At 36.0% G+C, this 72,089-nt stretch overlaps 5 protein-coding genes and 1 pseudogene across 5 annotated transcripts in view; 1 reads left to right on the forward strand and 5 right to left on the reverse strand.

Moving 5' to 3' along the window:
- LOC110799475 (branched-chain-amino-acid aminotransferase 2, chloroplastic) overlaps positions 1–3,687 on the reverse strand; it is a 15,227-nt gene extending 11,540 nt beyond the window's left edge. Inside the window, exons 1-3 of the mRNA XM_022004743.2 lie at positions 3,539–3,687; positions 3,254–3,440; positions 1–3 (exon numbers count right to left, since the gene is read on the reverse strand). The exon at positions 1–3 is cut by the window's left edge and continues 174 nt beyond it. Of these exons, the coding sequence (XP_021860435.1) occupies positions 1–3; positions 3,254–3,440; positions 3,539–3,576 (228 nt within the window). The 5' untranslated portion in view covers positions 3,577–3,687. The remainder of the gene's footprint in view (positions 4–3,253; positions 3,441–3,538) is intronic.
- A 7,037-nt stretch (positions 3,688–10,724) lies between these two features.
- LOC110799472 (acid phosphatase 1) lies at positions 10,725–14,755 on the reverse strand. Its single transcript, XM_022004741.2, has 3 exons — positions 14,269–14,755; positions 11,127–11,336; positions 10,725–11,021 (listed from the first exon to the last, which is right to left on the reverse strand). Exons 1-3 carry the CDS (start codon positions 14,664–14,666, stop codon positions 10,844–10,846), a joined length of 786 nt encoding a protein of 261 aa, XP_021860433.1. The 5' UTR covers positions 14,667–14,755; the 3' UTR covers positions 10,725–10,843.
- Positions 14,756–39,359: 24,604 nt separating this feature from the next.
- Positions 39,360–41,068, reverse strand: LOC110799480 (acid phosphatase 1). The gene is made up of 3 exons (XM_022004747.2): positions 40,458–41,068; positions 39,775–39,978; positions 39,360–39,630 (listed from the first exon to the last, which is right to left on the reverse strand). The coding sequence occupies exons 1-3, from the start codon at positions 40,832–40,834 to the stop codon at positions 39,453–39,455; spliced, it is 759 nt and encodes a 252-aa protein (XP_021860439.2). The 5' UTR covers positions 40,835–41,068; the 3' UTR covers positions 39,360–39,452.
- Positions 41,069–46,206: 5,138 nt separating this feature from the next.
- LOC110799478 (wall-associated receptor kinase-like 1) lies at positions 46,207–49,254 on the reverse strand (annotated as a pseudogene).
- Positions 49,255–62,939: 13,685 nt separating this feature from the next.
- Positions 62,940–66,657, reverse strand: LOC110799471 (uncharacterized). Its single transcript, XM_022004740.2, has 2 exons — positions 65,856–66,657; positions 62,940–63,990 (listed from the first exon to the last, which is right to left on the reverse strand). Exons 1-2 carry the CDS (start codon positions 66,470–66,472, stop codon positions 63,309–63,311), a joined length of 1,299 nt encoding a protein of 432 aa, XP_021860432.1. The 5' UTR covers positions 66,473–66,657; the 3' UTR covers positions 62,940–63,308.
- Positions 66,658–70,340: 3,683 nt separating this feature from the next.
- LOC130467492 (uncharacterized) overlaps positions 70,341–72,089 on the forward strand; it is a 3,152-nt gene continuing 1,403 nt past the window's right edge. Inside the window, exons 1-2 of the mRNA XM_056836008.1 lie at positions 70,341–70,390; positions 70,500–70,643. Of these exons, the coding sequence (XP_056691986.1) occupies positions 70,341–70,390; positions 70,500–70,643 (194 nt within the window). The remainder of the gene's footprint in view (positions 70,391–70,499; positions 70,644–72,089) is intronic.

A 72,089-nucleotide genomic window follows, 5' to 3' on the forward strand; every position in this document is an offset into this window, starting at 1 on the left:
ACCCTTCCAGATAAAACAAAGCTTCAACACAAATTAAACCATGTATACTACCTATGTCTCAACATAATTTAACTAAATTTATATTTTTTCACCAGTGGCGGAATCAAAAAATTTACTTTGGGGGGCCAACTGAGCAAGATGGGTGGATTATTCTTGAGTAGACATGAACGTAGAACAAACAGTTTACTCTACCACCCCTTTTAATTTATAGTCATCTTTATTGTTTACAAAGTGACTACAATAAATTAAACACCAACTTTTTCTTAGATATAGTAACCATTTTATGAATCAAATTAATCATATGTTTTTAAAAGAGAATCTTAACTTAAAATCACATTATTCAATCACAATATGTACTAACTGATATGTTTAATTGTAATTTGCACATTTTTAGGATCCATTTAGGATCCTTTTTTGAACATATTAGCGTAGTTTAGTTTCATATAGTTGTAATTAGAGCTATTTCTACTCTATTACCTTTCTTTGCTTGTTTTCTAGGGAAAAATCATCTCTCCATATTTTCAGACCAAGCTAAAGCGACACAGAGTTTGGATGTCCCGCTAATCCAAAAGAGAGATTGATCACACCTATGAGGTTCGAGTTCAAGCTTCAAGACATCCTCGTCATCCAATCTCATCACTACCATTGAAGGCTCTCACAAAGGAAGAGAAATAGGGAGGAAAGCTTTCACCAAGTCGAGTCTTTGAGCTTAAAGGAGCACGATATTTATACAAAGAAAGAAGTGATGAAGAGAAGTAAGGAAGTTAGGGGCATGGTCCTTGCACGGATGATGCTACCCTTATATCGCACCGGGAAGAAAGATCTCCATGGGAAGCAGCTATGCACGGACTGTGCACGATTCGAATTTGGTCTTGCAAATCTGATGCACGACCCTTGCACAAGTCGTGCACATTTGGCACGGGTCGTGCATCACCTGCTACCCAGATTCAGCTCGAGGTCGTGCAGAGCTGATGATTCCCGTATAGAGTATGACGGTAACCCTACTTTTGGGGCACATGTTTCCCTTAGTATAAATAGAAGGTTACCCTAAAGTCCACAAATGTGGAGTGTGTCTTAGGGTTTATTTTAAGTCATTTTTCTTTCTCTCTTAGTGACACGCTCATACCACCTTAATTTCTTTCTAGATTACTCTTAATTAGCTTAATTTGTCTTTTAATTTATGCACATTTGGGAGCAAGATCTCCCCTTTCAATTCAAGTAATTTCTTTGTAGCTTTTATGCATTTGCTTTAGTTTAATTTCTGAGGCTTTTAGTTCATGATTTGTGGATGAGCTTCTTTACCCAATTAGGTATGTTCTTGGTTTTCATCCACAAGTTTATCTTTTAGGTTGAGTTTATTTACCCGATATAAAAAGTCATATTTTCATGTATGGTTTTCTTAGATCTTCTTGGTTTAAGTTCCACTATGTGTGAGTAGTTTACTTAGGCCTAGGGGTTGGGTGACCCCTAGTAGAATTATGGCATGAAACTTCCTTCTCTCTACTTTTGTATGTAACTTTGGTGTTGTTGGGCTCTGCTAGTTGTTGGATTTTTCCTTGCTTGAGATGGGTGTATGAGCATGTAGATGGATTTAGGTTGGTCTTGCTTGTTTGTTGTATTGTTCCAAACCCTTGGGAAAAGTTGTGATTCATGTGTTATAGTTGTTCTCCTAGATAGGCATTGAACACGGAGTCGTTGACATAGGAAACGCTCTCTTTGACACGGGAAAGCGCTCATTCATCGTGTTGCCCCTAGGAGCTTGATTATAGTGGGTGTTGAGCCTCATTTCTATTTACCTAGTTGTCACTGTGACAATCGGGAACCTAGGTAGAAATTGAAAACACCACGCTAAATTCTTGAACCACACTGTGACCATCGGGGGTGTGAAAGGTTTGTAGTAGTACATGTACAATGCTCCCTAGGCTATAATTTGTAATTCGCCAATTATTCATGGTTGAGCAGAGTAGAGAGACCTTGACTTGCCATAGCTGTAATAGGTGGAATCCTTCTTCTCTAGTCATTTCCCTTTATATTGATTATCTCGTTTGTGCAATTAGTGACAAGTTGTGCATACAACCCAACCATTGATTGTTGAGTAAGAGTAAAGTGTGCTAGTAGCTACATGTTCCTCGCTAGTATAAAAAACGCTCGATCCTCGAGAGTTCGACTCTTACTTACCTCTATTATACTTTGTGTAGTGTCATGAGATTGAGTCAAGTGGACTAAATATTACCAATACTTGTGTGTGCTCTAGCTGGCATCTAGCGACATGCTTGGAGTGCATCATTAACGACACCAATTTGATTATTTTTTCACAATTATTCTAATAAACACGTCAAAATAAATTAGAATTAAGTTGTTAACTTTAAAAAAAAAAATGGTGCACAATAAATTTAGCTTGGACCAGCTCCATTTAAGAACCAGTGAGACCATATATGTGATGTTTCTCTCAGAAATAATTATGCAGTTTACCGTGCACAATATTTTAAAAAACTTAAGTAATGTTCCTTTTATTTTTCTCTCGAGTTTTCATCGGTACTATATAAACCAATAATGTGAATACTTTAACTTTTACAAGGAGAGAAATAAATGAAATTGGATATTATAAAAAATAATTGTATAATCGTAAAATAGTCTATGAACGGTGCTAGATTTAACCTTAAGTTTGTACATGTCAAAAGTTTGTATCTCCTTGCAAACCAACTGAGCTACACCTGAGTATCATTCTTTAGATGCACAACGATGTTTTAACTGGAACCAGGGGGCATGATTCCCCACCAGCCCCCCATGATTTTCCCCCTGCTTTTCAGTTTTCACTCACTTTTTCTTTCTTTATCAATTTTTTTATACACCCACCTTTTACACACTCTTTTTCTTACTTTAACATATTTCATAACATTTACCTACTTTTTCACACATTTTCACTCATTTTTCTTAATATTTTGTATATAGTACATGCAGTGGCGGAGCCAGGAATTTCAGGTTGGGGGGCGAGAAATTTATGTCAGCTAAAAAAAAGCCAAGAAAAAAACAATGTACATAATTTGTCATTATAGGGATTTGATCTTGGATTATTCGTGTAAAACATTGAACACTCCACTATTGGGACAAGACAAGTTTGACAATATATAGACATTTAATATTATATATATCAATATTTTTTTTCTCTGGGGCTCTCCACTACTAAGTACATGTCAAGATCATTATGAAACGGGAGTATTACAATCTCAATCTTAACAACTTAATAAAGTACCTGGCCATAGTTCAAAACACCAGCAGCAGGGCTCAACTCAACATTTCCATATGGAATTAGTTGGCCATCTATAAACTCCTCATCTTTGGAACATTTCATCATGTACATGTAATCCGTGGGCGTTACACCGTATCCTATATTGTCCCAGTCGAGGTCTGTGTAGCCATTTTCAACACTATTGGTGTGGCTATCGATTAATCGCCCAATCAACAAATATCAGTGTTACTATCTCCGTTTGTATGTATTAATTATAAAGAAATAGACAGAAAAATAATGATATATTACCTGATGCCCGAAGAAATTGAAGATAATATTTGCGCCATGAACGAAGCAAAAACTTTAAGATGCGTTAAGAAAGAAGGTTAATTTAAGAAATTTGAAGAGAAGTGTGATTCTAGAGTGGTGCATATGTTCCGTATATATAACTCCCCTGTTTTTATTGACAATTTATGTAACTTATTTTTTAGGCAGGAATATTAAGAGCTAGTAGTGTACCTCGCTGGTCACCAGCGACAAACTGACCCCATATCCACCCTAAAAAATATAATTCCCCCGTTTCGCAAATATCGCACCATGTTGACTTTTACACTATTCACGTTGTGCCTTTGACTATCTTTTGTAAAATATACGTAATAAGTATGTAATCATATAGAATCTTATTAGATTCATATCGATATATATTTTCTAAATATCAATTTTTTATAATTTTTACTTATACATAATTCAAGAGATAATGAGTCAAAGTTATGTGTTGGGAAGCGTGAAGTCAACATGGTGCAATATTTCCGGAACGGAGGAAGTATATATATATATATATATATATATATATATATATATATATATATATATATATATATATATATATATATATATATATATATATATATATATATTGAATGATGGCGCACCCTTAAATAAATGTGTACAAGTATTGCTAACTTGTTATATACTGTCAACGGTAATATAAGTATTGTCATTGTTGTATATATACTGTCATTGTTGTATTGAAATACTTTCACAATCACCCAAAAAAAAGGAAATTATGTATACAAGTATTATGAAATAGAAAAAGTAAATGGACCATTTAAATGAATGGATAAAAGTGTTGCATATTAAATAAATGGGTAAAAGTATATATGCAAGTGTTATATAAGATTATCATCATTTGCATAAATACTGTCATTGTTGTATTAAAATACTGTTATTGTTGTATCAATTACTGTCATATTGCCGATACTTAGTCATTTATTTGACTTTTCAACTCATGAAGCGAAAATACAATTTTGCCCTTGGTATGAAGTCAGTTTGTCGCTCGTGACCAGCGATGTAGCCTGCCTCGGAATATTAATGGAAGGGAAATCCGTTTTTATATCTATGGGTGAGTGTTCCCTCACACTTTCTCCTCACACACATTGTCCATATAAAGTGAGAATACGATGGATGCACCTTAAAGGCTTAAATATACCATCTTGATAGATTAGGACATGAGTAGCTCTCATTAATCTTACCTCTAAATAATACTCTCCGTCCTTATTTGTCTGCCTCATAGGCAAAACGTGTTTTTATTAAGGTTTGGTCAAAATTTTGCAATAACATGGGGATCGCATTATCTTTTAAACTTTTATGAGTTTAGGTAAGAGAAGTAAATGGTTGGAGGGTCTGATACTATATAAGGAAATAGGATAATTTTTAAAGGAGCGACAAAAATAGTTTTGGACAAATAAATAGAGACATATGAAGTACTCTATATGACTAAATTGTGCCTTAGTTAATAATGTAACCATAACTAATAAACCATACTTCCTGCGCTTTTTTACTTGCACCATTTATGTAGGGCAAAGAAAAATTATAAACAACCAATTGCTTGTTGGTTTAGTGGTGATTGGAGCTAAATTTGGTAGGGATAACCCGTGTTCGATCCCTCGCAACAACAATTGGGAGGGGACTGGAACCTAACCACCAACAACTCGCCCCGAATCCGGATTAACCCTAAGGGTGAACAGGGAGCTAACAACAAAAAAAATAAAAAATAAAAAAATATTATAAACATCAAAATTGCCCATATGCTATAACAAAAAATGAGAGAGAGAAAGTTAGGTAATAATGATAAATGTGAAATGTAACTAAGGTTAAAATGGGTATTAATGTGCGAAAATATTTCATAAGGAAATGGTGCAACTATGCGTTCTATTCACGATTTCACTTATTTTTCTGATTTTATCTTATCTGAATTTATTTAAACTTTATCTAAACTTATTACAACTTATTTAGTTATAAATTCTACTGGCCGACCCGTATTTTCCTGAACTTATCAACATTTAACTTAACTTAGTTTTCTTAAATTAAGTGAAAATACACTACAAGAAATTGTACTATTAACGACAAGAAATCCCGTCGCGAAAGGCCAATAATTGTTGATTAACGACGGGATTTCCTGTCGTGAACCCGTCATAAAAGGGGACCGTTGTTAATAGAAATCCCATCGTAAATCCGTCGTAAACCCGTCGTAAAAGACATTTGCGACGGTTATTCCCGTCATTGTTTGGTTGTTATCCCCGTCGCAAAAGGCTTTTGCGACGGGATTTTTGACCCGTCGTAATTAGGTTGTCGTTAAAGATACAAATTCTTGTAGTGATAAGATCAACATAATAGAGTGTAATATGCAACTTCCATAAAGGAAAATTATGCAAGTAAAAAATCGGAGAAAGTATAATAAAATCTTTATCACATGGTTATTAGAGGAGTAATAACAATATATATTGGAGTGAGGTGGGTCACATGGTTTCAATTACTATGGATATGCGTACACTCCAATGTAACCATTATTCCCTCGTGCATAATGCTCCCACTAAAGCTTCTTACTTTGATCAATTTGTGATCTAATCAATTAAATGAGGCAGGACTAGCTTTGTGTAGTAAACTTTAAACTTTAAACTTTAAACTTTAAACTTTAAACTTTAAAACTTAAACTCTACAAAAACCTCAATCGTAGAAGACTCTTTAATTTTTATTAACACAATCTTATAAAGAGAGAAAAATTAAGAGCTAACTCTAAATAAATAAGATGTATTAGAGTAAGATTAGCGGTAGTCTGAACAATAGTCTTATTGAGTATTAACTTAAGACCTCCTATTTAAGTGGAAGAGTATGACAAAAATCTGAGCAGTACATTCAATCTCAATTATTATTATTTATTCTTTTTTATTTTATTATTTTCATAAGTTTGAGGAGTCTTGAATGAGTACGAGGGGTGAAGTGGAAAAATTAAGTAAGTCTGAAAGGGTGTTAAAAAAATCTGATTAATTAAAAATTAATAAAAGTTAATAAAAAAATGACGTGGAAGTCTATTGAGGATAACGCAGTTATCCTATATGATAGAATATCGAATATAGTAGAGTTATATTATAACTAGGCTATATGATATAAGATAGAAAACTATATGAATTAGGAAACCTATGAAGAGTAGGAGATCTAGTTTGTATTATAAATAGAGGCGTATGCCCACGTATAACACAACACAATATTATATTTTCCCCTCCGTATTATATTTTATCAATAATATATTTTAGAGAGTTGAGATCTTGGGATTATATACAAAAGTTTTTCCCCTGCCGATGGGTTGGAAAATTAGACCCACCAGCGAGATTTATAAGTCTTTATTCAAAAGTAAAATTCTTTTTTTGTTTTTTAATTACTTCCGATGTGCAACATATATTAGTGAGATTATTACTCGTTTTGATGGTCGTGGCCATAGTGGCTTGCTCCATTGTTTGTTATGTTCGTCCAAATAAGGCTAACAATTTGGCTAGTGGATGATTTGGATATTAGTAAAGTTTTTTTCTTTCATGATGGAGTACTATTAAAAGTCCGCGAAAGTTGTCTTGATTTATCGGTTCTCCATGTGTCGTAAGTGATGGACGGTTCTCCATATGTCGTAAGATGTGGATGGTTCTCCATGTGTCGTAAGATATGGACGGTTCTCCTTCTGCCGTGAGGGAGGTTTTTCATATTGAATTTTTTTTTCCTTGTACGAAACGACAGTAATGACAGGACTCCTTGACACGACAAGACAGGCATATGACATTTTTTCTCTTGTACGAAACGACCGGACTCTTTGAAACAAAAGTAACGACAAGACTCCTTGACACGACATGACATGCATATGACATTTTTTTCCTTGTACGAAACAACATGACTCCTTGAAACGACAGTAACGATCGGGCTCCTTGACACGACAGGACAAGCATATGGCATATTTTTTTTATTTCTCCAATCGCAACGTTCGTGAAACTGCCGTTCCGATTGCGATTGGAGAAATTAAAAAAATATAATACTATATTCGATATTCTATCCTCCTATATGATAGAATATCGAATATAGTAGAGTTATGTTATAACTAGGCTATATGATATAAGATAGAAGTCTATATGAATTAAGAAACCTATGAAGAGTAGGAGATCTAGTTTGTATTATAAATAGAGGCGTATGCCCACGTATAACACAACACAATATTATATTTTTCCCATCAATAATATATTTTATCAAAGTCTTAGCTTATACTAGCGCTAATCTTGCTCTTATCTTTGTTTCATAAAGATCTTTACGGTTAATATTTGCACAAATATTAAGACAAAATTAGAAAAATTGGTTGAATAAAATAAAATATGGATCAAGAGAAATGTAGAAAAAGATGGGTGAGTGTAAGAAAAAAGAAGAATAAAGTAAGAAAAGTGAGTGGGAAATTGCAAATATTGTGGGGTAAAAAGGGTAAGGTAGTAAATTTTCATACCCCAAAATGTAAAAAAAGTAACCTGTAAAACGGAAAGTGTAAATATCATTTTGAAACGGAGGTAGTACATAGTAGCTCTTAGCTCTCTCTTATGTAGAGGTTTATTATGACATCTTCTAAATAAGAGGTAGCTCCTAGAAAATAAGAGGGCAGGGGGGTGAGGTGGAATATTGTAAGGTATTATGCTTGCTTTTTGATATTTCGTATTCAAAAGAAAATAAAAAATATGAAAAAGCTACATAAGAGGTAGTGTATAAGAGTTGGTATATTTCTTGTGTTTTTTGGTAACTAACTCTTATTAAGAGTGATGATGAGGTGGATGAGGAGAGAGACTAAGGGTGCGTTATATTCAACTGATTTTACTTATTTTTCCTGAACTTATCTGAATATATCAAAAGTTATTTTAGTTATAAATTGTATTTGGTCAACCCTTATTTTTCCTGAACTTATCTTATCAAAATTTATTTTAATTATAAATTGTACTTGGTCAACCCTTATTTTTCATGAACTTATCTTATTTGAACATATCTGAAGTTCAGCTTAAGCCTTTTTCTGAAATGAGTGAAAATAAGGTGAACATAATAGAGCCTTGAGGGGGGAAATAAACCCATATTCTTTATAATAACCCGTACCCATTCTATATTCCGTTAGTCAATTCTCGCACTTTATTCTCTTTTATAAATGGTCTTGACCTATACGTGAAGACTGGGGGTTTGTCTATGATAGGTCTTAGTGTTGTGATTAGGTAAATTAAATTCTTAATGAATGATTAATATAGATGAGTTTACTAATTATACATAGAGGAATTGAAGGAAGAAAAGAAATGAAGCACTTTGCTTCTTTTGTGATGTGCGCACGCACAGATTTCACAAGAGCTCCTGGAAGGTTTCTACCTATTTTGTGTGTCCCCACAAAAAATGGCGTGTGCACCCCATAACAAGGTTGTGTGCGCGCAGAGAATGAGTCGTGCGCGCGAACAACAGAACGGGATCTTCTCTCACCTTTTGTTTGGGCTACGTGGCATTTTCTACTCTATTGATTTAATTTCTTCTTTGTACTATATATATATATCAACTTAAACTTATTTCTGATTGTGTGATGAGTTTTGTTGTGAGAGAAACGCAAAAACACAAGACAGTTAGAGAGAGAAAGTAGATCTAAACTCATTCTCACACAATTTCTACTTGTAATACCTGCTTATAGTTTGAAGTGATTAATACAAGCATTAATCACCCTCCCCAAAAGTGGATATAGCTCATTTATGAGTGAACCACTATAAATTTGGTGTTCTTTATTTTGGTATTTATTGTTCTTTATTTATTGTCAACAAGAAAGCCACAAATCAAAATTATTCGATCTTTATTGAATTAATACGGTATTAATTCATAACACTCAGACTTGAATCTCCCATCTTCATTTGTAATTTTTGTTGCTCTTGTAGCTCATTCTTACCACAAAAAGAAACTTTTTTCCTTTTAATTTTATCCTCTCCAAACTTTTTTTTAAAATACCAATTACGTAAACGTAACTACGAATATTAGGTTGATAAAATAAAACACACAGTGCACGTCAATTTTCTGTACACAAATTTTCACGATTATAATTAAAAAGTTGATAACAATGAGACAATTATAACAAAACCTCACATGATTATATTTTTTTTCTTAAGTGCAAATTACAATAGACAATCAAAGTATATTATATAAATAGAGTAATCAAATTGTATCATTTACAAAAGAAAGGAGAAAGTAGAATATATATTGACTTAGAAATAGTATAATAATTGCAACCAAAATAAATATTTCCGAGATTCGCCATTGAAGCGAGCAATATGATCGAAGAGATTGTTGGAAATAAGAATGCAAATTATATAAGAAACGTTGAAAATAATACTACTGCATTCTCATTCATTTGAAATAGCTGCAACATGGCCTATTAAATAGGCTACAAGAGTAACTGATAGCAAAAACTACCTAGCTAGTTACGTGTAGACGTGTAGTTGTGGGTTATAATGCCCCACTAACTTAGGCCACTACTATAACAAATAAATACCATGATTAAGCTAACTTTGACAGACTTAACAAGTAACCTTATTATCCTAAAATTAAGGAAAATTAAGGAAGCTAGTTAACTACTAATTATTTGAAGCAATAACGTCAACAGAGATAACACTTGATTGTACAAGAGAACTCTCGAGGGTAATCTGGAAGTTCCTTCTTATCCTTGATTAAATCAATTAAAAATACAAGCTTTGACAAAATAAGAATAAAATTAGTAAATATTAAACAAATTTGAAAGGAGAGTAGAAGACTAGTTATTTTTAATAATGTTTATGCAATACGTTTTATTGACCATATGCGCAAACAAGCTAAAGCTTATGTCAATAAAGCTTATGGCAAGGATGGGGAGAGCAATGGTTGATGAAGAAGCTTTAGAGACGAGAAGGCAAGGATGGGTATGGATGACGGAAGGTCGTCTTATTTTGACCTGATTTCCTTGATACAAGAACTTCACTCATATCACCCGGCTGCTTGCTGATAGTATTAACTTTTTTTTTTTTTTTTTTTTTTTTTTGAGTGAGATAGTATTAACATTTTTAAGACACCCTCGTGATAGAGATTCATTATACTGACTGGTTGTAGAAAAATCGATTTTCAATATTTTTAATTAATTGCCAAATGGTTCTTCATTGAGAATTAGAAATGGACAAACTTTAATTTCTGTAACAAGATAGTTCAAATAATTCATTTTTCTGATGATAAATACAGGATGCAGCAATATGGAGATGCAATAATACAGTATCAAGCAATATAATACATTGGATTAGGGAGCTTAAAAGATCTCTGTGCAATTGCATACCCCAGCAGGTCACTCCATTGATCTCCCGAGTTGCCACGAATCCTGTAACCCTCATCTACCAACTCCTTTCTCTTCTCCGACTTGTACTCAACAGCCAATTTGCTTTTATCAGAAGGTCCCCTATTATTTCATTACATACACCAAACCGAGAAATTATAATGGACCAAATTAGGGATACAAGATAATCAGAACCTACAAGTATTGTTATTAAAATGTAAAACATACCTTAAGATCAATCTTTCCCAGTTATTGTAGCCTGCTAGCCGTAGATTTGCCTCAGTAGCATTTCTAAAGGGCTCACTCCTGCCAGTCAGGATAAATATTGTGAACCCGAGCCGCTGGAGCTCTTGGTACAAGCTCAAACTTGCTGACAAAGGAGGTGATTTCCCAAGCAGCATATACTCATCAAAAGACTCTTCATTAAAGATCTCTGATCTAAGCACCAGAAATGTAAGCATAGACTTAGGCCAAGGCAAGGGAGCAAGAATAGAAAGAATTAAGTATCGAACAGCTAGAGCTGGCAAATTTGATCATCTAAGTTATTGTCACCTTATGCATATATTCACACCATTCCTATATACTGATATGAGTATATAATGAGGAACAGTGGGACCGTTGATAATCAGAACAAAACATCAGTTCTTAATCATCAGCAACATCAATAAATAAAATAACTATCCAGAAGAAATTCCTGTCTCCCAAGGGAATCTACTCCATCAACACCACTGCCAATAACATTTGGATATGAAAATCAGAATTAATGTGTTTCTTCAAAGAGCAACAGAAAACAACACTGATTGAATTGTCCAAACCAGTAGCATACTAGCATGAAAATTTGATAATAAGATCAGAATCAATGTGATAACAAGATCAGCAATGACAAGGACAAGCAAGAAACAAATTGGTTATAACCTGCAGCAGAATAGCTAGTTTGCAGCAGAAACAAGCGTAATTCTGTTTACCGAGACTTTTTTGTGCTTAAATGAATTTTGGTAAGTAAATATCCTGTGCCATTGAACAATAATAGGACCATAAGTTGTTGAGATACAGAGGAATGTGTTCCCAATACGAAACAGAGGGAAAGAATTTTAGCATTCCTCAGGAACCCAAAAATGGCAAAAGAAAACAGATGGAGTAGGAATGTAGGATGCACAACTGACATCAGATAGCAGCAAACAGAAGTGAGAATTCTAGTTTCCCTAAACACATATTTCAGGGGAGATCAGTGGTGTGGAAAACAGGAAGCAAGAATGATGCTTTGCAAACGAAACCAGAAGTTAGAGTTTTATTTTCCCAACAATTTAGAGCAGAAGAACATAAATCTTTACCAAACGAAAGAGAAGCATTACTCCTCTGCAAGCCTTAGTTTTTAGTCAATAACATGTCTGCCTTAAATAAAAATATATCCACGTGCCGTGCCGTTGCTGATGTACCCATAGAGGGAAATTATCTTATCATTATTGCACAGTTCATTTTACGCCAATTAAGAGACAGAAATATCGTTCACTACATAGCTAAATAACAGTCAGAAAAATTGATGGCTTTACAAGCTCTATAGAGTAAATGGGTTGCTAAAATTGTGTATAATCACCTTTCTAAATGCAATTTTTTTTATTGTTTGCAAAGTTCTGCATAACCTCACCAAAACATCACGATACAGCAATCTTCCACAATTATCAACAGGGGAAACTAGAAATACTAATCATAATCGGCTCTAAATCAAACAAGCTCATATAAGTTTTATAAAATAAAAATGACACAACCTTGCATTACAATATCACCCCATTTGAAATTTTGAATATAGGAGTACAGGAAAGCCTTAACTTTATAATCTATCCACATGAAGTTTTCACTTAACCACCAAGAATCAACATAAACAAATTAACGAACGCATGGATCACTTGACCATTATATGTTGGAACAAAGAGGAATTAATTTCTGGGAATCAGTGATTTGACAAGAACAGGAAACAAGCATCACACTTCGCAAACGAAACCAGAAGTCATAGTTTCAGTTTCCAATGCTTGAAAAGAAAAAATTGCGACTTCACTTCTCAGAAGAGAAGCAAATTATGAAACCACTATATGCACGCTTCAATTCCTAGCCAATTAAATGTGTCCGATAAAGAAACACACATCCACTGCCATTGTTAATGAGTCTAATGACTAATGATAGATATCATTTACACTGCTAGCACAGGCTTCATTTTACTCTTTGCTCTTTAAGAGAGAAAATTATTAAAACATTAATCACCAACAGCAATAGGGTATATTACAACTCTACAAGCCAATCCATCAAAAAACATTGCATAAGCGATAGCTTTTCGAACTCTTTAGCGTTAATGAAAATCTGAAATGGTGTATAACCATTTTCAAAATCAAAATGTAGCTTGTTCATCATTTTCAATCCTAAATCAGCCTCACCAAAATGTCACACATCACTAACACAGCAGTCTTCCATACTTATCAACAGGGAAAACTATAAATTTTTTTCATTGTTCACTCTAGTTGAAACGAAACAAGCTCATACAGATCCTATAACTGAAAACTGACACAACCTTGCATAACATATCACAACATTTCAACATTAGACAGCCTCAATTTTTAACTAATAATCGATCCTCATAAAGAAACCACTTAACAACCTGCAGCATAAATAAATTTAATTCCAAGTCTAACCTTCCTTGCAACTAAAGGATCAACACAAACAAGTTCAGAACATTCACATGGGTCACATGACTATCAATATTTAACCTTCCTTTTAAGGTACGCATTAGCAAAACAAATAAAAAAAAATAAAAGAAAGAAGGCAAGAATACATTGATCATAACATTATAACAATAAAGAACTTCCGACCATGACCTCCTCGAAAAATGGATCAGCCACCAAATCAAACATCTGATCACGAACTTTTAATAGAACACAAGGAACTTCCCAAGTTCCATTTCCAGCATTTGGTTCTACAGAATCAGCTTAATTTAGTCCAGTCTATTAGGTAACTTAGTCCAGTCTAATCTATTAGGTAACTTCACCAAACTAAAGATCAACATTGATCCAAAAGTTGCATCCAATTTTCCATACGCAGGTAAAAACTAAATCCAATTGGGCTATAATCAAACATCAAATTTTGTACTCCATATTAAAAACATCAATTATCTCAAAATACTCAACAAGTCAGCAACCATATCTATAATGAATCACATAAAAAACTCTTGACAAAATATTTCTTAGATATCTTCCTTAAATTCTTTATGATAAATAAACATCAATAATCATCAAATCATTATATGCCAATCTCCAATTATTTAAAAACTAAGATCTTTAAAACCCAAAACAATGATAAATTTATTCAATGAAGAAAAACTCACCCATATCCATGAGTTTCATAGTAAGGTATATTGAAGAGAAGAGTTTCATCAACATCGAAAACCCAAGCGTCTTTTCCGTCGCCGGAAACATTGACGGATTTCGCGAATTCCAACTCGTCTTCAGCGACGATTTTGGAGTCTAATAAGTAGTGATCTCCAGTAATGTAGTTTTTCACGAAGTCAAAGCAGCGAGAAGGGATGGTAGACCATATCCCGGCGTCGTTAGTTTCGACAGAAAACCGCCAGCTCTCACAGAAGAGTTGATCATCTTTGCCGAGTTTGCGATTGCTGGGAAGGAGAAGGTGGTTTTCCGGGGAGAGAGATTGAGAAGGTGTGAAGGAGAGGAGAGAGATAAGGAGGAGGAGGGAGAGGGTGCGATGGTTTTGTGGTGACGCCATTGCCGGGAAACAAGGAAAAAAGTTGGTGGTTTAGAAATGGTATTGAAAGTTTCTGGACCAATTGCCAATTGGAGAACTAATCATTATCTAGTAATTTTGCTATTTGTGTTTTACTCATTCTTCGTTAGGTATGACAGGTGGGGCGAGGCCAGTTCATAGTTGGGCTAGGTTATGGTTCTACGGCCCGTATTTAGAAACACGGAGTATTTATTTTTACGGTAATGAAAAATCTTTTACGAGGTCCATCTCGATAGATAACCCCTAACTGCGGTACCCGGGTACAGCCAGCTCTGGCTGTACCCCAAAAAATGACGCACCTATATTGTTTGTTTTTTCTTGTCGATTGTTTGTTCTTTCTTGTTGCACTGTTTGTTCTTTCTTGTTGTACTGTTTGTTCTTTCATATTGTTTTTTAAATTCATCATAAAATTTTCATGATTGTTGTATTTTTTGTTATTTCTGTTACAGTCAGGGTAACCCTTAAACTGTAAAGCAAATAGTTTGAGTTTGAAGAACTCAAACCTTAGCAGAAACTAACAGTGAGTAGGAAAGAGATCGAGAAGAGAGAAGGAAGAAGATATTTATTAATTTTCTGAATGAAATGATTACAGGAACTTGTAATCTATTTATAAGCTAAAAGGAAAGAGAGAAACTAATCTCACAAAGCAGCTAAGGCAAAGAAGAGAAATAACAGAAAAGAAATCAGTTAGGAATTCTGTTATAACAGAATTTTCCTCCAAAACTGAAAGTCAATATTAAAGTCAACATGATAAGTCAAACACAAGCTTATTGACCTCCTTAAAGAAGACTTGTCTCAAGTCTTAGCAACAATTATGGAACAGGAAAAGAAGGGAACCTCTGAACAAAATCTTTGCCTTTTTCCCAACTAGCTTCATGAAGTGGACAGTGATGCCACTGTACTAGGTACTGAATTTGATCCTTGTTCTGGAATTGCACCACTCTTGTGTCTAGTATAGCTTCTGGCTGTATAACAAGATCTTCCTCTCGGCCTTGTAGCCAAATAGGAACTTGAGTAGCCACTGGTAAAGTGCCATGCATGAAACTTCTTAAGTTGAGACACATGGAATACATTATGGATCTTGCTATGGTTAGGCAACTTGAGTTTATAAGCAACCTTCCCAATTTTGGTATCCACCTGAAATGGACCAAAATACCTAGGAGCCAGTTTTTGGTTGCTTCTGTGTTGCACTATATTCTGTCTATAAGGTTGCAACTTGAGCAACACCCAATCACCAGTATTAAAATATCTGTCAGATCTATGCTTGTCAGTTTGTGACTTCATTATTGCTTGGGCCCTAGTTAAATGGAACTTGATGAGCGCAAGCATCTGTTCTCTTCTTTGTAAACTTCTATCTACCACCTCAATGGGAGAATCACCAGCAAGATAAGGTAGGTACACAGGTGGAGGTTGATTGTACACCACCTCATAAGGGGTAAGTTGGATAGCAGATTGGAAATGAGTATTATACCACCATTCAGCCATGGGCAACCATAAACTCCACTCCTTGGGTTTCTCCCCACACATACTGACATACACCTAAGATAGGTCTCCAAACACCTGTTGACCACTTTAGTTTGGCCATCAGTTTCAGGGTGATAAGCAGAGGATAGGAGAAACTCAGTACCATGCAAAGAGAATAACCCTTTCCAGAACTGACTTAAGAAGATGACATCTCTATCACTTACAATACTCTTTGGCCAATCATGTAGTTTAAATATATGATCAAGGTAGGCTTGGGCAACTTCAACAGCAGAATAGGGGTGTGACAAGGCAACAAAATGAGCATATTTACCCAATCTTTCAACTACCACAAAAATAACTTCTTTTCCATTGGATTTAGGAAATCCTCCAATAAAGTCCATTAAGATGTCTACCCAAACTTCTTCAGGTATTGGTAGGGGTTGTAATAATCCAGGCTTTGCAGAGGTGTCATACTTAGAAAGTTGACAAGTGGGACACTTTCTGACATACTGTATAACATCCTTTGTCATTCCTCTCCATGAAAACAAAGTCTTTAGCTTCTTCAAAGTAATGTCTCTGCCAGAATTCCCACACTCAGGTGAGGCATGATGCCAATTCAGAAATTTGCTCCTTAGATTCTCATCAGGACCAATTACCAATCTTGCATTTTTATGTAACAACCCATCTTGTAGCTTGTAGTGAGCAACAGATTGCCCTTGTTGTAACTGAGTGACAATATTAAGAATATTGTTATCATTAGTGTTGTGGGGTTTTTCCGGTGAGATACCTTGGAGGTTTTCCGGTAACTTTTAAGGATTTCACAAGATTGTATTTTTATAGAGAGAGAAAGTAGAGAGAAGGCAGAGCAGCAATTGCTCTTGAATGTATTGATTGTGACCCCTTTTTCTAGGGAAGTGGGACTATTTATAGTACTAGGTTTTTGTGGGAATGACCTAATATTCCCTTTACATGATTGGCTAGGGTATGGGAGGAGGACATGTGTCCTTTCTCCTTACAATTCCCTGGCCCTTTTGGCAATAGTGGGCTTTTTGGGCCTATTGTGCTAATTATACCACTTGGAATACCTACTACCTAGGCCCCTTTTCAGGTATAGGTACATTACATCCATTTATACATTCTTAAATACAAATACATATACATTGTAAATACGTAGATTGATACCCATGTTGTGGTCTAGTCTTCGTATGGTTTCTGCTTAGGGGGCGTAATACGTGCCATGTGTCGCATCCTCATTGGTACACGAAGGCATGGTAATTTTGCCCACAACATTTGCCCCTCAAGAAGGGCATTTCTGGAAACACTTTCCGGGTATCGCTTCTTGACCTTTGATTTGCATCTTCGTCTTTGGGACAGGCGTTGAGGGGGTGACACGTGTCACCTTTCTCCATTTTGCCCCTCCCTATATATAGATGTTAGGTTATGATTCATATGACAGTTCATAAATCATGCGGAAAAACCATAAAGCCAGGAAACATATTATTTACACATAATCATTTAGCATAGTTTAGATGCATACTCTTTGTTGCGTGCCTTCCCTAGCTGCGCCCGAACCGAACAAGAACAAGTCTTTAGGACTCCAAGTGTCGTCCCTCCGTAGATAGTCCACAGCACGTCCGGATCCGCCTTAAGATTGACCAACTAGAATCGCCCTTAAGGTTCTAATATTTTCGGTTGGGTAGGCAAGAATATTGGCTGATTTTTCTGCTTAAAAATCTTAGTTTTGAATACTTAAAAACTTGTATATAAATAATGACCCCTAGGCCTTTATTTATAGAGTTATGGAAAAGGAATCGCAATCCTAGTAGGATACGAATTAATTGAAATTAGAATCCTACATGAATTCTATTTAATTAATTTATCTAATTAGGAATAGGAATTTAATCACACACTAACTCTTGCAGTTTTAGGAATCACGCATGAGCACAAACTCACACACACACACGGCAGCCACAAGGGCTGCCCATGCGCATGCGAGCAGCAGCCCATGCAGCGCGGCCCACGCATCCGTGGCCTTGGTGCGCGCTGGGCTTGTGGCGTGCGTGCTTGCTGGGCGATGGCCTGGCTTCGTGCTGGGCCTTCGTCCGGCAGGCCTCGTCCGATGCTAATTCGTACGATACGCTTCCGATTAAATTTCCATTTCCGGAATCTATTTCCGATACGAACAATATTTAATATTTCCGATTCCGGAATTAATTTCCGTTTCGAACAAATATTTAATATTTCCGTTTCCGGAATTATTTTCCGATTCCGGTAATATTTCCGATTCTGACAATATTTCCGTTTCCGGCAATATTTCCGATTCTGGTAATATTTCCATTTCCAATAATATTTTCCGATACGTACCATGTTTCCGTTTCCGGCAACATCTACGACTTGGATAATATTCATATTTCCGATACGATCCATATTTCCGTTTCCGGCAATATCATCGTTTCCGGAGTATTCATTTCTTGCCTGTGACGATCTTAGCTCCCACTGAAACCAAGATCCGTCGGTTCCGAATATTCATAGATGGAGTATTTAATGCCATTAAATACTTGATCCGTTTACGTACTATTTGTGTGACCCTACGGGTTCAGTCAAGAGTAAGCTGTGGATTAATATCATTAATTCCACTTGAACTGAAGCGGCCTCTAGCTAGGCATTCAGCTCACTTGATCTCACTGAATTATTAACTTGTTAATTAATACTGAACCGCATTTATTAGACTTAACATAGAATGCATACTTGGACCAAGGGCATTATTTCCTTCAATAGAGGGGGGTGAAATTCATTTATTACATTTCGTTTTCACATAGCTATTCACAGGCGATTTCCGGCGAACTCCCACCACCAGCAGGCGATTTCCGGCCACCGCGAGACCCAACCTGTTCTTCACCAAGATCAACCTGTTCTTCACCAAACTCAACCTGTTCTTCACCAAGTACTTCACAGATCCTTCAAGGTTAGTTTTCGCCTTTCTTCCTTGTTTTTGTTATCCCCTCGTCATTTTTTCCCTTTGTTAGCGGCCGGCCTCCTAGTACTAGGTAAGGGTTTGAAGGTTTTAATTGGGATTTTTCCGCCGTTCGTCTTTTGTCGGGGCGGACGTCCAATCGCGTCTTTTTCTTCTTTGTTGGTCACTCCTAAGCCGTACTTCGTTCACTATGCAGAAGGCATGGCTAGAACCAAGCAAACGGCAGATCCTACGCGCCTGCGCTTGCGGGAGGAAACATTCACACCCCTTAGGGAGAGATATTCTTCCACCGCCCCGGCAGCCAACGAAGAATATGCCGAGCTCTTTCAAGAGATCGATGAATATGTCGAGGTGGAGGAGCAAACGGCAAGCTCGTCAGGGGGTACAGCGAGCCAGGCAGTGGGGGAGTCGAGCGTCGCTCCATCGCCATCGGCCGACGAGGAGCAAGAGGCTGCTCCCCAGCCTATTAGGCCCAGAGGACGGGAGGAGGCCCAACTGCTTCCGTCGGAGATTCACCCAGACATGGGCTGGATGCGGTGGCTAGACAGGCATGGGGCCCAGATGAGGGACGACCTCTGCGTGGGGGAGGGGTACCAGATGCGTGTGCCGGCCGGTCTGGACTCGACCGTCAGCCTGCTTGCCGAGGGAGAATTCCCAGTGTATGCCGCATCCATCAAGCTCGGCATGAGATTCCCTCCACACCCCTTCGTTGTGGAAGTGTTAGATGGTTTTAACATTGGGGTGGCCCAGCTGACCCCCAACTCGTGGGCTGATATCTTTGGCTATATTGCCAAATGTGCGCTGAACGACGTGGAACCTTCTTTCAACGCTTTTTTTCATCTGGTCTCCCTCTCTCGTTCCCCCAGTGCCGCCAAAGGGTGGTTCAATCTGAGCAGCCGTGGTACATACCAGACAGTGGTCGATAAGCTCAGCAAATGGCATATGTGGAGGAAAAGATGGGTCGTGTTTTACACGGACGACCAAGAGATGTACGAGAGGATGAGCCGCTGGAATTGCAATGCCAACTATATGGACCGTGACGAGCCCCTCCCACCCCTTACTGCCGAGGAGTGGGATCAAATAATGGTCATGTTCAAGGCCAACACTTACCACTTAACCGCTGACAAGACTTTCCATGTGCCGGCCGAGTGGTTGCCGCACATTAGTCAGTTTCGGAATGAGGCCTTTCTAGCGGCCGTAGGCTTAGGATATTCTATGACTCGAGGTTGTATGCCAAATTATGTGCCGTCCCGCGTTGGTCTATTCATTTTTTCTAATTTTGGAATTATTTTGTTCACAGCGGAAGGGATGAGCAAGTTATCGGCGGCGGATATTGGGAAGGGCGACATGACCGATTGGATGGCCGACATCTATGAGGCCAAGATGCAGAAGGCCAAGGCCGAGTTGGAGGAGAAGGTGAGTATTCTCTTAGGTTGTAGTCTTTGCAAGTTAAGCTTTTCCCGTCCAGTGTCTACAGTGGGCGTCTTTTTTAGTGACGAGCCGTTATCTTGGCGTGTGACCCGTGTTTGCTAAGGTAGGCCTCGTCACTTTTTAATGAAGGGCCCCTAAGTTAGTGTTTTTCTTGCAATTGCCAAGGTGTGCCTCGTCACATTTTAAGACGGGCGTCCCTTTGGTGACGAGCCATTTTTTTCGCAAGTGACTCGTGATTGATAGGGTACGCCTCGTCATTTTTGAGACGGGCGTCCTTTTTAATGACGAGCCACTATTTTGTGAGTGACTTGCACTTGGTAAGGTACGCCTCGTCATTTTCGAGACGGGCGTCCTTCTTAATGACGAGCCACTATTCTGTGAGTGACTTGCACTTGATAAGGTACGCCTCGTCATTTTCGAGACGGGCGTCCTTTTTAATGACGAGCCACTATTCAGTGAGTGACTTGTGATTGATAAGGTACGCCTCGTCGTTTTCGGGACGGGCGTCCTTTTTAATGACGAGCCACTATCTTGTGAGTGACATGTGATTGAAAGGGTACGCCTCGTCATTTTTGAGACCGGCGTCCTTTTGAATGACGAGCCACTATCTTGTGAGTGACATGTGATTGAAAGGGTACGCCTCGTCATTTTTGAGACCGGCGTCATTTTGAATGACGAGCCACTATCTTGTGAGTGACATGTGATTGAAAGGGTACGCCTCGTCATTTTTGAGACGGGCGTCCTTTTGAATGACGAGCCACTATCTTGTGAGTGACTTGTGATTGAAAGGGTACGCCTTGTCATTTTTGAGACGGGCGTCCTTTTGAATGACGAGCCACTATCTTGTGAGTGACTTGTGATTGATAAGGTACGCCTCGTCATTTTTGAGACGGGCGTCCTTTTGAATGACGAGCCACTATCTTGTGAGTGACTTGTGATTGATAAGGTATGCCTCGTCATTTTTGAGACGGGCGTCCTTTTGAATGACGAGCCACTATCTTGTGAGTGACTTGTGATTGATGACGAGCCACTATTCAGTGAATGACTTGTAATTCATCACGAGGCCCAATATCTGACTGTCCTTTACGCTCTTTTTTCTATTTAGCAAGCTAAGGACGCGGCTAAGGCGTCAGGGAAGAAAAAGGGGACGACTCTGTCCCAATTGAAGAAAAGGGTCGTGCCAGCTGGCTCGAAGACTCCGAGTACCTTCAAAAAGCCCAAACCTATACCCCGCCGTCTGGTGAAGAAGGGCGAGTCAAAGGTTGCTGAGGGGGGTCGCCCTGATGACGATGAGATTGGCGTGGACAAGCCGTCTCTGGTTGTGGACTTGGTGTCCAAATCAAAGTCTGGTGGGCTTCCTGACGAGTTGGAGGACCCTCTTTCGGGAATTCCGGCCGACGTCCGTTCCCAGATTCCTGCGGAGGTCGCCCGCCGAGCTAGGTCATCGGGCGGTAAGTATTATTCGAACGTCGTTCAGACGTATCGAGCCTCCTCTGGCAGTTCTTCTTACTCTCCGCGTTATCCTAAGGCCGTTGTTTTTCCTATAGCTAAAGACAAAGGGAAGGACGCAGCTGATGCAGAGGACGAGAACGTACCCGCTACTCCTCACTATTCGTCAAAGGATAGGGTGGCTATATGCCGTAAGGTATTTAAGGCCGTCCCCGCAGAGTATGTTGCTTCTCTTCCTGGCCGCAAGACTGACGCCCAATTTGGTGCAATCCAGGCCACCCTACTCGACATGAGTCTATTTCCCACTTTGCTTGTACTTGTTTTTCTTTTCTTGTACTTGTTTTTTCTTTTCAAGTCATTTACTAACATGTAGCTCCTTTTGCAGTTGTTCTGCCGCATGGAATTCTGCAAGAGTTGGAAGACGCGCACTGCTGAGGAGCTCAAAGCTCAGGTGGCTGAGTCCACCCACCATGGCGACTATGCGTTCAAATCCATTGAAGAGGTCCGCCTGCAGATGCAGACGACCATAGACCTTCAAGAAAAGGAGGTAGCTTCATTGAGGTCTGACAAGGCCGAGCTGCTTAAGAAGATCTTGGCGCAGGACAAAGACATGGTGACAATGGTCGAGGAAGCCAAGACAGCGGCGGCGGAAATACGGACGCTTCAGGACCAGTTGCGGGAGTACCCTCAGGTCAAAGAGGCGGCTGAGGAAGCCGAGCATCTTCGGGGGGAGCTGGAGACGGCCAGGTCGCAAGTTCGCACCTTGCGTGAGCGTCTTCTGGAATCCTATGATCAGGGGGAGCAAGCGGCCAAGGACGCTGTGAAGCACGCCTGGGAGAGCCACATGCCAGAGTATGATCTCGCGTGGTTCCAGCGGCGATTGGAACACAGTGCCGCTGTGTTGGCTGCTGAGCGTCTCGGTCAGCCGCCCCCTGAGTTTGTACCTTCTGATGATGAGGACGATGCGGCTGCTCCCTAATTTGCTTCCTTCCAAGTTCTTCAAAATTTTATTCAAGTGTTCCCATGCCTAAGGGCAAAAACAATTATTTTGTTAAGTTTTGGCGCTGCTGGCGTCTGTACCATTGTGCCTGCTGAGCACACAACAATTTCTTTCTTTTTTGTTTTTGAATTCTGGGCTACTTTTACACGCCTTTCTACGGGCGTTGTTTTATAAGTAAATAGGTTATTTTTGTTGCTTCTTTTATCTCGCATTTATTTGCTCTTCGTAATTTGATTATTCCTTAATCAATAGGCTTAATCAATAGGTATGGTAGCCAAGGTGCAACTGAGTATACACTAAGCACGTTGGTGCCGCAGGCAACTGAGCATGCGCTAGGCACTACTGTGGTCGTCTCTTTCCTTGGCGAGCGTGTCTATACCGATATTGATTGACGCAAGTCAATCAATAGGTATGATTGCCGCTAGACATGCTCGTCAAATGGACTGGACGGCCAAATGTTCGTGCCGCCGCACTTTTGAGCAAACAACCTTTGTTTCAAAGTTATTGGTGCCGCAGGCAACTGAGCATGCGCTAGGCACTACTGTGGTCGTCTCTTTCCTTGGCGAGCGTGTCTATACCGATATTGATTGACGCAAGTCAATCAATAGGTATGATTGCCGCTAGACATGCTCGTCAAATGGACTGGACGGCCAAATGTTCGTGCCGCCGCACATTTGAGCAAACAACCTTTGTTTCAAAGTTATTCGTGCCGCTGAGCTATTGAGCAAACAACCTATGTTTCAAAGTTGTTCATGCCGCTGAGCTTTTTGAACAAATAACTTATGATTTAAGTTTATTTATGCCGCTGGCACTTACTATGCCGTACTGGTTGGCCAGCGGCTTGCTATACTGGGAAGGGAGTTAGATAGGTGATCAGCCTACAACTTGGTGCTAATCTGGGCCACTTATTAGGCTTCAAACAATTAGTCTTGCTGAGAGTTTTTGCTAATCTGGGCCACTTCTCAGGCCGTCATACAATTAGGCTTTGGTTATGCATTGGAGTGTACATTTTTATATTCATTGTGCGAGCAATAAATATTACGAGACAAATAGAGTAGTATTATTTATAACTTTGCAAGGCGAATTTAGCCGGTTACAAAAGTAATTACTACCCTACTATGACCATTAGAGGCCGCCCCTTGGGCAATGGATCGTGGTACGTAAGACAAAGCTTAGCACATATTTAGAAGAAATACTTCTTGAGATTGTCGGCATTCCAAGTGCGCAAAATAGGCCGGCCCTGCATGTCTTGAATGCGGTAGGTTCCATCTCTAACCTCATCATAGATCTCATAAGGTCCCTCCCAAGTGGGCGTCAGCTTACCCTGTTCGTTTGCTCGTCCTGTGGATTCCATTTTCCTGAGGACAAAATCTCCCACTTTGAGCACTCTATTAGAGACTTTCTTGTTGTATTCTCTTGCCATTCTTATCTTGTACAGCTGTTGTCTGAGCGCTGCATTTCCTCTAACCTCGGGCAGGAAGTCCAGGGCTGCTTTCATTGTCTCCCAGTTAGCATTTTCGTCATACAGCATGACTCTCAACATTGGTTCACACATTTCTATGGGTAGGACAGCCTCGGCGCCATAGGCTAGCAAGAAGGGTGTTTCACCGATTGAATTCTTAGCCGTGGTGCGGATGGACCATAAGACATTTGGCAGCTCATCAGCCCATAGACCTTTGGCTTCGTCAAGCTTCTTTTTCATTCCTTCGGAGATAATTTTGTTGAACGCCTCTACCTGACCATTGGCTTGGGGACGTCCGACTGATGCAAAACAAGTGTGTATGCCGTGATCTGCCAGCCACTTTTTCAGCTTAGGCGTCTCAAACTGGGGCCCATTATCGAAGACGATAGCCTGTGGAATCCCAAAGCGAGTCATGATGTTCTTCCAAATGAATGCTCTCACATCAGTAGTTTTTATGTTTTTGAGCGCTTCTGCCTCCACCCATTTGGTGAAGTAATCTACAGCAACGATGACATAACGCCTTCCTCCTGGTGCGGCCGTAAATGGGCCTAGAAGATCCATCCCCCACTTAGCAAATGGAATTGGGCTTGTAATGGGCGTCAGAACTCGTGCCAGTCGGTGTATTAGGTGAGAAAAACGCTGGCATTTGTCACACTTCTGGACCAGTGAAATTGCGTCCTCCTTAAGAGTCGGCCAGTAATAGCCGGTTCGAAGTGCCTTTTCAGCCAAAGCCCTTCCACCAATATGCGAGCTGCACAACCCCTGATGAAGGTCTTCTAAAATTTCCTGCCCCTTCTCAGGTGTTACACATCTTAACAAAGGACGGGAGTAGGCCTTTTTATAGAGGGTGTCGTTCCACATTTCAAACCAAGAGCATTTCTTCTGAAGTTTTGCCGCTTCCCTTGAGTCTTCGGGCAAGACTCCATTCATTTTGAAGTTTACTATGTCATCCATCCATGTGGACGTCCTGTCAAGAGTTTCCACCTCCATTTGCTCAACACTTTTGTGTTCTTTTACCTCCCAAAACACGTGCCGAGGGGTATCACAAGACGCGGAACTTGCCAATTTTGACAGGGCATCAGCTTGGTTATTTTCCGAGCGAGGGGCTTGCCTTACTTCAAAACTTTTCAGTGGCTCTACTTCCTGATGGACGGCCTGCATGTATTTGACCATAGTCGGATCCCTAGCTTCGTAGGTCCCATTAACTTGGCTCACAATCAGTTGGGAGTCAAATAGTGCTACAATCTCCTCGGCGCCTGCCGCCTTACACATTTTAATGCCACAAAGCAGTGCTTCATATTCCGCTTCATTATTTGACGCCTGGAAGTTAAATCGCATATCATACTCAAAAGTATCTCCTTCTGGGGAGTGACAGATTATCCCAGCTCCACATCCATTCTGTGTGGATGAACCGTCTACATACACTGTCCACACCGTGTTTGTATTATTGGCAAAGTCTGGCCTCGACATTTCAACAATAAAGTCGGCACATGCCTGCCCCTTGACAGCTTTCCTCGGCTCATAGGTGATATCAAAGGCGTTCAGCTCTATTGCCCAATTCAGCATTCGTCCTGACGCCTCCAGCTTTGTAAATGGCAGTTTGAGCGGTTGATCTGTGTAGACCACTATTTTGTGAGCTAAGAAATAAGGACGGAGCTTTTTGCTGGCCATGAACAGAGCTAAGCCAAACTTTTCCACTGTAGAGCTAAGCCATGAACAGAGCTAAGCCACTCCAGAACTGACTTAAGAAGATGACATCTCTATCACTTACAATACTCTTTGGCCAATCATGTAGTTTAAATATATGATCAAGGTAGGCTTGGGCAACTTCAACAGCAGAATAGGGGTGTGACAAGGCAACAAAATGAGCATATTTACCCAATCTTTCAACTACCACAAAAATAACTTCTTTTCCATTGGATTTAGGAAATCCTCCAATAAAGTCCATTAAGATGTCTACCCAAACTTCTTCAGGTATTGGTAGGGGTTGTAATAATCCAGGCTTTGCAGAGGTGTCATACTTAGAAAGTTGACAAGTGGGACACTTTCTGACATACTGTATAACATCCTTTGTCATTCCTCTCCATGAAAACAAAGTCTTTAGCTTCTTCAAAGTAATGTCTCTGCCAGAATTCCCACACTCAGGTGAGGCATGATGCCAATTCAGAAATTTGCTCCTTAGATTCTCATCAGGACCAATTACCAATCTTGCATTTTTATGTAACAACCCATCTTGTAGCTTGTAGTGAGCAACAGATTGCCCTTGTTGTAACTGAGTGACAATATTAAGAATATTGTTATCATTAGTGTTGTGGGGTTTTTCCGGTGAGATACCTTGGAGGTTTTCCGGTAACTTTTAAGGATTTCACAAGATTGTATTTTTATAGAGAGAGAAAGTAGAGAGAAGGCAGAGCAGCAATTGCTCTTGAATGTATTGATTGTGACCCCTTTTTCTAGGGAAGTGGGACTATTTATAGTACTAGGTTTTTGTGGGAATGACCTAATATTCCCTTTACATGATTGGCTAGGGTATGGGAGGAGGACATGTGTCCTTTCTCCTTACAATTCCCTGGCCCTTTTGGCAATAGTGGGCTTTTTGGGCCTATTGTGCTAATTATACCACTTGGAATACCTACTACCTAGGCCCCTTTTCAGGTATAGGTACATTACATACATTTATACATTCTTAAATACAAATACATATACATTGTAAATACGTAGATTGATACCCATGCTGTGGTCTAGTCTTCGTATGGTTTCTGCTTAGGGGGCGTAATACGTGCCATGTGTCGCATCCTCATTGGTACACGGAGGCATGGTAATTTTGCCCACAACAATTAGCATAACTACTCTTACTTTGATCATGCAAGTCTGAAGAGACTAAAGATATAGCCATGCATAATAATTCAGCTCCCTGTACCCTAGACAAAGCATCAGCAGCTACATTCTCCTTACCACTCTTAAATTGTATTTCATAATCAAAACCCATCAACTTTGACAACCAAAGTTGTTGGAAAGGGGTAGAATTCTTCTGCTGTAGTAACCATTTTAAACTCTTTTGATCTGTCCTGATGATGAAATGACCAGCAATCAAATATTGTTCCCATTTCTGTACAGCAAAGACAATAGCCAACAACTCCTTTTCATAAACAGATAGCCTTTGCCATTTGGGACCCAAAGATCTACTGATGAAAGCAAGTGGGTGATTATCCTGCATGAGAACAACTCCTATTCCAGTTTTTGATGCATCTGTTTCTAGAAAAAAAGATTTAGAAAAGTCAGGAACTGCCAAAACTGGAGCTGAAGTCAAGGCTTCTTTCAATTTTTAAAAAGATGATTGAGCATTGTCATTCCAGGCAAATACTCCTTTTTCAATAAATTAGTCAATTCCTTGCTAATGACAACATAATGGCCTCAAAAATTTTCTGTAATATCTAGCTAATCCCAAAAAACTTCTTAAATCTTTGACTGAAGTAGGAACTGGCCAGCTTGATATGGCAGAAATTTTCTTAGGATCTGTTTCCACCCCTTTAGCAGAGATAAAATGACCTAAATACTCTACTTTATCAGTAGAAAATATGCACTTGCTATCCTTTGCTGCCATCATATTGTATTGCATCAGTTTGAAGAATTCCTCCAAGTGTTTCAAATGTTCTGTAATGTTACTGATGTATACCAATATATCATCACAGAATACCAGCACACACTTCCTCAACAGAGGTCTAAAAACATCATTCATCCACCCTTGAAAAGACGTTGGTGCATTTGTTAGCCCAAAAGGCATCACCAGAAACTCATAATGACCAGTATGGGTTTTAAATGCAGTCTTAAACACATCCCCTTCATGTACTCTAAGTTGGTGGTAACCAGCTCTCAAGTCCAACTTAGTAAACATAGTTGCTCCTGCCAACTCATCTATTAGCTCATCAATGACAGGAATAGGAAATTTATCCTTCACAGTCCTTTTGTTCAGTTCTCTATAATCTACACACATTCTCCAAGTTCCATCTTTCTTTCCAACCAAGACCACAGGGGAAGCAAATAGACTAGAACTATTCTGTATTATCCCTCTTTCCAGTATTTCTTGTATGATTTGTTCAATAACATCTCTTTGTTTAAGAGGGTATCTGTAAGGCCTGATATTAACAGGACCAGCACCAACTGACAAAGGGATTTTGTGATCAAACACCCCTCTCTGAGGAGGCAAAGTAGTTGGATCTTCAAAAACTGTTTTGTATTTCAATTTTAAAGCATCAATTTGAGTTTGAACCTGAGATGCAGAACTTTCCATGGACTGTAGGACAATCTCACTATGCTCCTTATCATTGGCAGTATCCACCACTTGTAGTAAACACAGATGAGCTGCACCCTCTAACAATTTCATGGATGAACTACCTTAAATCACTTTAATTTTCTTAGGTGGGACACCCCTCAACTTGCACTTTTCTTCACCAATCATAAACTCCATCAGTAATTTCTTGAAATCCCAACATATAGATCCCAAGGTTGCTAACCATTGCACTCCTAAAACCATATCACAGGACCCCAAAGAGATCAGCATCACATCTGCAGTGAATTGCCTGCCTTGCATTGACCAAGTTAAAGCCTCACACTTATGTTGACATGATATATGATTCCCATCAGCTACTGTTACTGCCTGAGTTAATGTAGACTCTACTTTACACCCCAACTTAGTTGCAATTGATAGGTCCAAGAAATTGTGTGTGCTACCAGAATCAATTAAAATATGTATTGGGAGACCATTAATCATCCCTTTCACCCTCATGGTTTGAAAAGACTGATTCCCAAACAAAGCATGTAGAGATATCACTAGTTCATGATTACTCTCAATAGCCATGAAACTATCATCAAATTCATCCATATCATCATCATCATCATCATTACCCAAACTAGATCCAGCAATTTCTACTTGAAATAATTGGGGTTCTTTAAACTTACACTTGTGGTTTCTGTCATAAGGCTGGTCACAGTAGTAACACAAGCCTTTTGCTATCTTTTCTTGCCTAACATCTGCAGGAATGTATTTATAAGGCCTTTTTGGGTTGATCTTGCCAGGATTTGGTAGCAAGGGTGGCTTTGAGTTAACCAAAACAGGTACTACACTATTAGTTTGAAGGAAATAATGCCCTAGGTCCAAGTATGCATTTAATGTTAAGTCTAATAAATGCGGTTCAGTATTAATTAACAAGTTAATAATTCAGTGACATTAAGTGAGCTGAATGCCTAGCTAGAGGCTGATTCAGTTCAAGTGGAATTAATGTTATTAATCCACAGCTTACTCTTGACTGAACCCGTAGGGTCACACAAATAGTACGTAAACGGATCAAGTATTTAATGGCATTAAATACTCCATCTATGGATATTCCGAATCGACGGATCTTGGTTTCAGTGGGAGCTAAGATCCTCAAAGGCAAGTAAATGAATACTTCGGAAACGATGATATTGCCGGAAACGGAAATATGGATCGTATCGGAAATATAAATATTATCCAAGTCGTAGATGTTGCCGAAAACGGAAACATGGTACGTATCGGAAAATATTATCGGAAATCGGAAATATTGCCGGAAACGGAAATATTGTCAGAATCGGAAATATTATCGGAATCGGAAAATAATTATGAAAAAGGAAATATTAAATATTTGTTCGAAACGGAAATTAATTCCGGAATAGGAAATGTTAAGAAGTCGAGATAAGCAAGATTGGAACTGATGATAACATCTCAGTTCCATTGACTAAACCTCTACCGCAGGCGAAGCACAACTCGCACACTGCGGCTATGGGAATCAAGCATATTGGAGAATGGCTTTGATGTCCTTGTTTAATGTTTTAAAGTTTTAGAGGTTAATACTTTGTAAAACATTATTGGTTAATCGTTCACAATAAATGAATAGAATTCATTTTTCCATTTAATTTGTGGTTTATTAAATGATGAGTCCCTTCAATTTGACGATATATTCAAGATAGACTGTCAGGACCAGTCCTGTGACTAAGAAATGTCTATCAAGTGAACTTGAATGTTAAAAGTTGAAAATGGTCCCTGGTCGGAGTTTTCTATAAAGATGGACGCATAGAAAGCGTTAGACGACTAGAATGCAAGATGACTAGTAGTTCTGTTTCTTGAACTATGTGGACATGGCAATGTCGTAATCATTTGCATAGATACTTACTTTGGGAAGACTAGTATCGGACAGACCTATGAAACTTTATTGTAAGAGATGAAAATCTGTCATAAGTAAATTTCATTAAAATTATTAGACACTAATCCTCAATACTTGAGTGATTTGAGATTACTTGTTTGAGAACTGCTTACTTTGACGTTGTCAACTGTCGCACCTTAAAAGGAGGTTATAAAGGCAACGCTCAGGTAATCACCTATCAAACGAAGTCTAATCTCAAGATTACAAGATTGGGATTGTCCTCCCATAAATCGGGATGAGATGCTGAAAGGTGTACAAGGCCACTCGGAGAGCTAGAAACTGCAAAATGCATGGCCGTGCTCAGATGAATCATAGGCTATGATTATCTGTTTATTTGATCAGTTGAACTCTGAAACCGAGAAACACCTCTGGACATAATAAGGATGACAACTCTTACCTTATGTTCAAGAGCAAGCATCGAGCGACAAAGGAATTAGGAAATGCACACTTGTCCCTAAGGACAAGTGGGAGACTGAAGGAAATAATGCCCTTGGTCCAAGTATGCATTTAATGTTAAGTCTAATAAATGCGGTTCAGTATTAATTAACAAGTTAATAATTCAGTGAGATCAAGTGAGCTGAATGCCTAGCTAGAGGCCGCTTCAGTTCAACTGGAATTAATGATATTAATCCACAGCTTACTCTTGACTGAACCCGTAGGGTCACACAAATAGTACGTAAACGGATCAAGTATTTAATGGCATTAAATACTCCATCTATGGATATTCCGAATCGACGGATCTTGGTTTCAGTGGGAGCTAAGATCGTCAAAGGCAAGTAAATGAATACTCCGGAAACGATGATATTGCCGGAAACGGAAATATGGATCGTATCGGAAATATAAATATTATCCAAGTCGTAGATGTTGCCGGAAACGGAAACATGGTACGTATCGGAAAATATTATCGGAAATCGGAAATATTGCCGGAAACGGAAATATTGTCAGAATCGGAAATATTATCGGAATCGGAAAATAATTCCGGAAACGGAAATATTAAATATTTGTTCGATACGGAAATTAATTTCGGAATCGGAAATGTTAAATATTGTTCGTATCGGAAATGAATTTCGGAATCGGGAATTTAATCGGAAGCGCGTCGTACGAATTAGCATCGGACGAGACTTGCTAGACGAAGGCCCAGCACGAAACCAGGCCTGCGTCCAGCAAGCCATGCGCATCAACACAACGAAGCAAGGCCACGCCAGGCCCAACACAAGGCCAGGCCCAGCATGGCGCGCGCGCAACATGGGCTGCGAGCAATGCTCGTAGGCTGCGAGCTGTGCAGCTCGCGTGGGCCGCGAGGCTTGCGCAGGCTGTGCGGTGCTCTTGGTCGTGTGTGGTTGTGTGCGATACGAATCCTAAAGCTATTGGAATTCGTTCTATGATTAAATCCTAATCCTAGTAGATAGAATTTATTTAATAGAGTTCTAAAGGGATTCTAATTAAACTAATTGGTATTCTAATAGGATTCTAAATCCTTTTCCATGACTCTATAAATATGTGCCTAGGTTCACAAATTTATACACGAGATTTCAAGTATTCAAAGCTAGGATTTTTAAGCAGAAAAATCAGTCAAAATTCTTGCCTTATTTACCCGAAAATAATAGTACCTTAAGGGCGATTCTAGTTGGTCAATCTTAAGGCGGATCCGGACGTGCTGTGGACTTTCTACGGAGGGACGACACTTGGAGTCCTAAAGACTTGTTCTTGTTCGGTTCGGGCGCAGCTAGGGAGGGCACGCTACAAAGTGTATGCATCCTAGACTAATTATATGATTATGTGCAATTAATATGTATCCTGGCATTAAGGTTTTTCTGCATGATTTATGTTGTTCATATATATCATAACCTAACATAGTCTTGGTTCCACTATAGTCAGAATAGGAATTTTTTTGTGTTTTCGAGTGACTTGCAGACAAGGTTTCTTTCTGGTATCTAGCATATTGAATAGCTTCAGAGACTGAAGTGGGTTTGGAATCTCGAACCATAGGTTTAATTGTAGGTTTTAGACCCCCCATAAAGCTTTCCAGAAAATAAGAATCATGTAAGACATGATTCTGTTGAAGCATTAAAGATCTCAACTCCTCAAAATCATCAATATAAGTTTCAATGGATGTCAACTGCTGTAACCTATTGAACTTTTCTACCACATTGCAACCAATTTCATCTTTAAATCTAGTAGACACATCCACAATAAAATCAAACCAATCCACGTTTCTTCTAATGGACAACTAACTAGATACCCAATGCTCAGCTTTATCCACCATGTTAAGGCTAGCTAAATCAACTTTCTGTTCTTCCTGAATTTTACACAGATTGAAGTATTTGTTACATTTCTTGATCCACATTCTTGGGTTTTTTCCATCAAACTTAGGAAATTCCAGTTTAGGAGCATACCCTCGGATTTTGGTGGATTGAGTTCCATCAGTTTGTGAGCTATTCCTTGAAGATGATGAAGAAGAAGAAGAATCTGAACTCCTCATGTCTTCAGCTATCTTGAGCCTTTCATTCATTTCTTGCATTGTGATCATCATACTTTTAAGTGATTCTTGGAGTAATTTGTTCTGAGCTTGTTGTTCTTCCCATTTCTCCTCCTGAATCCTTAGCTGATCCTCTATTGCAGTCACTTTTTTAGTAATTGCAGGCGCCAGATTGACCTTCTGGTGTTATCTTTCAGTTTGACAATGTATCAAACAGTTAATGTGCAAGGCTGGATTGAAGCTCAAACAATGGCGAAACAAATAGTTTCAAGCAGCAATTGCTCAACTTCTCTGATACCAATGTTACAATCAGGGCAACCCTTAAACAGTAAAGAGCAAATAGTTTGAGTTTGAAGAACTCAAACCATAGCAGAAACTAATAGTGAGTAGGAAAGAGATCGAGAAGAGAGAAGGAAGAAGATTTTTATTAATTTTCTGAATGAAATGATTATAGGAACTTGTAATCTATTTATAAGCTAAAAGGAAAGCGAGAAACTAATCTCACAAAGCAGTTAAGGCAAAGAAGAGAAATAACAGAAAAGAAATCAGTTAGGAACTCTGTTATAACAGAATTTCCCTCCAAAACAAAAAGTCAATATTAAAGTCAACATGATAAGTCAAAAACAAGCTTATTGACCTTATCAATTTCTTCTGGAATTTTATGTTCTTTTTTATATTGTTTGTTCTTTCTTGTTTATTTGTTTGTTTATAATATCATATGGTTAATGTTCATAATGAAATTAAACTTTTCATTAATCTTTTATGTTTTTACAAGCGCCAGTATTGTTTATTCTTTCTTTTTGTATTGTTTGTTCTTTCTTGTTGTACTGTTTGTTCTTTCATGTTGTTTTTTAAATTCATTCATCAAACTTATTGTTGTATTGTTTGTTCTTTCTTCTGGAATTTTATGTTCTTTTTTATATTGTTTGTTTTTTCTTGTTTATTTGTTTGTTTATAATAATCATATGGTTAATGTTCATAATGAATTAAACTCTTCATTGATCTTTTATGTTTTTACAAGCGCTAGTAATGATAATTCTTTCTTTTTGTATTGTTTGTTCTTTCTTGTTGTACTGTTTGTTTTTTCATGTTGTTTTTTCAAATTCATCATAGAATTGTTCATAATTGTTGTATTGTTTGTTCTTTCTTCTGGAATTTTATGTTCTTTTTTATATTGTTTGTTCTTTTTTGTTTAATTGTTTGTTTCTTGTTTATTTTTTTTCATAATAATCATCTAGTTAATGTTCATAATGAAATTGCATGTTCATACTTTTTATTTTATTTGTTCATACCTTTTGTAATCTTTGTTCGTTATTGTTCTATTAAGTCCACTTATGTAAACAATACCAGATTGACACCGGAAGAATTTGAAGGAATTATCAATATTTTCAATTGCTGTCATTTCCTTTTGTAGTCTTTCATCCTATAGAAGAATAGAGTTGGTTGTTCACAAGAAAAATGTAGATAATCTGCAAGTCTCTTCTCTTAGAACTTGTTTAGCTTGCCGATTGATCCTGGCTTTAGACCATTACAAATTTTTTTGATCAATGTAGAGAAGGTGCAAAACAGATAAACTTATGAACCAAAACACAAAGTTTCTACACCTTAATCTTAATCACTACTACACATAAAGGTAATGCCTAATTGTCCAGAAATGAAATAATGGCAATCTTCCTGAGTTAATGACTAAGATGTACAAGCTCAGAAGAATCAATGTGTAGAACCAACAATCGGACAAATTCAAAATCCAACGGTGTTCTATAAGGATTTTATTTCGAGATAATGTAAACATATGTTCAAAGTAATAACATCGTAATGCAATAACTAAGTTCATTTTAAAATTAGTAAATACTCATTTCACAATCAGTAGATAAATGCATTTCTAAATTGGTTGAATAAATGAGGAATGTCAAATAATTAGATAAACGTTCATATTCGAATGAGTAGATAAATGTTCATTTACAAATAAATAAATAAATGTTCATTTCCGAAAGAGTAAATGTTCATTTCCAAATAAATAAATAAATGTTCATTTCCGAAATAGTAAATGTTAATTTTTATACCAGTATATTAATGTTCATCTTAAACAACATAAAACGACGTCGTTTTGGATGGGGGTACAACCAACTCTGGCTGTACCCGGATACAGCGAAAAATTTGCGCTCGATAGATATTTTACCTAGAGACAGCACTCGGCACGGAGAAGGAAAAAGCACGGCTTGTTATGAGTATGAAGTCGTGGCCCGATATGACAAAATATGTTAAATTGAGTGGAATTAGGTTTAGGAACGACAATTTTGAATAACGGGATGCTTGGTTACAATTTTGAATCCGTTATCATATGTTTGCTCTAGTTTTTGATGTTGAAACAATTTTTCTTTATCCATGGGCAATGAGTTTCGATAAATTAGATGTATCAGTACTTATAGAAGCTTTAATTTTTGTGCTTAACCTAATTGTTGTTTAGTTATGCATGGCGAAAAGGTGGAGGGAAATTTGTATGCATAACAATTATCAGTTATGTATAACCAATTACATAACACAACAAAAAGACTAAAAAATGTTGTTGTCAAAAAAAAAAATTAATATTTTTATGTTTATTTTTTAGATTGATTATGGATATGAAAAAAATAAAGTAATGGTAAAAAAATTGAACAATAATATTTTTTTAGAAACAAATTGTACCTATTTTAAAGAAATGATACTTTTATTTTAAAAAATGGATCTTTCTCTCTCACTTTGTCGCTTTTTTTTTTTTTTTTTTTTTTTTTCTGATTGTAGTTTTTGTCATTTATTTCTTGCCCTTTTTCTCCTTTTTCTCTTTTTTGCATCTGTCATATTTTTGACAAACATAACAGGTTGTCGCCTCGCATACCTCCTAAAAGTAGCATTGGAATGTATAAATCAAACCAAAACTTTTCAAAGTTTTTTTTTTTTTGACAGTTTAAACAAAACAAAACAAAACTAGCTTCCCATCCTCTCACGTTGAGCGAGGTTATGGACCTTACAAACTTGGTCCCTATTAACCTTAATACAAACATAATATTGGAATTTGGTTGTTTCCTTTCTTATATCCTCAATTATTGCTAAAATATCTGCTGCTGCATTCGAAGGATCCTTGATTGCTTGGACTGCTTCCACGCAGTCAGTTTTAATCACCACATTGGTAGCAATCCTTGCTGCTTTGGTTGTTCCTCTTAGTATGGCCTGGCATTTAGCCTGAAGGGGCAAACAAGCCGGCAAATACCCTAGCTACTCCACGCAACTTTGGCTCCTGGCCCGTGTCTTCCTCCCAACCTATCACTGCTTTCCATTGATTTCTCTTCTCCTTCTTCAATACTTTCCAGGCAGCATCCACCAGAAGAGATGAAGCTACCATGGAGGCAACACCCAATCTTGTAAACAGCTACCCCAACATGTCTTTGGGATGTGACACGCCTTCCCTACATGCTAGTATAACCGCTGCTTGTTTCCATTGTTGAACGTGTACCTATGAAAGATGGAGAATGGTCTCCGGGCTTGCATTCACGCCTCTGAAAATAATACAATTTCTATGTGTAGACACCTAATTTGTGTCTCTCCTAATGGGATGATGACGATACTATTATCCTTGCTAGGTGGTTGGTGCAACTTCATGCGAAAGTCCCAATTGCTAAAGTGTAATTCCAAAATCCAAAATCTAAAGTCCAATTCCCGAGCCCGTTCCCATTACGGAACTTAGTACAAAATTCAATTTCCAAAAATCAATTTCAAAATCTAAACACAGTGGCATATATCCATTGAAGGACAACCGCGCCGAGACGCTTCCAAAGGGGGAGATCAGCAGCCTTAGCAGCATTGTATGTCGCAAGTTCTTTGTCGTCAGTTGGAGGGATGATATGTTCGAGCACCAAATACACCATGGCTTGAACTTTGAATAGAGTGGCCCATTCATGATATTGAGCAGTTTCAAAGTCTAGAGTGATGGAGATGAGGGATTTCACATTAGCGACCGTGAGGGCAGAATGGAAATTGGTTTTCTCAGCCACGGAGAAAGGTGCGACGAAGAAGAAGAAGTAAGAGGAGGGAGGGAGGACGGCTAGGTATAGGGTTAAACAACTGATACCATATGAGAATGTAATCCGTGATTATTTCATTAATTAACAAAGCTATTTATACAAGCTATACAATTATGGTTTAACAAAGTTACAATGGTAATTAAATAATCTAATTACAAATATAATTATTCTATACAAATATATAATCTATCAAAAACAAAAGTCACCTCTTCAATTTGATGCCAACCGTAGTAACTGTAGTAAATTTGGATGAGATCCCAGAAGGCAGTCCAACAAGTGAGTATCAAAGTTGGCGCAATAATTAAGCAAGCAAAAAATTAAATCTTATTGTAATGCAAGCAAGTGGTGCACGGAGCAAAATATATAATCTTGACAAATAAATTTAAAAAAACTTCGGATTGTTAAGAGAAAATTGGTGCAATGCGGAAGATAATGTGTGTGCGCACAACTGCACAAGTTTTATTTGGATCTATAAAATATTTGTTGAAGCTAATTAAATCTTAGTTGTGATACCATGTTAGATTTGTGAAAGTTCCTTGAATTGGAGTGTATTTCATTGATCAAATATACGAGGATTACAATATGAGTTCTAATAGAATTAGGTACACTAATGTGACTAGAAGTCTATATACATCAAATATCCTAAGAGATTAAATCATAATTAACAGATTTCCATCGTTGTCATTACTAAACTAAAGTTTGATAAGAATGAACTAAAAGAATACTTAAATTACCTTCTCTAATTTGTTAATTAAAATAAACTCATAGACACACGCTACACATGCTTAAAAGTATGCACATTTGCTAAGACATGTAAGAAAAATTATTTAAAACTAAAGAAAAAAAACATATTTATATGCAACAAAATCTATTTAGAAATTAATGCAATAACAAATTATTTTAAAATAAACGTTAAATTGTGTTTTCTACTTGTTTATTTTATTTTTCATGCAAAGTACTTGTATAACCATATAAAATTAGGATGTGATTAAGTGTAAGACTAAGTTTTATTTTTTAATAAAAAAATGTGAGAGGGATGGATTCCATTTTTTTAACTGCCTTAGTACTTGATTTCATGATTGTTAGACAAATTCAATTGAATTGTTGTTAACTTTTGATTGTCACATGCATAGATTTTTTTTTTTTTTGGCAATATGCCACTAACTAATAAGTTTTTAGAATTATTACAATAATTTTTTTAATTAATTAAATTACATTAAATTATAACTTTATCAAGGGTATTATAGTTATTCTTAGGAACACACAAAATGACTATTTACTAAAATGACCTTAGGAGTTCCCTTGTATAAAAGAGATGCATAAATCTTTATTTCAAAATGATATCTATAGTTACAATTAGAGGTAACCGAAACCGGGTACCCGGTCAAAACCAAAGAAACCAGTACCAGAATCGATCAGAACCGTCTCCCAATTTTTGAAACCGATCAGACCAGGTACAATTTTTTTGGAACCTGTACCAGAACCGGTGAAATCGGTTACAGTACCGAGTACCTGGTAACCGGTTATCCTTCACATTTTAAATGCTTGATTTCATTAACAATTATGTCTGAGATGAATTTATACCTTTTTTTTTTAATAAACTATTGGCTTGGCAATTTTAAGTTATTTTTTTAGACTCCTTAACCCAAAAAAATAATTAATTATCATACTTTTTGAACTATTTGTGTCAGTTTAGTACCGGGTACCTGATCCCGAAATTGGTCCCACTGGATACCTGGTCCCGGAACCGGTACCTTCGAGTACCCACTAGGTACCGGCCGGAACCGGTTATGGCCGGCCAATTCCTAAAATTTTGAGCCGGAACCGGTCCCGCCGGTACTAGCTCTAACTCCGGACACCCCGGGTCCTTTGCCATTCCTGGTCCGAAATCGGGTACCCAGTATTTCTGCTCAACCCTAGTTACTATTTACGTAAATATGAAGACAAAAAAGGAGAGAGTGTAAAAATGTGAGAATATAATAAAGTATGGATAAAGTAAGAAAAATGTGTAAAAGTTTTGATAGGTGTAAAAAAGTAATGATTAAAATTACGAGAAAGTTGGTGGAAGTTTGTAACTGTTGTGGGATAAGAGGAGTAAAGCACTACGTTTTCATGTTCAAAAATAATATAAACCACAACGTAAAAAAAAAAATTATGAAATATATTAAAACAGAAAATGTAAATATTATTTGAAGCAAACGCGTTATTTTTTAATCAAATGCCTCTAACAAAATCACGCGGCATAGTACATAAGATTAGGGTATTTAAACGATCGTTGTGCAGTTGCATATCCAAGCAAGTCACTCCATTGATCTCCCAAGCTGCCATGGATTCTATAACCTTCATCTTCTAGCTGCTTTCTGTTTTCAGATTTGTAATCGATAGCCTTTTTTCTTTCATCATAAGACTGCCTACATCATCACACATAATCAAATACATAAAGTCAAAAACGACAATTAGAAATTAAGTTCAACTATAGCTAGCTGAACTTGATCGATCATGTTTCGCAACGAAAAAAATCAAAGAAGAAAAAGTATTAAAGTATATATAAGTACCTCAGAATCAATCTTTCCCAGTCATTGTACCCGGCATACAATAGATTTGTTACAGTTTGGTTCCTTAACCATTCAGGCCTGCCGGTTAAGAGGAAGACGGTGAAACCAAGTTGACGAATCTCGTTGTATAGACTCAAACTTGCCGGCAACACGGTTAGTTTATGCCGCAACCCCCACTTTACTTCTACTTTCAAGGTAGTGCTCCTTCAAATAATATGTAACGCCTTTTGTTAGTCATTATGCAGTTTATGCTTCCCTAAGATTTTTGGCACTGAGCCATAAAGTTAGATCGATGGTCAATAAACTACAACTAGCATGTTTTACCCGGGAAAACTAGTATTCTAGCTAGTACTTGGCCAATATATTATGGTCAGCGGTACTGCAGTAGATGGCGGGCCGAACCGTGCTGGTGGATTGATTTCATTGTATATTTTCATAATATTAAATTTTAAGATTAAAAATAAAAAGTATGATTAGAGATATTTAAGGTCAAAGTTATATCTTGGCAAACGTGCTAATTATAATGTTGCAATTTTTTTGAAACGGAGGAAGTAGCTATGAAGTCCTAGGCTTCTTAACAAGGGTTGAGTCGCATTCATCCTTATTTATACTAGCAGCAGGAGTATTAGTTTGTATTATTTTATCAACAACAAAAATGAGGGATTTAGAGAGAGCTTAATTACCTAAATTTGTGAAGTTTATAGTAAGCCAACATCGAGAGAAGGGTCTCATCAATGTCAAAGACCCAAGCATCCATCCCATCGCCGGCTATATCCACGGTTTTAGCATAGTCCAACGCATTTCTCCCGGTAACGCCTAAGTCTGACACGTATCGATCGCCGGTCATGTAGTGGTTTACAAACTCATAACAACGGGAGGGTATAGTTGACCAATTTCCGGCGTTGTTAGTCTCTACAGAAAACCGCCAGCTTTCGCAGAAGAGCGACGACGACTCGTGATCATCTTCGTGGTTGCCTTGCGAGAGAGATTGGGATGGAGTGACAAGAAGAAGAGTGGAAAGGAGGAGTTTGAGTATAATCAAGGATGGAGGTGGATACATTATTGCCAAAATAAGCAAGGATGAGTTTACTTACTTTGGTGTTGCAGGAAAATCAATTAAAAGAATCTGCTTTAGTAAAGGAAAAAAAGGTCCCAATCTATCCCAAATTTTCTTGGAAAAGTATGCACATAAAACTTGTGTAGAGAGGTTACAAATTCTGACTTCCCCTTATATCCTTATCTTTTGATTTTTCCTTGAAGATTGTTGACTTTTAATTCACTATTATCTATTAATACCAATTTAATCCCGTAATTTTTTCGTCCATCTCAATTTAATTGTCATACTTTTTTTTTATAGCTTGAGTCATTAATATTTTATTACATTTCTCTTCTCACTACTAGAAGTTATGGTCATAAATCCTCTAATATTCAATTAAAACAAAAATTCACTATCTTCCTTAATACCTATTTTTCTATTAAACTATAATAGTAAGTTTACAATAACTTAGCACATAACTCTTTGAAAAGTCTATTGCGATGATTAAATGGGGATAGGGTGAGTACTTTAACGAGGAAGTAAAAATCATATGATGTGATATACATGCAAAAACATAACACAGCAAAAAGACAAAATAGAGAAAGGACAAAAACTTTTATTTTGACGTGCGTACATAAATAAAATAGTACATAAAAAACGAATAAATAGCATATACAAAATAATAATGGTAGTCCCTCTGTCCCTTAATACTCGCACCGTTTTGACTTTTTGCACTATTCACATAATTCACTTTGACCCTATTTTATTTATAGTATATGAAAACAAATGTTAGTATATAATATATTGTTGGCTTTATCTTAATATATATTTTCAAAATATTAATATTTTTATAAGTTTTATAATATGTAGTTAGAGATATTGGTGGTCAAAGTTGTACATTGGCAAGCGTGTCCAGTCAAAACGGTGTGAGTATTAAGGGACGGAGGGAGTACATAAATAAGAAAAAGGGTATGTACGTAACCCTGTTATTTTGACGTGCGTACCTCTGTGATGCCGTTGCGCTAACCTCGTACTTTAACTAATGTCTTGCAGTACATATATATAAGGTGCACCCGTTGTACACCCAAGGGTATTTTTATGTTAATTGGTGCCTTGATGGTCCCTTTCATATTTTTTTCTCATATATAAGGGGAAAATATGAGAGCGGAGATGCATAATATACACGGAGACACCTTAAGTTATGTACTGAATATCTTGAAGGAAGACGAGGTTGTCTAGGCCGCTGGTCACCAGCGACAAAATCATCCATACCAACCCCAAAAAAAAATATCGAAAAGATGGTCCACCCTTAAATAAATGTGTAAAAGTGTTGCGAACTTGTTATATATATACTGTCAACGGTAATATAAGTATAGTCATTGTTTTATATATACTGTCATATTAAAATACCGTCACAATCACCAAACAAAAAGGAAATGAAATGAAATAAAAAAAAAGTAAAGGGACCACTTAAATGAATGGGTAAAAGTGTTACATAATAAATGAATGGGTAAAAGTATGTTTACGAAGTGTTATATCAGTATTATCATCATTTGCATAAATACTGTCATTAATTGTTGTATTAGTTACTGTCATTTTTATCCATACTTTGCATTTTATTTGACTTTTCAACGCATTGAGTGGAAATACCATTTTACCCCTAGATATGAATGATTTTGTCGTTGGTAGCCAGCGGCCCAGACAACCTTAACATACTTGTATTAGGGTAGAGGAATTTACTGGAACAAAAATGATAAAGGTCGCAACATGCGACCTTTAAGCCGTGTCACAATGGTGACATGGCATGGTTATGTGTCATGAACGTAATTGGAAACTACAATTTATAGATTTTATAACATATTATTCATGTTACAAATAAGGTAGGAAAATCTTAATATATTCTAATTTATAAATTGAATAATGTAATTTTTTATTCCAAAAAAATATTTTTAATTTGTATAGGAAATAATACTTTAACATTATTTATATGATATAGGAAATAAATATAAAAATTACATTTACTGATTTATACTTTAGAAAATAAAATATTAGGAAAAGGTATTTGTTTCAGTCAATTACCTTTTTCATTCCTGTTTATTGGTTTATTGGTTTTGGTCTTCTCTTTTAATAGCGAATAGTTATCATCAAGCTAATTATTTAAAAAAAAATAAAAGGGGAATTGGAAATTTTTGGATGAATTAATTGTAGATCGATTAGGCTATAAGTGTTGCATAAATGTTTTCCAAAGATTTGAGTGAGAAAATTATCATTTAGAGCATACAGAATGACATAATTAATCTAGAGTCAGAAAAATCTTAAAAACAAATTTGACAATTTGGGTGATATAAATCGTCATTCTGCTATGGTAATCTGCTAGTTTGTCAAAGAAATCGACAAATTAGAACTCCTAATTGGTAATATGCTACACAAATTAGTACTATTGATGTTATTGTTGAGTGCCCTTTTTCCCCTTTATAATGTGTTGCTAATCTGTTATCAAACGACTTAAACTTAAACTTAATCTTCTCTAGTTGGTAGGAGCATTTAGGTTAGCACATGGTGGGTTTTGCATATTAAACTTTGCCCATAGTTACCCTTTTCAGATCTTCCTCGGACATTCATCATAGCCTAAGGAATGAACTAGTATCATCAATACTCCGTATTATACTTTCATCATTACTTAGAAGCTGATGGTTTATTATCTACGTTGTTAGAGCATTAATAAGGGGAGACTCTTATTTTGGTGGCTCTTAGTCTCTCTCCTATGTCCACATAAGCTTCAACTCCAAATAAGAGCCCCTCCCAAAAATTGTGGAAATGGACCAACTCTTAACACTAGCTCTTTTAGAGCATCAACACTAAGCTTACTCTTATTTGCCCCCTCTTAATCTCTCTCCTTGTCCAACTCATCACCATCTCTTAATAAGAGTTGCCCATGAAAAATTCCAAGAAATAGACTAACTCTTATTTGCTACCTCTTAAATACCCTTTTACATATTTTTTCTTTTTTAAAAAAAATAAAAAATGAAAAAACAAACACAAACCTCCACCTCAACCCCCTCTTATTTTCTAAGAGCTACCTCTTATTTAGAGGAAGTCACAATCAACCTCTAAATAAGAGGGGGCTAAGAGTTACTACATTTTAGTTAAGAGTTAGCTCTTAAAGAGAAAGAAAATTTAAGAGGGGGCTAAGAGTTGTCTATTATTGATGCTCTTACTCTCTTGCCCTCTTTTTTTATTTTATTTTTATACAAAAACAATGATGTGGCACTAGCTCTTATTTATAAGAGCTAGCTCTTATTTCAGAAATTTCTCTTACAATCTCCAAATAAGAGACTCCCATTACACACCTAAGAACTAGCTCTTATTTTTTCTCTCTCCTTAAGAGTCATCTAAGAGACTCCCCTTATTCATGCTCTTAGTATTGTAAATGCAGACTATGATGTATTTTTAAAATTAAATTGATGTACTTTAAATTAAATTGATGTATTTTTAAAATTAGACCAAAATATATTATTATATTAATGTTTTTATTTTTTTAATTGGTAATTTACAAGATTAAAGGAAATATATATTTACTATAAATATATTAAATATTTGTTTCCTTCTTTGTAGCGATCACCTTATTTACATATTTTCAATAGTAAAAATATTGCATTGATAGTAAAAATAAATTGATGACGCGTAGCCTACGTAGCGTCTATATGTACCAATTAAACTCCGACACATAAGATTGCGACAACTAAATGTTGTCGCAACTTGCGACCTTTATCATCGTCCTTACTGGAATACAATCATTTTTCAAAGACACAAAACTAATTAAAAAACATTACTATTGGAAATTTCGAAGAAAGGGTCTCTCAACTGACAAACTCTATAGCTCATCATAATTAAGGATTTGATCGATCTCTATGACTTAAAAAGTATAGTCAACATATAATATTAGCTATTTCCGGACGTAGCGAATTAATATTAACATGATTACATAACGTTACTTTTGAGTCCTAACCAACCCACTCTTTGATTCAATATTAAACGTACACCTAGCCACCTAGCTAAAAGCATTAACATTGGGCTGACCTTTTCAAACTTTTGCGTAGAACAAGTCCTTTACTTAGCTCCCAAACTAATACGGAGTAAATTTTTCTTTTTCAATTATCACTTTTACACATCACCGCAATTTAAATGGAGTAGAATGTATAACGAGTATTGTACTTCTGAAAATATAATTGGTTATGTAAAACAAAAGGTCTTGCGCGGACAAGGTGTACAATAAATTTATTGTACACTAAGATAACTTTTATGTAGTTTTTTGTAACTTTAACCTACTTTTCTGTAACTTTTATATTATAAAATTAAAAAATTGTTAGATAAACATTTTAAGTGGTTAAATAATTAATTTATACATTATTAGTGATTTTGAAGAAATATTTTGTATTAAAATAAAAAAAATTATCATTAAAAAATAGATAACTTTTACATATATAAATGTAACGTTTAAGTATTTCGAGTCAACTTTTACTCCGGTGTACAATATTTATTGTACACCCATTATAAATAAGAATTTGGGATGTAAAAATAACATGTCATTACGTTAAAAGACCACGGAGTATTGTTCTAACAAAAACAAAAGAATTACTTTGTTATTTTATCACATAAATATATTTCCTCTATTTTTTGTTAAGTATAAATGACGTAAATTTGATAGTCAAAATAGATTATATAAATGGTGTCAAAAGTCAAACCGTGTTAACTATAAAAGAACAATTGAAGGGAATTACATATTTCGTCCATTTGTAAATATACTTGGAACGTTGGTCACTTTCACGCATGACAATACAAAATTTTGATCGTTAATATCTTAAATTCTCTTCGGCAAAATTTTTTAAAAAGTTGATATTTTGAAAATATTTATTGAGGTAAATCTAACAAGATCTCACCTAATTATGATTTATCTGACATATAAATCATCAACAACAGTTGTAGAACAACGCGTCTCCTGTGAGACTAGTCACACCATAAACTTGATGGTGTGACGAGCGCGAAACCAATACCGTACCTCCCCTAAAACTATAAAAAAAAGTAACAGATCTAAACTATAGAAGTAACAGATCTAAACTATAGAAATAACATACCTAAACTAAAAAAGTACCTCCTCTAAAATTATATAAAAAAAAGTAACATGTCTAAACTATAGAAGTAACATACCTAAACTAAAAATGTACCTCCCCTAAAACTATTCCGTATAAAAAAAAGTAACATGTCTAAACTATAGAAGTAACATACCTAAACTAAAAAAGAACCTCATCTAAAATTATAAAAAAAAGTAACATGTTTAAACTATAGAAGTAACATACCTAAACTATAAAAAGTACCTCCTCTAAAATTATATAAAAAAGTAATATGTCTAAACTATAGAAGTAACATACCTATATTCGCAAGTGTAAACTGGTCTCACCATCACCATCAGTTGATGGTGAGGACAGTATCATACAAGAATTTGGGGTTGTATTGTGAATAATTTAAAAAGCTCAAATATTGCGATTATTTCTAAACGGATGAAGTATTAGAAATTCAATTAGGGAAGGAGCTTTCAAACCTGTGATTCATTTATACAAATCTTCGATTTTTACCGTGAGACCAAGACTATCATTCGTATAATCCATGAATGGTAAATTAGCATGGATCATCAACTAAAATAAGCGGAAGTATAACAGTGACGGTTTTTAATGTAGATGCCAATATATTTTATTTGAAATTATAAAGCTGCGAACTAATGATAGTACTACTCCGAGAATCGAACTCCTTCCAGCTGAATGAAAGCTGGAAAATAAAAATTCTTGTTCTATTGGATGTTCAAGAGTCATGTCAATCGAAGAGGATGACGCTTCATCTTGCTCGTCGCTTAAGGTTGATTGGTTCTTTGTCAACCCATGTTGCAAAGATGACCTTACAGTCTCTAGTTCAGCCGCGACTTCTTTCATAGCTGGTCTTCTCTTTCCATCCAAGTTGAGACATCTTTTTGCAAGACGAGCAACAACCATTATATCCTCTTCTTTTCCTTCCCTTCCTTTATTACTCGAGCATCCAATATAATGTTTGATTTAGTAAAGAATCTTTCATATGATCGAGAAACCATCCCACAAGACCCCTTTCTTCATCATCAACCAAACCGGTTGCTTTTTGTCCACTCAATAGCTCTACGATTACCACTCCAAAGCTATAAACCATCACTCTTATCAGAAAACTGGTTGGACTGGAAGTACCCTGGATCTAAATAACCAAAAGTACCAACAACACGGGTTGTGATATGGGTTTGATCCACATTAAGTGACTTTGATATCCCAAAATCTGATAACTTTGCTCTGTACTTGTTATCTAGGAGGATGTTAGAAGATTTGATGTCTCTGTGAAATATAGGTATAAGGTATGATGAATGCAAATATGCAAGAGCATTAGCTATGTCTGTGGCTATATGTAAGCGCATTTCCCATGTAATTGGGAAGTAGTCTTCTTTTGTAACATGGATATTTTGAGAAAGAGTTCCATTAGGTACATATTCATAAACCAACATAGGAACCTCTGTCTCTAAGCAACATCCTATTAGCTTAACCACGTTTCTATGGTTGATTTTTGATAGAATTACCACCTCGTTGATGAACACATTCATTTGGCTTTCATCAACTACCTTGGACTTTTTTACAGCAACGAGTTTCCCATCACTCAACATGCCTTTATAAACGGTACCCTGCCCTCCTCTTCCTACTATTCGATTTTCATTATACTGATCGGTTGCCTTTTCTAGTTCATCTGAAGTCAAAACTCTAGTATTCTCAACATTGTTGTTATCTTCTGAAGACATTTGTTGTTTCAATAACAGACCACCATTTCTTTCGAAGTTTTTAGCTTTGATTCTAAGGTTTCTTCTTCGTTTATGCAAGTTGTACAACCAATACACACCAAGTAGTGCAAGTATCAGTACAATGCTAAGCCCTAGTCCTGCACAACATATATATACTTTGCCAAATTAGTAGCGCCTTTCTTATATTCACTCATATCAATTGACAATTGTCCAAGTGACGAACCTAGACAAAAAGATGACTACAGGAAGACTCACATTCTATATGGAGAAGCCAATTAATTTTCTCACCTCTGTATAGTGTTATATCTTATATTCCAAGATTCATAATTTCAATTACATATTCATAGTAAGAGTTGAACCAAAACTATACAGTAGTCTTTACTTGTTTAAATTATAGGTTGATGAGTTGAAAAACTTACCAAGTCCAACTGCTAATGTTGTAGTGTTCACCTTTTCTTCCTTTTGAGGACAACCAAAGTTATGATTTCCTAGAGAGATGCAGTCTTCCACGCAACCCTCACATCCTCTAACAACTAGAGAGTATATACAAGTTAGTAGGAGGAATTGAGATCATACACAATGAACATTAAGATTAATATCCTCGAGCAAAAACAAATTATAAACTTGTCAATTGTTAATACCTTGGCAACCATAAGGAAGATAAGGATTTCCATCATAGAACTCTCCTTTGCAACGACATACGTATCCTCCGGCATCATCAGCACTTGCAGCTTTGTTAATACAAGTTGAATTGGCATAACTTGGCGAATTTATAGGCAAATCAGTGACAGTCCACTCTAATACAACATGGGCTGGATCACATATATTTTGATAGTGCATAAGATTTTTACTCTTATTGGCTATCCAATTGGTGTCAACCAAAACTGCTCTAGTACATGCATCTTCAACAATACGATTACTCCCCATACTTACAAGCTGTAAAGAATAATAATCAACCGAGGATGATATTGAAGTCTGACAACATCCAACTCCAAAACAATCTACATCTTGCTCAGTAGAATTAGTGACACAGACCGCGGCACATCCAGCAATCGTTTGGTTATTCTTGTCTAGCAAGAATATACCACCTCCACAACCGTTCACCAATAGTACATTACGCTTCTTTGAGAAGAGAAACGGACTCCCTGTCAAATTATCTGAATTTCCCATCAAGAGTGTTCTAGGATTTCCATCTCCTTGACAGATTCTGTAGCAGGGAACTACATAGACCAAACTTCGTTCCCCTTTGGACGGATCCCAGTTTATTTCCAACCCTGTAATACTCAATTTCTTCAAATTGAACGAGTCTTCATATGGACACTCCACTTCGAACCAAGGATTGTGATAGCAGTTGCGACCAATGCCGAAGGGGTAAGGACTAAGGAATGCTCACATTTCCGCAATGATCCTTACACCCTGACTTCGCTACGCGCGGCCGAGCTGTCTCAACCGCTGTCATTACCAACAGCAGCCATGCTGCCATGGACAGGACTAGCAATGCTTTTACATACATGATATTGTCAACTCTGATCAACGACTAAATTAACGCTGATATATGATAACAAAATCCACACCTAAAACCCCTTTTAATAATGACAAGCCAACTAATTAATCATAATTCAATGACCACATGATAAACATCTTTCCTAGTCAGATACACAGTATTTAATTTGCAAGTTTCACCATTAGCCAATTAGGTGCCAAAAGTCAAGGACTCAAAGTTCACTAGTAATTTCGCGACAGAAGCCTTAATACGGAGTATTCTATTCCTATATGACTATCTCTGTGTATTTTCGCCTTATATTCTTTCTTTGGTCCATGTTCTTTGTATTTTACCTTTATATATATACTCCCTCCGTTCCTTAATACTCGCACCGTTTTCCTTTTCACCACTCCCCACCTCTTACACATTTCCCACTAACAATATTAAAAAAAATACCCCAGTATCAACTAACACCATTAAATTAACAAGTCAATTCAAATATCTTAAACGAGTATTAAGGGACGGAAGGAGTATTTTTTTTGTTATAACTAGTTGTTGGATCGTGCGCTAGCCCCCAAGGTATACAAAATTATTTTTGTAAAAATGTTACTTAAAAGCTAAGAACTTACAATTTATGGTAAATGTTAGAAATGAATGTTAAAGTTAGATGTTGGATTTACATGTAACAGGAAATAGAAACCATATGCGTTTTAATTGATAGTTCGAAGGTACAATATATAGGAAATTATACCCAAATAAAACAATACATTTTGTATAGCAATGGAAGGGTGAAACATAAATGCTCTATTGTTAAGAATAAGACAAAATAAAACAAAGAAGGAAATGAAGGGCATGCACGTAAATGCACTATTGGGTGAATAGTAATCAAAGTATGAAGCTTTATAAGTGTTAGGATACACGCGGACACATAAAATTACACAACAACCACCCAAAAATATTATGCTCTATCTTCTCTCTACTTTTTCTCTCTAAATATCCTTACTTACTTAGGCATCAAAAGGAATATTTCGAGAGGAATATTCTTGTTTTGCTGGTCGGAACATCAGCTACTACAGCCAACTAGGTGAAGCCATTACAAGATTGTTGCACAACTGAATGCATAACTTATTTCCTAGATTTTAGGGAGGTTGTTAGAGCTGCAGGAGAAGAGCTTCTTTAATGTTGTATTATTGCTTGTATGGGATGATCATAGGCATTGTTGTGCATTGCTTTATTGTTGAAGTGTAGGACTGCAGTGAGAATAAGGTTAGCAGTTGTAGTAGGAGAGTGTACACCAACAAATAAAAATAAAAACCATTAAATTATAAAATTCAGACTAAGGTGTGCGTCGTGAGGGATGGAACACTTTGAGCAACTTGCATACTAATCTTGTTATTTGAAATGGTCAACAAGACAATTCGCAAAATATCGTCTACAAGACAAGTCCGGATTGTTGTATGAGGATGACTCGTCATAATTCTGATTTTTTTTTTTTCAAAAACTACCCCATTCAAATTGAGAACTTCTTTACAAATTACTTCTTCAATCCCTAGTGGTTAAGAGTTAAGGGGGCGTTTGTTTTGAGTGTCGGTAATGGAATAGATCGGAAACAAATAAGAAGTGGACGGTAACGATTACGTTATTGTTACGAATTTGTTTGGTTGATCCAGTGGAATGTGAAGAATCTAAGAGAGTTTCAGAATGCTAGAGAGAAAATAGTTGAAGAAAACTTGAATTTACTGATTAAGTTTCTTGGCTTGGAAGAGAAGCCAACATTGCTTTATATACAAGCAAGCAACTAACCCTAACTAACTTGCAACAAACTCACTAACAAACTTTTGTAAAAATGAAAAAGATAAATATAAATATCATATATCCTATACTCCCCCTTCAAGCTGGACTTTAGACACAAGTCCAAGCTTGGCAGATAGAAACTGATGTCGAGAAGAAGCAAGTGGTTTAGTTAACAAATCTGCAAGTTGTAGGGCACCAGAAACATGAGCAGTTTCAATGAAACCATCCTCTACTTGCTCACGAACATAATGCATATCCCTTTTCAAGTGTTTGGTCTTGTCATGAAACATGGGATTCTTGGCAAGATGTTCAGCAGAAGTATTATCACACAATAACTTAACAGGCAATGAAATGTGAACTTGAAGGTCTTCAAGTAATCCCTGAATCCAAACAAGCTCACTGGCAGTACTTTTTAAGACATGAAGAGCAGCCTTGAGATGAGGAACTCTTGGAGAATGAACAAATTGACTGAGATGCTGCACACAGTAGGACAAATCAGGTCTTGTGATGCCTAGGTAAAGCAATCTACCAACAAGCCTTCTATATACATCAGGATCATCAAGCAAAACCCCATCAGCAATGGACAATTTTAGACCACATGAAAGAGGAGCTGGTGCAGGAGTACATTCTTCCATACCAGCATCAATTAGAATGTCCTGAATGTATTTTCTTTGAGAAAGAAAAATACCATTATCAGTTCTGTGGATTTCAATACCAAGGAAATAAGCAAGCAGGCCAAGATCCTTGATTGTAAAAGCAGTGTCTAAAGCAACTTTCACTTCTTCAATTTGAGCCTTTGAAGTACCAGTAATCAATATATCATCCACATAAACCAAAATCACAAGAAATTCTGCATCATAAGTCCTTGTAAACAGAGAATAATCCTTCTTAGATTGCTGAAAGTTGAGAGAAATCAGAAATTTGTTCAATTCCTTGTTCCATTGCCTAGATGCTTGTCTCAAACCATATAAGGATCTCTTGAGTTTACAAACTTGTCCAGGCTGAGCTTTAAGATAACCAGGAGGTGGCTTCATGTAAACCTCCTCATCAATATAGCCATGTAAAAAGGCATTATTGACATCCAGCTGATATAGTGGCCAACCTCTTACAGCAGCAAGTGCAATGACAATCCTCACAGTAGCTAATTTAGCAACAGGGGAAAAAGTCTGAGTAAAATCCTTTCCTTCCACTTGCTGATAACCAATTGCCACTAATCTAGCTTTATGCCTATCTATAGTGTAATCAGGATTGAGTTTGGTTCTGTAAACCCACTTAGAGCCAATTGCTTTCTTATCTTTGGGTAACTGAGTAAGTTCCCAAGTATCATTACTCTCCAAGGCTTGAATTTCTTTATCCATAGCAGTTAACCAGTTAGCATCATGTTTAGCTTGATTGTAATGCTTGGGATCATTGGGAGACTGAAACACAGTAAAAGCTAATGATTCCCAAGTGTCAAAGCTATTGAATGCCAAATCAGTTAACCAAAGATCATCACAATCATTGTCAAGAGAGCAGTCTTTTACAGCAAAAGAAACAGATTCAGAAGAAGAAGTGTCATGTCTGTGTGGAATATATGCTCCAACAAAGTCTTTGAGAGCAGTTGAAGGTTTAATTGTTCTGGAACTTTGTCTGGTAACAAGAGTTGGAACAATAGGTTGTATGATATTAGGAGACTGATTAAGTTGAGTATTAGGAGAAGTAATGTGAATTTCAGGTTCAGTATTGTGTGTTGAACCAGAACTATGAGAAGAAGAAGAAGAATTGGGAGCAAAATGTAAAGTATTTTGAGATGAATGTGGTGGAGAAGTGTTTAAGGATAAAAGTGGAGATTCAGTGGGAATATGATTCTGTATATCAGAAGAAAGATCAACAGAATGAGAATTGGCTTCAGAACCAAAATGAACTGTTTGAACAGGTTTCAAAATATCAGGATTATGTGTAGGTTGAGATTTGTATGGAAATACATCCTCAAAGAAGATGACATCTCTAGAAACAAAGACAGTGTGTGTATCCATATCATAAAGCTTGAAAGCCCTATAACCAGCAGGATAGCCTAGGAAAATACACTTCCTAGTTCTAGAATCAAACTTATCTTTTTTGACTTGAGTGTTGTGAGCAAAACATAAACAGCCAAAGACCCTTAGTGTGTCATATACAGGAACACTCTGAAACATAACCTCAAATGGAGTTTTCCAATTCAACACCTTAACTGGAATTTTGTTTATCAAATGTGTGGCTGTAAGTACACATTCTCCCCAAAACTTCTTAGGCAATCCAGCATGAAATCTTAAGGCTCTAGCTATTTCAAGAAGACTTCTGTGTTTCCTCTCAACCCTACCATTTTGTTGAGGAACATAAGGAACACTTTTTTCATGTATGATACCTTTACTAGCAAACAAAACTCTGCAAGAATCTTTCACTACTTTAGTTCCATTGTCAGACCTTATTCTTTTTATTCTTTTGTGATATTGAGTGTCAACCATAGAGATAAAATCTGCCACCACCTTTTCTACTTGCATCTTGTTGTGAAGCAAAAAGGTCCATGTAACTCTACTATGATCATCCAACACAGTCAAGAAATAAGCTGAACCATCTAAATTTCTGATCCTATATGACCCCCATAAATCCAGATGAATCAGTTCAAAACATTCAGATGCTCTACTGTCACTCTTTTTGAATGGAAATCTATGATGCTTTGAATGAAAACAAACATCACAATTATATTCAGTAAATCCTTTACAATATGTATCATCAACATACTTCATTTTTGACAGAGAAGGATGTCCTAATCTGGCATGTAAAAGATCTAATTTATTCCTGTTATCCATTTTAGACTGAAACATACTAGTAGCAGTCTTATTTGGCAAAACACCAGTATTTACATGAGTATTACCATCCTGTACTACAGTAGCAGCTGTGTTTCCACTACACTTAAGATCTTGAAGATCTGTGTGTTTAGCAAAATAGTAAAGACCTTGAGTCTTGTTTCCAGCACCAAGCATAGCTGAACTAGAAGGGTCCTGGAAAGAATACCCATCACCAGTAAATATAACATGAATGCCAGTTTGTTCAATCAACCTACCAACAGACATCAGATTGTGTTTGAAACCTTTGACCAATAACACATTTGACAAAACCAGTTTATCACTAAGAACAACATCACCAACTGTGTCAACATTCAATTGTGTTCCATCAGGCAAGCCAACTTTAATTGTCTTTTGAAGTGGTCTCTTGTTTATCAAAATACTCTCATCATATGTCATATGATCACAAGCTCCAGAGTCCACAATCCCTAATCCACAATTAAGCATTTTATTCACAGTGCAGTTAAAAGAGTGAGAAATGATACCTGCATAGTTTGCATAAGAACCAGAAACTCCAGAAGTATCACCATACTGAACTTGCTTGCCTTTCATTGCTTTCAAAACCTCTTGGCAAATTGCATTGATCATTTCATTGTTCACAGAACCAGCAGAACCATTCAACTGATCATCAAGAGGATTATCTCCAACATCAGCAGCTGAGTTTACATTAGCAACAAGTCTGCTTCCATTTGCTTGATACTGTGACCCTTTTGAGGCCTTAATTGTGTTGTACCAATCAGGATAGCCTATGAGCTTGAAACATTGATCCACAGTATGCCCCTTACCTTTGCAATGTGTGCATATCTTGTGCATTTTTTCTTTCTTTATCTCTTTCCAGTCTTTCTTTACACCAGCAAACCTCTGAGATTGATCGCCTTTGTATGATTGAGCAGCCATAGCACTGCTACTCATAGCACTAGCCTCAACAGCTGCACCACTGACTTCTTTCTGCTTCTCTATTTGTTGAGTGATAGCAAAAACTCTGTTTATACTTGGTAAAGGATCCATGGATAGCACATTTGTCACAGTTCCTTCAAATCCTCCATTTAACCCTAACAAAAACTTCATCATTCTATCTTCTTCTTCAAACTCAGCTATTTTCTTCAAGATTTGGCAACTACAGCTGTTCAAAGCACCACAAATACAAGTAGGAAATGCCCTCAAACTCTGCATTTCTTCCCACAGCTTCTTCAACTTACCATAATAGGTAACAATAGTCATATTATCTTGTTTTAAACTATCAATTTTCTTCTTCAGTTGATAGATCAAAGGTCCACTGGACTGTCCAAACCTCTCATTTAATTCCTTCCATAATTCTCCAGCATTATCAATGTATCCAAAATCATCTGCTAACTCATTGTTCATAGAGCTTAAAATCCAACTCACTACCATGAAATCAGCACGTTTCCACTTACAATAATCTTTGTGATTCACAGCAGGTTTGATAATTCCTCCATTCACAAAACCTTCTTTGTTTTTAGCTATCAATGCTCTCATAACATTCCTTTTCCATCGCAAGAAATTCGAACCATTGAAAACAGCAGAAACTAAAGAAGAAGTTGGACTGTCTGAATTAGCTATGAAATAAGGATCAAGATTACCTCCATTTTCACCATTGTTTTGGTAAGAATCTTGATGAGTTTCAAAGCTATCAGTCGCCATTATATCAACAATCAATCAAATACAATCACAATCGCAGATTTGAAATCGCAAAATTGTGCAAGAAACTTCGCAATTGCAAGAAGTTTCGCAGCAATCCAAACAATTCGTGCAGTATTGATTCACTAAATCGAAAACCTAAATCTCGAAAATGAGATTCAGCTCTGATACCATGAAGAATCTAAGAGAGTTTCAGAATGCTAAAGAGAAAATAGTTGAAGAAAACTTGAATTTACTGATTAAGTTTCTTGGCTTGGAAGAGAAGCCAACATTGCTTTATATACAAGCAAGCAACTAACCCTAACTAACTTGCAACAAACTCACTAACAAACTTTTGTAAAAATGAAAAAGATAAATATCATATATCATATATCCTATAGAATGCAATCACTTTCGAAAATAAATTTTCAAAAATAAAAAGAGGAATATGATACACCACGAAATCAATGCTTACAATCAAAATTGAAATGAAGTTAAGGAGTGAAATGATATTATGGTTGCCACTTGAAGATGAGAAAGAAAGCTTGAGAAACCAAAAAGGAGAGAGAATGTGAGCTGGAAAGTTAAAGAGAGAGAAATAATTTATGAGAGGAGAGTAAGGTAAACTGTTACATTGCAAGGTGACAAATGAAAAGATTTGCTATGCTCTAGTAACGAATTGGAATACGCTTCATCATACCAATCAATAAGTACTTTGTAACAATTTTTCTTATCTATTTTCGTTTCTGGGCCTCAAAAAAAACAAACCAAACAAGCTCTAAGGGTGAAGATATGTGTACCTTTACAAGTCCAAATCCCCATTTATAATTGCACACCAAAAAAAAGGCTTTGTATTCCTTTACAAAATTTCCGCGTACAGTCTTAACCATTGGAGTCGAAGTAACTCAAAGTTTCACACAGTAATGATCTAAGAAGGTGTTGGACGTATTCAAAATTTATTGGATTTTGGTTTGCAAATAACCGAGTCAAAAGACATCAACATTTTCTTAAATCGCCCCAAATGTGTATGGCTAAATGGCTTATAATCTTGCTAAAATAACTGTAGCAATTTCATATTCAGAATAATCATGCTAAAATTTTGGCCAGAGCCAAACCTCTCTCAAACCAGACTCCTTTTATCGGACGATTTACTGCCAACCAACACAAACCAGATTTCTTTTTTGGTATAGCTCTTGCTCATGGATCAGAAATGGACTATCTTTGGGCCATATAGGCCCATATGGTCCCGTACCTGGCAATAAGCCCTATTAGCACGACTAAGTGTGTACATTCTACGCTTAAGTCGTGAACATGTCTCATATATGTTTTTTTTTATATATATAGCAAATTAATTTATTACTAAAAAGTCATAAAACTTGCAACACAGGTTCAAATATAAAAACGAAAATAATAAAGGTCACAACTTGCGACCTTTAAGCCGTATTACAATGATGACATTACATGCTTATTTAAGTATGTGTCACAATTTAAATTGAAAACTAAAATATTAAATTTATTTAACCTAATTATACATGTTACCGAAAAGGTAAGAAATTTGTAAATTGATTAATGTAATTTTTTATTCACAAAAATATTTTATGATTTGTATAAGAAATATTTGTTTCCTTCTTTGTATCGACTACCTTATTTACATATTTTCATAGTAAAAATATTGCATTGATAGTAAAAATATTTTGATGACGCATGACCTACGTGGCGCCCATATGTACCATTTAAAATCCGACATGTAGGATTGTGATAACTAAATATTGCGGCAATTTACGACCTTTATCACCACCCATATAAGAAATACATAAATAAAAAAATCGGATAACACTTACTTTCGATAAAGTTACGATCATCACATATCGACCTTTCTTTATTCTCTCTTTTGTATCTCTATATTTTACATCCTTCTTCAACGAGATGGTCTAACCCGGATTAACTGATCTAAATGTGAACCCCCCATCCAAGGCTAATCATAGCCTATATATTATACCTTCAAAGAGTCATACTTCACTTTTAAAGATTTTGATCAACTCAATCTGGCTATGATTGATCTCTTACTCCTGGGTGCTTACCCTTACTTATCGGGTTCGAATTACTCTAAGTTTAATGTTTTAAAATGTTTACCTCAGGGCTCAGGCATGACACTTACCACCTTTGGGGCTGGTAATACTATTGCCTTGACTTATGAAGATAGAAAGTAAATTACAAAGAATGAGATATATGCTCTTTTAGATGAACGAATAACTGATTTGACCAAAAAATACTAAGGTCTAAGGATATTTGGGTTTTTTTTTCTTTTTTTTTTGACAAGGAGTTCATTCAACGAAAAAAACAAATACAATCTAGACTAGGAAACTAAGAAAAGCGAATACAACAAGCCGAATACTAAACTATTACATGGGCCATGACTTAAAACATACAAACAAAGGCAGCCAATGAGCACGGGGACGGAAATGCCTTGCATTGAGGCAGTAGATCGGAGCCTGGAAAACCGAGTGAGACACAAACCAGCCGCAGCCAGACCTTGAACCCACAACACATTCATTACGGGGAAGCATGAGAATGACGATGGTGGAACTATGACACCGGAATAGAGACCTTGACATTGCAGAAACCTTGAAGCAACTTGACGATGGAAGCCGATGAGAAGTGAAGAAAACCTCTGACGAAGAATACACCCTGATTGAACAACCCACACATGACACCCGACCACTCCTAGGGAACGAGATACATACCAACCTAGGAGTCTTGGAACGATCCTGGCAGAGCCACTTTCCTTGGTGACTCTACCATGAGAAACCTTGCAATTGAATGCAGGTTCTCTTCTCACACCTCCAACCATGGAGATAGCAAGAAACTGGAGGGCTTTGTTGACCCCAAACATTGAAGATGGGGAGCCTCCTTCAAGATATGATTTAACAGCGATGACAGATAAAATCATCACCAACAAACTAACTAAAGAAACCACAGGGACAGCAACTCCGTACGCAGACAAAATTCTCCTCCTCACACCAAACCCTTTAAGCATAACTTCCATCAAATAACCTCCTAAGGACACCCTAGAAACAACGACCTTAGGATTATAACTACACTGGTTTCCCTCCCCCACATAGGAGAGGGCCAGCACCCTGACCAAACAAACGAAGCAGGGCATAGCTTCAACCTGCAGAACCCATAAAACCAGCACAATTCCTTGAGACGCCCAAACCCACACAACACAAATCCCCCAAATTAAAATACGCATCCAGAACACACCAAGCCAGCAGAACAGAAAATTAATACGAAGAAAGCAAATCCTACATAAGAAACCCCAAATCATCGATCAATCTATAGACCCAACAAACCCCTCAAAAGAGATATCAACAACCAAAAGAGAAACTGAACACAGAGGAAACATACCAATCGGACTTGGAAGGCAAACTGAACGGCGGCAGATAAGCGGCGAAACCACCCTAGCGGCCAAAAAAACCACCGAGCACGGTGGTGGGTGATACCACAAAAGCCAACAAACCAACCACACCTCCTCAATCGATTAGAAACTCCGAAATTTGGCGATCGAAGAACACCGCAAGAACTACGACAAACCCTAAAAGAAACACTTAAAGTAACTAAAAACTACAATTAAACAACCAGATCCACTCCCCTCACCGGCGATGGCGATCTGGTGATCCAAAATCACCGATCGCCGGCGAGCTGGAGGGAAGAATTGATCGGTGAAGCAAACGGTGGTAGGAGAGAGAAGAGAGGAAAAAAAGTTTAGAGAGAGAAAGCTGTGCGGTGCTAAAGTTTTTTTTTTTAACATTTGGATATTTGGTTATTGAAGTCATAATCCGACTCTTTTTGGAGATCAAATTAAAGGAGGCACGATATCTCTTTGCTTAGATTCATTATAAACGTGATGAAAATGGTTTCGTCTGATTCATCTGATTGTACAAAGGGCTTATCAAATTGCCTTCTATTCCTACATAATTTTTTACCGAATAAACAACTTATACCACTTTAAACTCACAAAACTTAAGTTGACAAAACTACACTTACTACACTAAAAAAGTATAGTTTAAAAAATATTTGATTTTATTTAGTTTTTTATAAATTTTAAAACAGTGACTAACTACCAATACTTTATGGATTCGTCACTCATAACCGAGAAAGAAGTCGATCGAGAAAAAGCAAGGCTCTAGAATCTGGCAACAACAGCCACGTCTAGAGTTGTATTTGGTGGAAAATAAATTAAGTGTTTCTCTCATGAATTAATCAATTCTACCAAGAAAATTCCCCTTATAATACAGATCGAGCAAAGTCAATTTCCCTAACTAATTGCATCATTATCGTGCTACTATGCTAGTTTCTGCTTCAATAATTATTGCATAATTTCTGCATGAATTATTGCAATATCTGGGAAAATCTTCGGCTACATAAAGGCCGCAAGACATAGTGACTTATGTTTTAGAGAGGACACAAAATAATGCAAGGCAGTAGATACAACGTACTCATCTTATATGTAACACCAACTTTGGCTATATCGAATTTATGTTATTGACACAACATAGGTATGGTCAATCGATCATCAATAACATACGATTTTTTTAATGTTTGGTATCTTATCATCTAAATCTTCCTGGTTTGGTAATGGTCTAAATTTTTCTACTCAATCTAAATATTTTCTGTTGGTGCTTGTCTTTTTCTAGTCTGGTTTCTGGTCTATTCTAATTTTTTTTTATCTAGTCTGATTTGAAGAAAAATAAGTAATACAGTAAGTAATAAAAATAAAAATAAGGTAAAGAGAACATATAACATACTCCATCGGGTGATGATAAAAGTCGCAAGTTTTGACAACATTTAGTTGTCGCAATCTTATGTGTCGGAGTTTAATTGGTACATATAGGCGCCACATAGTTTATGCGTCATCCGAATATTTTTACTACCAATGCAATATTTTTACTATGAAAATAGGTAAATAAGGTAATCGGTATAAAGAAGGAAACAAATAAAAATATTAAGATTTTCCGAACTTTTTTGAAACATATATAATAAGTTAAATATTTTTTAGTTTCCACGGCTTAAAGGTCGCATGTTGCGACCTTTATCATTTTCGTACTCCATATAAACATGCGACCTTTATCATTTTTGTACTCCATATAAATTTGAGATAAATTTCGTACTATGTGTACATACTACCTCTGTTTCATAATGATTTTATGGTTACTATTTGCACAAGTATTAAGACAAAAGTAGAAAAGTTGGTTGAATATAATAAAATATTGATAAAGTAAGAGAAATGTGTAAAAATGTGGGTGGGTGTAAGAGAAAAAAAAAATGAATAACATAAGAGAAATTGAGTTGAAAATTGTAAATATTTTGCGGTAAGAATAGTAAGGTAGTAAATTTGTATGTCAGCAAATAAGATAAAGCAAAGTGTAAATAACAATATGAGATGGACTAAAATGAAAAGTGTAAAGATCATTTTGAAACGGGGTAGTATATTTATAAATCGTCTTACAACAGTGGCGGATCTTCAACATTTTTTTTTAGGGGCCAATGAAGTATAAACAGTAAATGATCTAACATAAATACAAATCTATTACTATATACTGAAAGAGACACCAGGAATAACACGTGTCATCTCCTGGTGCGATTTTTTCCCGCCAAAATATTTTTTTTTATTTTTTTACTTTAAATTAAGTAAATTACATTACGTTTTTTTAGGAAACTAAGATATAAATATATTTTAATTACCATAGATGTGTACTGCATAATATATTATTGGAGGAAAGCTAAATCAATATTATTTTTTCCTTTATGATATAATTTTATTTATGTATTAGTATAACTTTTTAATCTGATAAGAAATATAAAAAATATTGATAAATGAACTTCTAATGTTAGTCTACTATTAATAATATAATACATGGTAACTGGTAAGTAAGAATGTTAATTAAAATAATAATACATGGTAAGTAGACTAACATATAAGTTTATTTATCAAGATTTTACTCAATTCAAAATATGTTGTATTTGACTAACTCGGTTATGCTCGGGTCTTTTCGAAAATTAGTTTTGAGTCATTCGAGTTTGGTTAACGTTGTTAGATCGTTCTACATACAAGTAAACGACTATAATTTTTAACTTTGTATAATAATATGCAAATTTAATTAGTTCATTTGAATATTGAAAAATTGACATTAATAATCCCAACTTTCACCCATCTTCTCAAAATAATCTCAACTTTGAATTATTTTAGAATAATCCCAACTTTAGGATGTAACTTCTCGAAATAATCCGAACTATCTTTTTCTTGCCTACACTAATCCGTTTTAGGTCTGTAATATTTTGAAAAATAATAGTTCGGATCATTTCGAGAAGGTACCCCCTAAAGTCGGGATTATTCTAAAATAATTCATAGTTGGGATTATTTTGAGAAGATGGGTGAAAGTTGGGATTATTAATGTCAATTTTTCCTATTTTTTTTACACAACTTTGAATTTATACTTTTTCATATATCCTTTTTACTTTCATGTTTTCCAAATATCACAAGTCTTTTAGTTATTATTAAAATAATAAATTATTTTAGTAGTAGCCGTGCGTTGCACAGGCCCTAAACTAGTGTAAAACTAAAATAAAAACAATATTTTGGTAATATTTTAAGAACTTGCTACGTAATTTCCAAATAAATTATAGATACTTCGTATATGTAAATAAGAAAACAAGAGATTGAAAAAGAAAAAAAACAGTCACAATATCATGCGCAAGAAAAATAAGTATTGCAACCATGTAGTAATAACCTTAAACAACCATACGCACATGGCACATTCTATTAAAAATTAAAAAAGAAAAGAAAAGAAAAAGAGAATAGCTTGAAAGTGGAACCGCTTATATTTCAGAATTTCCATCGTTAAACAAGTCAGAATAGGGAGTAGAAGGGCAATAAAAGCTGGACTTTATCATTTAAATTGTTGGGAAGCTTTGGGCTATCAACTTAACTTTTTGGGCTTAAGGGGGGCCAGGCCCTATATGCCCCGCTGAAAAATCCGCCCCTGTCTTACAACAAAATCGTAAAATATACTTCTTCCGTCTTTTAATACTCGCAACGTTTGGACTTTTGCCACTATTCATATAATCTACTTTGACTATTCTTAGTGTTTTTTATATAAGATAAAACATAGTCATATGGGATCTTGTTATATTCGTCTCAATGTGTATTTTCAAAATATCAACTTTTTATAATTTTTGCATAAAGAGAATTTAAGATATAAATGATCAAAGTTGTGCATTGGTATGCGTGAAACTAAGGAACGTTGCGAGTATTAAAAGACGGAGGAAGTATGTAAATATAATTTGATTCATATAAGAAAGAATGATTATTACAAAAGAATTTTGAAGTAACCATATGAATAAATAAATTAACAATCAAGCTATAAAGAATAAGTATATAACTAAGCTACAAAGAATGATGCTCAGTGACTTAATTGGAAGTAAAAGGATACAAAACTTCTTATATGAACATAAACATCTTGATCATTTGATCCTCTCTCTCTGTACAAGTTTTGTCAATCAGATTACACATATATAATTAATTAAGTAAATTAATCACCCCTTGTGTGATCAATAATAGAAAAAAAATCTCCTCCGTCAGCAACCTTCAATTCTTCCGAATCCGCCGCAGAAGAACAAAAAAAATACAACCAATCCAATTAATCAAAAAGAACAATATCAATTTCAAGCCTCGCAACGAAACAAATCATTGCTCAAACCAATAATTAACGATGTGGAATCGATATCCTGCATTAGTTAAATTGGTTGTCACTGCTGAGGAAATTAATCATGTCTTAGCTTTGTAAGTTGTGATCACTACAAGATAAGGTCATATTGATCGTCATGACAAAGCTCCTTCCTTAGTTTTTGAGAGAATAATCGACAAGCATCCATGCTAAGATCAATGGCAGCTGAAAGTGCTACAAACAGAGCTGCATCTGCCATACAGGTGACATGCTGCATGCCTACCTGAACTAGTGGCTTGCTTACTTTACCTTCCCCTTCCACCGTGGACCCCATTACAAACCCTCGAACCGGGGACCTCATTACCCCCTCTCCCAAGTTGGAATCACGTTTATCAATGCAAAACTGTCCCCCCTTTTTTATACTCATTGTTGCCTCGGCGATAGGGATGCCAGTCCGAGTAGGCCCGTTTTCAGTGACCAGCTCGAACTTGTAACCTAGTCCATCGGCGGACCCTCTCTCGCGCCATACCTCAAGTCGGCCCCATGGCTTCCAACTACTAACATGGGAGCCGTGGGGACGGAGGATAAGCCATGCCCCAGGGTTTGACCGAGAGACTCGGTCAGACCCAGGGGATGGTACGAATGGGGTGATGACTGATGCTGCTGCGACTGGGGAACCAGAGAGGTCGTAGATCATTATCATCCACCCCTTTCGCTCTCTCACTGGCTTATCCTTCTCCCCTGACAAAGATCTCACCATCCATTTCTTATTACTATTGTTGTTACTTATGGCAAAGTTTGCTGGAAGTGATCTGCCAAATCAGACACAAAAATCCCATAGTCAGTTACATGATACTCTATGTTACCAAATCATACAAATGTCTAGTAAAAACACACATATTTATCTAATGTTACTATAATATAATGTTTCGTTATTTAATTAATCTGTCCTACTCTAAATGAAAATCTTGATTAATTAACTAGTTCAGAACAAAATCTGGACATTAGAGAAAGCCAGAATTAATGAACCAAGAACAATATCTATGCACATGGTTAGGTAGTTGTGTTCAATAGCAGCAGCATATCGTGCTCCTTTTGACCAGCCTGGTTTCTATTTAAATCGCAGTCTCGGCTTAATTAGTTTACTAATTAAAGTACTAAACACAAGGTTTATGGAATCTAAGCCTCGTCAGCAATCGGCTAGTTGCCTGAAACCTTGATGCAAATCACCAGTAAACTTTTAATTAGTGCAACCTACAGTATACACATTACAACTTGCTAGTGATTTAATAAGTACTCCTCGCGTTAATCAACTAGTTAATACGGGCATTACCGAGCGCATTAACTAGCTCCAGATCATCGCAATTATGAAAACTGTATTAGCATGTAATTAAGGAAGATGCAGATTATTAAGACTGACAAACTTGCAGCCAGCCAGCAAACTAAGCTGCTTTTAGTGATGTGCAAGAAACATAATCAAGCATCTAACTTTAAGCACAGATTTGCAGATTTACATGTGATATTTACAAAGATTCTGATTATAAACAGGACTTGGGTAGGTTAAACTTTTAGTAGAGTACAATATAAGAAACATAATCAAGTAATAATCTCAAGCATTTGTAAACTTTAACAGCCGCTTGACATGTGATGCTACAATGTCTACAAAGATTCTAGTCAGATCAAGAACTATTTGAATGATTCAGGAGGGTGGTCATACTCGGGAAATAATTTTAACACATTAAAAGTTGATTTTAGCATATTCAATCATTCATTGGCTCTAAGATAGCACAATTATTTGTTCATTGTTCAAATAAAGCCGTGCCAAACGTAGTGTCCAAATCAACTTCTCAATTACTCCCTTCGTTCCTTACTGTTATACAAAGTATTAGTAAGTTCTTATTATATTTCTAGGAAAGTTTTAAAATTGTGAGTTAATGTAAGAAAAGGGTGAATATAGTAAGAGAGGGAATAGTCGGATTTTAGACCTCAATCACTCAATTTGTGTACCACTTTTTTATGGTCGGTAATTACAATTAGTCCATAAATAGAAGTAGTGATGCACAAATTATGGGACAGAAGATTCAAACTCCACATCTAATGACGGATTCAATCCTAAGATTGGATAGGATGGTAGAACTTCCAAAAACCTAACTAGTTCTTAGCTAGCACTAACAAAAGGGACAAAAGTTGTGATAATATACACAAAGTTGTTGATGATCATACCAAAAAAATGACACTTGACCAAAAATATGCAATCCACATAATTTTAATTTCATATTTCTTGAAAATAATTTGCCGGGAAGATAAGGTGGTACACAGCTGGATTTGGCTAATGGTACCACAATAATATGATGAGGGATGACCACCCACACCACATGCCTATGGTTAACATATAACCCCACTTTTATCAAAACTAACACAAAAACAAAACTTATGGCCCCACCCACCTGCCCTTTTAGACCCCACTTTCTTTAGCTAACTCTATAATCCAATCCCAAATCAGCTACAGTTTTATTACGCTAAAATACGCAGGTGGTACATTTAAACCATATGGTGGTGGTCCAAGTGATCAATGATCATCCAAATTATTTTCGAAATAATACATTTGATGTGGCGTATGTTAGCAAACGTTAATATGGAAATGCTAAATTGCACCAGGTGAGAGGGGAAAGCTTACCGAGAGCGGGAGTTCCGGTCTGCGCTAAATTTGCAGCTGAAAACTGGTTGACTGATATTTCCTTGGATCTGGAAAACAACCGGGCTACACTCCGGTTCACCACCAAACTGAAAAACGAACCGAGGGTCCGGTTCAGAACGGACCACCAAATGTAGTTTAGCTTGATGAACTCCTTTGTTTTTCTCAACCCCTTTCTGATTCCCAAACCTCATCCATCCGGATTGGAAAACAATAGGCTTAACTTCGGCTCCTTTAAGGTCGACACACAAATTAACCCGACCTATTAGCTTTCCAGTAGTCATCCCACAGGTCTGACCCATTCGACCGGAATATACCGATACTCGGAAAGAGATGGGCCGACCTGACATCCGGCGCAGCGCCGCGGGGTCTAGATGAAATCCCGGTGCGCTAGTGGCGGACTCCGACGGAGAACCCTGTTCACCGTTAGAGGAAAGAGGTAGAATGGCTGTCTGAGATGGAAAGCCTTTAAGTGTGATCTTACAGTAACAAGGAGTCGTACTAGAGTGGACTCCAGCTCCCGCTGAAGGCTTCGCTCCCATCGGGAGCTGAAGTGCTAACGACTCGATTATCAACCTCGCAAATGGACATGGATCCATTATTTGATGTTTTGAGTTTATGAAAGTTTATGGAATGAATAATGTAATGTAAATTGGGTTTTTATGAATTTGGAATGTGGTTAAGTAGTTGTTGAGTGTGGGAAATGGGAATGGGAAGAAATGAAACGCGCGACTTGAATATGGGATTATGGATTTATGGGGGGTTGGAGGGAGTAGTACTAATAGTAAGCACTCTAGCACTACAAAATAAAAAGTTTTATTAAGGTTAATTTCTTTTTAATTAAGGTACTTTAATTTTTATTAAATCTTATCTGTAATTTTCTTTTATTTTTGGGAACATATCCTACCTGTCTTCGCCGTTGCTTAGGATGCGCTTACTGTGAATATTTTGTCTGCGTCTGGAACAATTTTTTTAATTTTTTAATTCATAAAGTCCTATCTACTTGGCGTTGAGCTTAAGGTCCTGTTTGGCAAAATTGGTGGTTAGCGGTTAAGTAGTGGGTAGTTATTAGAGCGCAATTTTGATGGTGTAGCCGTGTGCACGTAGCTCTAGGTGCACCGAGATCAAAACGACCAACATTAAAAAACGCGCGTTTTCATCAAATCCCTAACAAAAGAACAATTCCATTGAACAAAAGAACTTTAAAGGCTCTGTTCTTTTCAGTTATGTTTTTCGCGTTTTTATTTGATTCGTTGTTATTCTTACGATATATATTCTTCTGATTTTATGTTTTGGATTCAAACTGTAAAGAGGAGAGAGAAATTGTGAAATAGGTCTTCTAAAATGGTTATTAGAGAGAGAGGAAGTAATGAAAATTCTCAAAATTTCGTTGATTTTCCTGCTTCAACATCAAATTAAATTGATTCATCTTCTTCAAACCCGAATTCTGCAGCTGATAATCAGATTTTGGGAGGTAATTTTTCAATTTTGTAATAATAAATTGTATGTTTTGATGATTTTGATTTTGTAATAATCGAGTTTTTTATGATTTTGACTATTTTGATGATTTTGATTTTGTAATAATCGTGTTTTGATGATTTTGACTATTTTGATGATTTTGATTTTGTAATAGTCGTGTTTTGATGATTTTGATGATTTTAATGAATCAAATTATGTAATAACACGCTGATTTTGTTGAAATCGTTGATTTTGAAGATTTTGATTATGTAATTACGATTTTTTTCCAGAAAAGAACTGCTTAACGTATTTAAATAACATATGCTCGTATTAAAAGAACAATTTCATTATAGTAGAAAAGTAGACCATTTGCGTTTCATAATTTGCTCTTTTATCTTATTGTGTTCTTATTTTTTATTAGTTTCAATTCCAATTGCGTTTAATAATTTGTTCTTTTTATTTTATTGTGTTATTTTTCGTGTTACTTTTTATTTATCCTTTGTTCTTTTGATTACATTCTTTTTCTTTTTATTATACATGTTAACTTATTATTTTTTCAGATATTATGAATAATGTGCTCGATAATTCATAACATAATGATCCTAATGATGATTTAGAATCATATGTTATTGTGGGACAAGGTACTTGACTTGTTCTTTTAGTCTCCCTATTTGTTCTTTAGTCTTTTCATTTGTTCTTTTTATAATATTCTGTTAAAAAGAACAAAATAAAAATGCGTGCATAGTTCTCATTATGCACTCTTAAAGAATTTTCCCGTTCTCCTTCTATGTTATTCTTTGATTCTAATTCCTATTTTTTCATTTTCTATTTTTCATCAACTATATATTGTACTTACAAATCATAACTATTAGTCATTTTAGAATTTCAGAAATACATTTTAGAGAGAGAAAGATGAGAGGATTTATATTCTCTCAACATAAGAGAGATTTTTTGAGATAGAAAGAGTGAGATAGTGCGTGAAAGAGTAAAAAAAAATACATTTTCTCCTTATCAGTCTCTCTAAAATTCCTTACGAATGTTTTTCCTTAGTTGAAAATGGGTGAATTGAGAAAAATATTAGTTGTATCACCATACCCTGACCTTTGGTTGGTCCACATCAGCGTTAGTAATATTCATTTTGGGGGGGGGGGGAAGGGGGAAAGGGTTAAAATAGGGGGGGAAATTTTGGCATATTGCGCCACCTCCAAGCTTGAGCGGTACAATTTCAGCCCTCCTCCTGAAATTTCATTTCCCGCTCAAATGCTCAATCTCAATTTTTTAATAATTTACGGTGTCCTTCTTTTATTACTGGAAGTAGTGATTACAAAGCATCATTGCCCAATACTGGCATGGCTGCTAGTAACAAGCAGGGAGTGCAAAAATCAGAGCTGCGGTGAAGGTGAAGAGCTTCAACATTTTGTTGTTGTTCTGTTGTTATTGAAGAAGCTCAAACATTGGTTTAAATTTTTGTATAAATTTTTTCATCTATGTTTATGTTATTCGTATTTATCTAGTTAACTGTTAATCTTGAAATTATGTAACGATTTTGTGATAATTATTGAATGCATGTTATCTGTTAGCAAATTGGGTCAGATCTGAGTGCTTGACTGATGGGCGGAAATTACTATGTTGTTCTATTATTTTAGGGTTTATAGTTACGTAGTATTAAAACTTGTAGTAAATTGTTTATTTTAAAATTTATAACTAGGTTTTGGTTATTATACATTGTTGTTATATCTTTATAATTAATCCATTTCGTTATATAATAACAACGCGCGGATGGTACAGGCGCGTGCACCTAGATCTAGGTGCACCTGCACCAAAACGCAGAAAAATAAGAACAAAACGCAAAAACATAAAAAAGCAACAAAAAACATAAAAGAACACAAAAACATAAAAGAAAGAACATCAAGAATTAAACCAAAAGAACAATAAGTAAAACAGGAAAGAACAATAGCATTGAAAACCAAAAAAGGTTAAAACAACAAATAAGTAAAAACACGTAAAAGAACAATAAGTAAAAACACGTAAAAGAACATAAAACACTAAAAAGAAAGAACATCAGCAATTAAACGAAGGAACAAATAGAAAAGAACAATCATATTAAAAACCAAAAAGATTAAAACACGTAAAAGAACATAATACACTAAAATGAGAGAAGATCAGAAAGTAAAGGAAAAGAACAAAAAGAAAAAAAGAAAAACACAAACATATTAAAAACCAGAAAGGTTAAAACAAGGAAAGAACGATTTCTCTGCACTTTTAAAAAGAACATGGCAAATGCAACACCAGACGCACAAAAGAAGAAAAGAACCAACGAAAAGAACAACAAAAACGTTAAAAAGTGAAAAAAACCGCCAAACAGAAGTTTTTTATTGAAATAATGAACGTGGCAAGAAAAAAAACCGCAAAACAGAAGTTTTCCTATGAAAACATAAAACGTGGCAGTTAATTTCTCTCTCCTCAAAATCTTTTAATAAAAAAAAAATTAAATAAGTTACTTGTCTTTCATTTTGTATTTTAAAAAATTAAAAAATAGATTACTGTTTAAAATAAAAAAAATAAAAAATATAATTTAAGTAAAAACAGTAATAAAAAACAAATTTAAAAATACTAACAACAGATAATAAAAAGAACACAAAGGAGACTCAAACGAACATCATTTTCTTTACTTATAGGCCAAAAGAACAAAAGAGCGGACGAAAAGAACAAAAAAAAAAAAAAAGGAAGTTTAAATTTGAAAATACTGTAGCAGTTATTTTCTCTCTCTTCAATTTATCATATATAAATACATCATTGAATGCGACATTTATTTTCACTTTCACACTCAACCTACATGCAAAACCTCCACTCACCAACAATCAAACAAACAGTGCAAAACCTTTCAAATTCTTGCAAATCCGAACTTCCCCAATTTGAAATTCTACTATTTTCACTCTAAAAACTTCCCCAATTTGTTTTTTGGAAGTGATAATCTGGTTACAAAAACTTGAACCCTAACAATTGAAAATGGGGAAATCGAAAAAAGGAGAAGAAGTTGATGCGAAATGTTCTATTGAGTAAGAATTCAACTTCATTTTTCTTTTCTTTTTTCTTGAATTTCAGTTTAATTTTAATTTTTAGAGAATTTCCCATGAATTTTAATTTTCTATAAAATTTCATTTGAAGGGATGATGTTCCTTTGACAACGACTTTATTGAACTTAAGAAACAAAAAGAAGAAAGAGAAAGAAATTACACCAACAATTGATGCGGATTTGTTGGAAGATATCAACAAAGAAGTTTCAGAAACGGAAGAAGAAGAAGAGAGCGAGTAAGTGGATTTTTTAAACAAAAACCTAGGTTCATTTACACCTTCTGTTTGTTCTTTTTGTTTTCCTTAATGTTCTAATTACAATAACGAAACCAAATACATTTTTTAACGAATTTAAAAGTAGATCTACATTTATGTTTTTTTTAAATGTATTTTAAGTCACTGAATCATACACTTAGAAGAACAATGGTATAGATTTAAAAGAACAACGAATGTTAACTCAAAAGAACAGTGGAAATTTAAATTAAATAAGTAGATCTATGTTCTTTTATTTATTTACTGTATGTTCTTTTTATTAGCCCTACTGTTTGACGAACAATTCGCCCAGGTTAAAAGAACAACAAATAGACTAAAAAGAACAGTACAATTTTGACGAACTTAAACCTAGATCTATAATTTTGTTCTTATCTATTGAATTTGATCTATGTTCTTTTTTATCTATGTTCTTATCTATAAAAACTTAAAAGAACCAACTGTGCAGGTTTAAAGAACAATCAATGTAGACTCAAAAGAACAACCAATGTACACTCAAAAGAACAGTACAGTATTAATGTAGGCTTAAAAAGAACTATGCATCTAGAAGAAAAGAACAGTCCATGTCTACTTAAAAGATCACTAGGCATTAAAAGAACAATCAATGAAAATTAAAAAGAACAATGTGCTTAGATTTGATGAGATGGTGTTCTTTTTACTTGTTCTTAAATGTATTTTAAAAAATAAAGAACAATCAATCACGGATAAAAGAACAAACCATCTACATTTAAAAGACAAACCTAAAACTGTTAGCACACAGTAAAAGAACACTTAATAAAAAGAACATAAGAAAAGGAACATATAAGCATACCTTGATCAACAGTTGAACAACATTTATCAACAACATCAACATAAATCCTCAGCAAATGATCACAATCCTCTTGAATTTCATTATCTCCTTCAATTTTCTTTCTACGAAAATTAGCAAATTGTATTTTTTCATCTCCTGAGAATTAGTATTCTGATTAATTCACTAATTCTCAAAAAAACAGGAACAATAATGCGAAAAGTTGGAGAGAGAAGAAAGTAGAAATCGCATTTCACTCTTTCTCTCTCTTAAATTCTCTCTTCTGTTGAGAGAAAATAAAACCTCTCATTTTTCTCTCTCTAAAATGTGTTGCTAAAATTATGAAATGATGAATGAATGAGAATATGGAGGACAAACATTATTTATATAGTATATGAAAAAATAAAAAAAATCAGATGAATAAGATATTGTACAAGGGTGCAGGATGAGAACTGTGCACTTGTTTTTTGTGTTGTTCCTTTTTTCATAATATGTGTTCTTTCCAAAAGCATAGCTGTGTTCTTTTGTACACGACATGTTGTTCTTTTTCCATTACATGTGTTATTTCAAACATTTTTCTGTTGTTCTTTTTTCATAACATGTGTTTTTGGTGTTGTTCTTTTTTT

This window comes from Spinacia oleracea, chromosome 2, assembly GCF_020520425.1.
Source record: "Spinacia oleracea cultivar Varoflay chromosome 2, BTI_SOV_V1, whole genome shotgun sequence".
Classification (NCBI taxonomy): Eukaryota; Viridiplantae; Streptophyta; class Magnoliopsida; order Caryophyllales; family Amaranthaceae; genus Spinacia; species Spinacia oleracea.

What these genes read in the sequence shown, in the direction of transcription:
- LOC110799472 (XM_022004741.2), bottom strand. Translation starts at nt 14,666, where the DNA reads ATGGCGTCACCACAAAACCATCGCACCCTCTCCCTCCTCCTCCTTATC. An exon ending in TATGAAACTCATGGATATGG is followed by an intron (nt 11,337 to 14,268) that starts GTGAGTTTTTCT and finishes TCTGGTGCTTAG; the next exon opens with ATCAGAGATCTTTAATGAAG. An exon ending in TGGGAAAGATTGATCTTAAG is followed by an intron (nt 11,022 to 11,126) that starts GTATGTTTTACA and finishes ATGAAATAATAG; the next exon opens with GGGACCTTCTGATAAAAGCA.
- LOC110799480 (XM_022004747.2), bottom strand. Translation starts at nt 40,834, where the DNA reads ATGTATCCACCTCCATCCTTGATTATACTCAAACTCCTCCTTTCCACT. An exon ending in TATAAACTTCACAAATTTAG is followed by an intron (nt 39,979 to 40,457) that starts GTAATTAAGCTC and finishes TATTATTTGAAG; the next exon opens with GAGCACTACCTTGAAAGTAG. An exon ending in TGGGAAAGATTGATTCTGAG is followed by an intron (nt 39,631 to 39,774) that starts GTACTTATATAT and finishes GTGATGATGTAG; the next exon opens with GCAGTCTTATGATGAAAGAA.
- LOC110799471 (XM_022004740.2), bottom strand. Translation starts at nt 66,472, where the DNA reads ATGGATCCATGTCCATTTGCGAGGTTGATAATCGAGTCGTTAGCACTT. An exon ending in GACCGGAACTCCCGCTCTCG is followed by an intron (nt 63,991 to 65,855) that starts GTAAGCTTTCCC and finishes CTGATTTGGCAG; the next exon opens with ATCACTTCCAGCAAACTTTG.